Here is a 72,089-nt window from a genome sequence, read left to right as displayed (position 1 = left end):
CTGTCCCAATTTACACAGTTATCAAGATCCATAGTCTAGATTCAAATCCAAATATTCTGGCTCTAAATCCAATGATATCTTCACTCAAAGCACTCGTTGTTTCATCTAATCCGTATATAGGTGTTCTGGTTATATTTTATCAGAATACTAGTCTCTGTTTCTTTAAAAATTTTGAAATTAACTGCATAATTGCCTATGTTTTAACTTTTCCAAACTTGAGTATGTCTTATGATGATTTCCTAAAGACCATGACAATGAAAGACACATTTCTTCTTTGAGACTGAACATAGAAAAAACTAAGTTTAGATATTAATTTTTGGGAATCAGAAGAGAGAAATCTTCTCTCCTTTCTAGCACATGGAGATTGGTACAAATATTCCTTATTTATCTTCTATCACGACAGTTTAATTCTTCCCTCTATAACCCTGGTCAGTTGGGTTATTCATGCTGCTCTTTGTATTAGAAGCCACTTTGATTCACAGTCATGTCTCTACACTACAGCTGTTGTTAAAAAATATATGAATTAGCTGTGTAACTAAAAATACATTCCTTCTCTGACTGGTTAAATCTGTCGAGCTCCAGCTCTGTGAACAGCCTTGATCTAACTTTATCTTTTATTATTTATTAATATCTGTGTTCTGTGATCTCAAGTCACCCCCACTGCCCATGTGTCCATGCTATACAGCCGAGTTCTGGGCCAGAGCTGAACTCCCCAGGTAGTCTGTGGCCTGCCGGTAGCTTCAAAGTCTCTTGCCTCTCAGTGCAAAGGAGGAAAATCTATCACAGGCTACATTCTTTTTAGGTGAACAGGATATAAAAATCTTCCTGCCATTTGTCATTTCTAGCCTTCTCCGTGTTACACATTAAATAAATCTGTTTTAATGTCTCAAAGCTTGTGACCTCCTGTCATCTGTTGTAGAACGACATGGTTTGGGGGAAGTTTAGTTGGCCTTATGTCAGGAAGAGGTCATATTAATCTCAGTGGGGAATGTCACCAACCTGACCCCTTTTCAAAAGACTCAGAATTGATGATTGATTATACGTAGTAAATTGCTATACATTTATTATCTAAGGATATTTGTCATTAGGTCATAAAATCTTGACTTCTTCCTTTCAAATTATTTTACACTGGTATTTGAATTTGAATTTTGAATATAAGATTCTTGCTTTAAGTCTCTACATTTTAGGGTAAGGGAAATATAAGTAGGTTATAAGCATCTCATTTTTTTTTTAAGATTTATTTATTTATTTATTTGACAGAGAGAGAGAGAGCAAGAGAGGGAACACAAGCAGGGGCAGTGGGAGAGAGAGAAGCAGGCTCCCTGCTGAGCAGGAAGCTTGATGTGGGCTTGATCCCAGGACCCTGGGATCATGACCTGGGCTGAAGGCAGAGGCTTAATATACTGAGTCTCCCAGGCATCTCTAAGCATCTCATTTTAAATCATATGATGAAATGGCAAGATTTCTAATTTTCCTACATTATCATAGCAAAACACTATTATATTTTTATTACATAATGAGAAAAATTTAAGAATGTGTACAAAAGCCATCCTATATATTTTGCCAATCCAACATCAATTAAGTTTTTTTAAACTAAGAGCACTCACATTCCTCACATTAGGTTTGAGAACTACCACTTCTCCATTCTGGGTCTACGTGATTCAGTTCAGGTTGACTCTATCTCCTACTTCTAGAAGAGGAAAAGAATGTAGGTGTGGCCTATCTATACAGTGTACCTACCCCAGCCTCCATGACTAGCTCTGGGAAAGGCATTTGATCAAGGTAGGCCAATGTCATCCCAGAACTTCTAATGGAAATTTAAGTGAGGCTCACTTCCACTGAGGTTACTTAACAGGTAGAATGCAAAACTGGAGATGATGCTACACATTTTACCATCCCAAAGGGAGAGACAGCCTGATCCTGAGACAAATGAAGCAAAGCAAAACTGAGATTAAGAAATGGCAGCAATTGGGTGCGCCTGGGTGGCTCAGTGGGGTTAAGCCTCTGCCTTTGGCTCAGGTCATGGTCTCAGCGTCCTGGGATCGAGTCCTGCATCAGGCTCTCTGCTCAGCGGGGAGCCTGCTTCCTTCTCTCTCTGCCTGCCTTTCTGCCTACTTGTGATCTCTCTGTCAAATAAATGAATGAAATCTTAAAAAAAAAAAAAGAAAGAAAAGAAAAAGAAATGGCAGCAATTGTATCCCTTGATCTAGCCTTTCTAAAAGACTTGAACTTTTCAATTATATAAACCAATAAATCTCCCTCCTTTTCCCTATCCCTCTCCTCATCTCTTCCTGCCTCCCTTCTTTCCCCCACCTTAACTCAATTCCAATTGGGTCTCTGTCACATGCAATTGAAAAATCTCTCGACTAACTTAATACTTGAATAGAATTTTGACAGAATTAATCACTGTAGTAATTTAGCAACATTTTAAATAATCTTATGTTGATACATGATGGGAAAATATTTTTGAGAAGAAGTTAATAATAATGGTGAAAGCTTATTTGTGAAACAAAGCAAGCTTTCTTGATGTAACTGAGAATTTTAAGAATATACAAAGCAATAGGTTTTAAACTATAAAGGTTTTAATCAAATAAAATTTTTTTTTCATAGATGAACTGGAAGATAGGAATTAGTCACAAAATAGTTTCAGCATCTCACCCTTATCAAATCAGTTTGTGTTACAGATCCACACTGATTGAACTGTAGAAATTTCATAGACTTTAACATTCAGACACACAGATAGGTAAGTCTTGGGTGTGTGCTGCATGCCTAAGTTTATTCAGGACTATATCAACAATTCTACTGCAGTTTTTGTGGTATATATAATTTTTTTTGTAGCACTATTTCAAGGGCCATCGAATAATTTATCCTGATAATAGTTGTCATTTGTTGCATACTTTCTGTATGTCAGACACAATGCTTTACATACATCATCTCAATTTCTATGAAATAACCATTAAAAGTAGATATTATTATCCCACTTTTATAGATAAAGGAATTAACATCCCAAAGAGTCAGCCTCTTGACCAAAGACATATTGAAACAAAAGGCAGGTCTCTGAGGGATGTGCCCAAGTTTGAAATACATTTTATTTTATTTTATTTTATTTTATTTTATTTGACAGAGAGAAATCACAAGCACACTGAGAGGCAGGCAGAGAGAGAGAGAGAAGGAAGCAGGCTCCCTGCTGAGCAGAGAGCCCAATGCGGGACTCGATCCCAGGACCCTGAGATCATGACCTGAGCCGAAGGCAGCAACTTAACCCACTGAGCCACCCAGGCGCCCCTGAAATACATTTTAACTTCTACCTTCATGGGATCAGGAATGTTATAATTTTATTTTTGCTAAGCATTGTGAAGAATGTCTACCATATGATAGACAGTCTATGAGGCAAGAATGCAGAGTCAAACAAAGCAATATTTCCATGTTCAGGATATTCATAGTCAAGGAACTCTCTTTGAGAACAAAAACAAGAAGATAAGCTACTTGCTGTTGCAATGTATTTTACTGCAGGGCCCCACAATTCTTTACAGAATCTGAAAAATCCTAAAGCAGGATAAAATGAGCAGAATAAAGTATAGAGAAAAGGTGCTCTGACTTGTACCTGGTGCTCTAAGTGTAAGAACAAGATGCTACTACACATCTGTTAGAATAATGAAAATCCAAAACACTAACAACACTAAATGCTGGCAAAGATGTGGAGCAACAGGGACTCCCTTAAGTGTTAGTTGCAATGTGAAATGGCACAGCTACTTTGGAAGGCAATTTGATGGTTTCTTCTAAAACTAAACATATACTTTCCATACCACTCAGCAATCATATCCCCTGGTGTTTACTCTAAGGAATTGAATGTGTGTGTCTACCCAAAAATCTGCCTAGGAAAGTTTATAGCACCTCTATTCATAATAGCCAAAACTTAGAATTCAGCCAACTTAGTAGATGAGTGGATAAGTAAACTGTGGTATATCCGGATAATGGAGCATTATTCAGTATTAAAAAGAAATGAGCTATTAAGCCATGAAAAGACATGGAGAAAATGTCAATGTATATTAATAAGCAAAAGGAAGCAATCTGAAAAAAGAACATAGAGTATGATTCCAACTGCATGACATTCTGGACAAAACAAAACTATGCAGACAGTTGAAATATCCATGGTTGCCAAGGGTTAAGGGAGGAAGGGTTAAATACAGCAGAAAGAATATTTTTTGACAATGAAAGTGCTCTACACAATGCTATAATGGTGGATATATGCCATTATACATTTGTCAAAACTATCAAATAAAAAATGAATCTTTTTTTTAATTTTTTTTTAAAGATTTTATTTCTTTATTTGACAGACAGAGATCACAAGTAGGCAGAGAGGCAGGCAGAGAGAGGAGGAAGCAGGCTCCCCGCTGAGTAGAGAACCTGATGTGGGGCTCGATCCCAGGACCCTGGGATCATGACCTGAGCTGAAGGCAGAGGCTTTAACCCACTGAGCCACCCAGGTGCCCCTAAAAAATGAATCTTAATGTAAACTACAGACTTCAGGTGATACTAATGTGTGATGTGGTAATAATAATGTGTCAGCGTAGGTTCATCAACTGTAACAAATGTATCACTCTACTGGAGGAGGTTGATAATGGAAATGGGGGTGGCTGTGCACATGTCGGGGAAGGGAGTATATATAAAATCTCTGTACACAGCAGGGATGTCCATTCTCACCACTGTTGTTCAACATAGTACTGGAAGTCCCAGCCTCAGCAATAAGACAGCAAAAATGAACTAAAAGGGGGGCGCCTGGGTGGCTCAGTGGGTTAGGCCACTGCCTTCAGCTCAGGTCATGATCTCAGGGTCCTGGGATCGAGTCCCGCATCGGGCTCTCTGCTCAGGAGGGAGCCTGCTTCCTTCTCTCTCTCTCTCTCTCTGCCTGCCTCTCAGTGTACTTGTAGTTTCTCTCTGTCAAATAAATAAATAAAATCTTAAAAAAAAATTAACTAAAAGGTATCCAGATTAGCCCAGAAGAAGTCAAACTTTCACTCTCCATAGATGACATGATACTCTATGTAGAAAACCCAAAAGATTCCAGCAGAAAATTGCTAGAACTAATACAGGAATTCAGCAACATGGTTGGACACAAAACCAATGCAGAGAAGTCAGGTGAATTTCTATGCACTAGCAATGAGGAAGAAGAAAGAGAAATCAAACAATTGATCCCATTTACAACTGCACCAAAAGATACTTAGGAATAAACCTAACCAGAGAGGATAAATACTCTAAAGGATATATACTCTAAAACTATATCTAAAGGATATATACTTTAAAACTATAGAGCACTTGCCAAAAAAATTGAGGAAGACACAAAAATATGGAAAAACATTTCATGCTCGTGGATTCTAAGAACAAATATTATTCTATGTCTATGCTACACAAAGCAATCTATACATTCAATGTAATACCTATCAAAATACCATCAACATTTTTCACAGCACTGGAACAAATAATCCTAAAAAGTTTGATTGGAACCAGAATACCCAAAAGGGTCTTTGAACACCTAAAGGAAGGTTGGAAAGAAATTCAAAGCTGGAGGCATCACAATTCAAGACTTCAAGCTGTATCATAAATCTGTAATCATCAAGACAGTATGGTACTAACACAAAAACAGACATCTAGATCAATGGAACAGAATAGAGAACCCAGAAATGGACCCTCAATTCTATGGTCAACTAATCGACAAAGCAGGAAAGAATGTCCAATGGAAAAAAGACAGTCTTTTCAACAAATGGTGTTGGGAAAATTGGGCAGCCACATGTAGAAAAATGAAGCTAGGCCACTTATACCATACACAAAAATAAACTCAAGATGGATGACAGAGATACATGTGAGACAGGAATCCACTGAAATCCTAGAGGAGAAGACAAGAACCAATCTCTTTAACCTCAGGTACAGCAACTTCTTGCTAGACAGTTCTCAAAAGGCAAGAGAAACAAGAGCAAAAATGAACTATTGGGACTTCATCAAGATAAAAAGCTTTTTCACAGTAAAGCAAATAGTGAAGAAAACTAAAACGCAATCTACATAATGGGAGAAGATATTTGCAGATGTCTTATCAAATAAACGGTTAGTATCCAAGATCTATAAATAACTAATCAAACTCAACACTGAAATAACAAAAACAACAACAAAATTCCAGTCAAGAAATGGGCAGAAGACATGAGCAGACATTTCTCCAAAGAAGACATCCAAATAGCCAACAAACACATGAAAAAAATGCTCAACATCACTTGGCATCAGGGAAGTCCAAATCAAAGCCACAATGAGTTACCACCTAGTGCCCGTCAGAATGGCTAAAATTAATGGCTAGAATTAAAGGAAACAACAGATGTGCGGAAGATTCAGTGAAAGGGGAACCCTCTCATACTGTTGATGGGAATACAAACTGGTGCAGCAATTCTGGAGGACAGGATGGAGGTTCCTCAAAAAGACCCAGCAATTGCAGTACTGGGTATTTACCCAAAGGATTAAGAAAAATACAGATTCAAAGGGGTACAGTCATCCTTACATTTGTAGCAGCATTATTAACAATGCCAAACTGTGGAAAGAGCCCAAATGGTCATCCACTAATGAATGGATAAAGAGGATATGATATACAGATATAAACACAGATGCAGATACAAATACAGATATAGATAAGGGACTATTACTCAGCAATCAAAAAGAATAGAATCTTGCCATTCACAATGACATGGATGGAACTTATTTCGCTTAAGCGAAATAAGTCAATCAGAGAAAGACAAATACTATATGGTTTCACCCATATCTAGAATTTAAGAAACAAGTTGGATGAACATAGGGGAAAGGGAGGAAAAATAAAATAAGAGGAAAACAGAGAGGGAGGCAAAACACAAGAGGCTCTTAACTATATGGAACAAACTGAGGGAGGTTGGTTGAATGATGGGATAACTCCGTGATGTGCATTGAGAAGGGCACTTGAAGTAATGAGCACTGGGTGTTGTACACAACAGATGAATCACTGAATTCTACCTCTAATAATATAGTAAATATTAGGGGTGCCTGCATGACACAGTAGGGTAAGCCTCTCCTTATTACTTAATCACTACAATTATTTAGGAGTATGGAAAACAAATTAACAAATGCAATGATACTTATTTTATAGTTAAGGCCTAGCACTAACAAATAGGATTCTCTTTACAGATCAATTTTTCTATTGGTTTTATAATTTAAATTAGTGTTATATGGCTATTGCCAGATACAAACCCATTTATATAAAGCCAGTATAAAATAGTGGGCCCAGTATAAAATACTGAAGCCCAAATTCTTACAGAATATGAGGACTATATTTAGTTACATTCCTGGGATGCATTCCCATCAACAGTGTAAGAGGGTTCCCCTTTCTCCACAGTCTCTCCAACAGTTGTTGTTTCTTGCTTTGTCAATTTTGGCCATTCTAACTGGTATATGGTGATATCTCAATGTGCTTTTGATTTGAATTTCCCTGATGGCTAACGATGATGAACATTTTTTTCATATGTCTCTTAGTCATTCATATGACTTTGGAGAAGTGTCTATTCATGTCTTCTGCCCATTTTTTTTACTTGATTTATTTTATTGGTTTACTTTATTTGTTTTTTGGGTGCTGAATTTGAGAAGTTCTTGATAGGTCTTGGATACCAAACCTTTATCTGTAATGTCATTTGCAAATGTCTTCTCTCACTCTGTAGGTTGCCTCTTGGTTTTGTTGATTGTTTTCTTTACTGTGCAGAAGCTTTTTATCTTGATAAATCCCAAAAGTTCACTTTTGCTTTTGTTTCCTTTGCCTTTGGAGACAGACACATCCTGAAAGAAGTTGCTGGGGCTGATATGGAAGAGATTGCTGCCTATGTTCTCCTCTAGGATTTTGATGGATTCCTCTCTCACATTGAGGTCTTTCATCTACTTAGAGTTCTTGATAAGATTAAGAACTACCATTATATGAAAAGTTAAAAAGTGAACTGAGAAATTTTTCATCTGTATTATACCCTTTATTTTATTTTAAACCATTATCTACATCGTTGAAAATCAACATCGAGCATTTGGTGGCTTCCAATTTATTTAATAAATTTTAATGTATTCATATCCTTGGTAAGTGAAGATTTTATAAACACAATGTTAGTGATTTGAGTTGAGGGGGCACTGTTGAAGAATCTGGGGACTAAAATTCCACAAAACATACTCTGGAAGGAACACTATTGGCCTAAATTCTCTTTTATGCCAATCTAGTAATTTGGAGGAATTTATGCCTGAAGCATGAATGGAAAGAGGAAAGTATTTTTATCTCCATTGGGAAAGAGGACAGTAAGGAGGAGAAACTTGCTGTTCTAGTTTTCTCTTTTTCCTATAAAAAATTAAAAAGACAGAAAGCACATCTTTCCTCATGCAGATCCTTCAATTCACTTTTATTCATTTAGATAAATTACTATGAAGACAGTAATCACTAGGTTTGTGGATTTGTGGTCCTAAAGTTGCAATAAAGAGTATTAATATTCTCTGAGATGCTTTTTGTTTTCATCAAACAACAACCCAACACAATGAATAGTGATTCTCCTTTCAATTTTCTACATTAAAACTATCATCATCTCCCAATGAAGAAGCCATTCACACATTGCTTATATTGCACTAACGTAAGGGAAGCATATTTTGACTTTGTCTTTCATCAGTATTTACTTTAGCATTTCATCAATATTCATCTATCAGAAATATGCAAATATTCAAGAAATTAATGTCTAACATAGTCCTGTAATATGCCTCCTTTTAAAGAAATCTTAAGGTTGTCCCTATTAATATTTTAAAGCTCATGTCAAGATTTTATGATCCAGGAACTTCTGGAACTTATCTCCAATGTAAAAATTTCATCCTGGGCCTCCATGTGTGCTCATTATCTCAACATTATTACCTATTTCATTTTATGCATTTTTTTACAAAAGTTTTGGCTGCCTTAATAACTCGTGTAATATGTCTTATATAAACTAATGACTATGTTGAAAATGACAATATAAAAGTTAAATTCATGGAGTGCCTGGGTGGCTCAGTGGGTTAAATCCTCTGCCTTTAGCTCAGGCCATGATCCCAGGGTCCTGGGATCAAGCCCCGCATTGGGCTCTCTGCTCAGCAGGGAGCCTGCCTCCTCCTCTCTCTCTGCCTGTTCCCGCTTGTAGTCTCTGTCAAATAAATAAATAAAATCTTAAAAAAAAAAAAAAAGTTAAATTCACGGGGTGCCTGGGTGGCTCAGTGGGTTGAGCCTCTGCCTTGGGCTTGGATAATGATTGCAGGGTCCTGAGACTGAGCCCTGCATTGGGCTCTCTGCTCAGTGGGGAGCTTGCTTCCCCCCGCCCCCCGCTGCCTGCCTCTCTGCCTACTTGTGATCTCTGTCTGTCAAATAAATAAATAAATAATCTTAAAGATATATATAAGTTAAATTAATAAAGTGTCACTTTCAAATCATATTACAGTCCAGATTTACAATATATTCAAAACTTGATTCCATGGCAGTAAACAAAATTCTCATCACTGAAGTTACAGCCTAGGTAACTTCCTATAAAATCCTCAAGGAACATAGATACCCAATACTACTGCACTTGACCGGTCAAGAAAGTAAGCTTACTGATCACGAAATCTTTTATTCATTCATCTCTTTTCACTTACAGAGAAAATAAAACTTGTAGCAAAAATGACAGCCAAAGGAAGTTATTCAGTATGGCCCTTGCCTATAATCAATAGCTAGTTTTATTCTATCACGTCAGCTGTTAAAGTGGCATATACTTAGGTCACAACTAAAAGAATTGTTTGAAAATTAATACAGTAATGACCAAGGGAAGTTTTCCTTTTTTTTTTTTTTAAAGATTTTATTTATTTATTTGACAGACAGAGATCACAAGTAGGCAGAGAGAGAGGAGGAAGCAGGCTCCCCGAGAAGTGGAGAGCCCGATGCGGGGCTCAATCCCAGGACTCCGAGATCATGACCTGAGCTGAAGGCAGAGGCTTTAACCCACTGAGCCACCCAGGCGCCCCTAGGGAAGTTTTCTCATGAAAACAGAACCTTTTTGAAAGCCATGACTGTGCCATGTTTGCGTATACATTTTTGGCATCCATTTAATTACTCTAAAGTGTTATCAAATTTATTCCAGCAATCAAATAAATAGCAATGTTCCTGTCTATTCTGCAGCTATTAGAGGCATTCAGGACCATGGACAACAAACACTCCAGCCCTTTTCAATTATTACTTCATGAAGCTACTAACTCAGCTGTGAAAACGTAAGGCTTATCATCTCTTTTTGAACTCCATATTCATAACTTTAAAGACAGTACAGGGGCACCTGGGTGGCTCAGGCAGTTAAGCGTCTGCCTTCAGCTCAGCTCATGAGCTGGAGGGCTGGAATCCAGTCCTGAGTCAGGCTCTCTGCTCAGTAGGGAGCCTGCTTCTCCCTCCCTTCCTCACTTGTGATCTCTCTCTTGCTATCTATGGCTTTCTCAAATAAATAAATGAATGAAGGCAGTACATGTTTCCTGTTCAGAAAGTAATGGGTTCACTGCTTGTTTCATGGGAGTTGAGGAAAAAAACAATGCCACTGTTTGACAGACGTCCTCTTTCTCAGCAAATATTTAAGTTCCACAACTGCAAGGGCTGTATTTTGTTTGTTGCCGTGTCTTCATCTCTTAGCCAATAGGCTGGAAGATAATAGGTTATTGAATAAATGATTCATAGGGTGCCTCTCTGTAAAATTCTCATTATTAAGCACAACAACCAACACCAACAACAAACAAGTTGTTCAGGTTTGTTCAGAAGAAAACCAGTAATGTGTCTCTGAAAATTGATGAGACTTGTGGAGTCAGCTTCATTCAAATTAAAGTTCAACCAAGAGCTCATAAATTCTACATAACCAACTATCTATTGGGCTCTTAATTCATAAATTCTGTGAGCCCATGTTGTATAACTAAAATGCTTCTAAGAAGAACACCATTAAAAATACATATTCTCAAGGATTTATATCTATGGGGAGAGTAAAAACACATTATTCATGGTCTATGACAGTGTAAATATAAGAAGATAAGGAAGATGCATGGCAATGTATTATGCCATGAAATGTTTAAACCTCCATGTGGTGCAGGGATTGGGTGTGGCTTTATGTGCTGGCAAACATACACTGATGCCATTGGCATGCATCATTAGTGAATGGCTCCAAGTATAAAACTGGTATGGATGACTACAACAACTTCATGTGTTTGAGCCTAAAATAAAGGAAAAAAAAAATCCAGGGAATGTTGTCACTTGACCTATCTTTGAACCTCTAAGCTAGATGAGGAACATTACAAAGACGAGATAACTGGGACATAACTAGTCACCTTGCCCAAAGCTCAAAGTTACTATGGACTGCATTTTAGTCCTTTGCATACTAAAATGAAAAGATTATTATTATTCATATACACAGGCTCTATTAATATTTATGGCATTATTTAACTCTGATCTAGAGAATTTCAAAGTAGATTTAAGCAACCAAATACAGAATGGTTTTGCTTTTTCTGATATAGAACCTCTGTGATTTGGGGTGATGGGAAGATTGATAGTGTGCAGATGGTGGCTTCAAATGTCTCTATAAAATCTGATGAAATATGACGTTGGAAATGCTGAATGTAGCAATTCCAGAGGAACAGAATCACCATACTCCCTCCCTCCAAGGCACAAACACACACACCTCTCCTGCAGAATTTTGTTCCATTTTTCGAAGCATGTAAGGTATTCTTTACATAAAGTAAAAATATTGCCGACATGGAATAAACTGGTTTATAATTTGAAAAAATTGGCTGGTCATTTACTGACATAATGCCAAGCGACTGGTTTCATTGACTTTTCTCTCTTCACTGAACTATTTATGCAAACCCCCAAAAGTATCTGATAGATATCTTATTTATTTATTTATTTAAAGATTTTGTTTATTTATTTGACAGACATATCACAAGTAGGCAGAGAGACAGGCAGAGAGAGAGGGGGAAGCAGGCTCCCCGCTGAGCAGAGAGTCCGATGTGGGGCTCGATCCCAGGACCCTGGGACCATGACCTGAGCCGAAGGCAGAGGCTTTAACCCACTGAGCCACCCAGGTGCCCCTCTGATAGATATTTTTAAAAAGAGTTAAGTCCCAACCAATTGCCAGTGGGATCATGTGCAACATACTTAATTCTCCAAATAACCTACACTTCCTTAATGGACTTTCTTCAAACTCTGGTTCCAAGGAGACCTCTATGTAAAAGCACCGCAGGATCTAACTAGTTGATTCAAACTGCAGTGGCCGACTATTCCATCAGTAATCATCTCTACATTGCATGGATTTGGAACAAAATGAGCATTCGCTCATAGAAGGGGGAAAGCAATGAAGGCACCGCTTCCTTCTTTCACACAACAACGCCTTCACTGAGCAGTTAATAGAGCCAAGTCTTCATTTTCACACCATTACTGTGTATCTGTGAGGCAGCAAGATGACATCCAAGGAAGAATATTAAAAACTGACAGGAGAACTTAATGATTAATATGCTGGGCTTTGAAATCAAACAGAAAAATGTGGTTTTCCTCTGGATTCTTTCACTTTACCTCTGAGATCATTTAGGCTCCAGGCCTCTATTTCTGCATTTGTAAATTGAATGAGGAGAGTATCTAATTTCTAGGTTGTGAGTATTAAATGAGATATTATCTAGAAAATGTAATTTTACAGAGTGCATGGCAAAATGATTACTCATAAATCATAGCTATTAATCTTAGTAGGCTTAACTATGTCATTAACCAGTAATGTGATTTTGGGCCAGCTGATAACACTAACAGACGTATTAATGAACTCTTATTTGAGGCCAAAGTTTTTACTAAACATTTTATGTGGAATCCATTCATATGAAATTAAATTGGCAACATAAACACAATGTCTCTCTTTGTTGTTAAGATGGAGAAAATGAAGACTCAAAGAGGTTAACTGTGTGACCCGAGATGAGAAATCAGTCTTGACTGATGTCAGAAATTTGAATCCAGACTCTATGTTGGAGCCCATACATTTTCCGGATGCTCCCTACTTTTCAAAACGGAGAGATGAGAAGAGAACACAGAAGTGATGCCTACTTTTAGATAAAGAAGGAAGAGGGGAGACCTAACACTTCTCCAGTGTCTACTCTACATATGCTTAGCACTGCGCTCACTGTGTGACATGTACAGCCTATTTAATTCTCACTAAAATCCTCAAAAAGTCATTACACTTATTTTGAATAAGATAGTATTCACATCCACATGAAGTAAAAACATTGACAAGAAAATCAGTATCTGTTGAAAACCCTGTGGATTCACTCCCTCGTCCTCACCCCATCATCCCAATAATTAATATTCCGAATTCAATAATTAATATCTCCGTTTTTTATACTTTGACTCTATGTGTTAATCCCAGATGATATAAAGCAATGTTTATTTTTATTTCCATCTATGGCATTTGTCCTTCACGTTAGCCAGAAATTTTTTCATTCAAGTATATGCTATGATAGCCATCCACTTTGATATGTGTAGCTCTAATTTCTTCAATTTCACTATGGAATATTATGCAATTTTGACAAAATGCTGAAGTTGATTTAACCATTTTTCCCTGTTTTTTCCCCCACTATTACATGTTTCTGTATATAATATCTACATATTACACAATGCACATGTGTAAATGTAGAAGACTTTCTTTAGAACGCACACCTGGGAACTGAATTGTTATGTAAGCAACAAAGATTATCAACCATATTAGTTACTGCCAAATGTTTAATTTCTTCAACTTTACCAATTATGGTCAATTGTTCTCCACAGAATGTACAAGGGGTTCTCTTATTCTGCATATTCTTCAGCAATTGATATCATCAAATGTAGACATTTCGGCAAATCCGATGGATGCCCATTAAAATTAAATCGTGTTTAAATGCCATTTCACTTGTTACTAGTGAGATGGAGTACATTTTTTTCAAGTTTCTTTTGTAGCCAGATTTTTTCCTCTTCTACATTTCTGTTCTTATATCTGTCATACTTGTAATTAAGCTCTCACTTTTTTTGTATCATCATGTTGGCATTGTTTTTATTCTGGATGTTGATGTTTTATTAGTTACTTATATTATTAACATCTGTTCCCAGTCATGGGAATTTTTTTTTTTTGCTTTTTAAAATAAATTTTTAAAATAATATTCAAATTTATAAATATTTACTTTATGCTTTGTGCTTATTGTGTTTCTCTTTTAAAGTCATTTCCTGTCTACAGATCATAAAATTGTTTGCCTTTTTTCCCAAAAATATCAAAGTTTGACTGTCATACTTAGGTCTTCCAGTTCATATAAAATTCATTTATGGATATTTATATGGGTTAGGATTCCTAAATTACTTATTTTTACATGAGTTTTACATTTGACACCACCAGTTTACACACTGCTATCCTCAAAGCAAACAGATAAGGCAGATACTAATATAATTCCAAATTAATCAATTCAGAAATAAACTTAAAGATTTAGTAGCCTAACCAATATCCCACAGCTAATAAACGATGGGGCCAGGGTGTGAGCTCCTAGAGTCAGGTGCCTAGGCCCATTCCCAATGAAATAACATGTGTCTGGGCCAGGTTTCTCACAATAAGAGAAGCAGAGGGTGAATATGGACAGAAAAAAACATCAAAAAAAGGTCAATTCCATGATTCACAATAGAGCAGTAGGGCAATGCTTTCTAATATGGTACCTGAATTTTTGTCCTATATTTAGGCTAAGTATGTTGTGTTTGGTGAGATTAGAGGGTTAAAGGAGAAGAATTCAAATAATTAATTAAGTTGATCAAACAGTTAATTCATCTATTATCTACAAGAGAGTGGTTCATTAAATATGTCAATCAACTGATTCAATTAAAGACTAATTAATGATATAGGTCTTGATAATGCTGGACTGGATCAGGCTCATTGACTTGCAATTTAAGACATACCTTAAGGGATAAATACTACACAGTGTGTCAGATATAAAGAATAAAATGTACAGGGGGTGTTAGATCATAGTAGAGGGACATTAATGTGAGGTGAGTTATGGGGGTGGTGGAAGAAATTTTCAGAGAAGTCTTCCTAAAGCAGATGTCTTGTGAGTTATGATTAGATGGTGAAGACAAATTCATCAGGCAGGTGAGCTTCCAATTCCAGGGAGAGGAAATAGAAGCAGCAAAAACATACAGGTGATACTCAGCAGAAAGTATTCCTGAAAATCACCAGCACTTCTTGCTGCTGAATGGATAAATACAGGTAGGGTCCAAGGGAAGACCAGGGCGGTGAGCAAGGGCCAAACATAGGAGAATACTATATTTATCATGACAAGAAGATAGTATTTTATACCAGATACTGAGAAATATCACTGCACGATGTGAATAAGAGAGTGGTTTTTACTAGATAGGCAGCTGAGAAAGTGACTGGGGGCTATAGCCATAGGGTATGTGACACATGGCAAGGGTCTGACCCAAGGCAGGGATGCAAAAGTCATCACGATCACTGCCATCACTTAGGCTGGAGAGTTACCGGCTGCTAGAGTCTCTTTGTAGCCTCAATGTCATCATCTTTTGGAAATACTTATTTGCATATCTGTCTTTTCTCCAAAACAAGGTGCCCACAGGAGAGAAAAACATACGAACCAACTCAGCCTGGACCGAGTTTAAAACATCAAACTCACCTCTCCAACAACCTGCATTTATCCTACCTACCCAGGCAGCATAATCCGAAAACAAAAACAGAAACCTCCAAAAAGCCCAAGTGGGTAATTTGAGCAATCCAATGCAGTACCTATAAGCAGAGTGTAAGAAATCACAAATGATAGTACAGAATCAAGGTGTTGGCAAACTTGGGGACAATAAACACTTCCAGTCCTGAAGGAACAAGAGGGAGTAGAATGGAACCCAGACCAAAAACGAGAGTTGAGTGAAGTTGCGCCTCAGGAGTTGTTACTTTGGTCAAGAGATGAGCCAAGCTAGAGGGGCTCTGCAAGAAGGGAAGGAGGGGAAGAAGAACTTAGTTCATTCTTCTCTTTTCCACCAACACAAAGCCAAGGTGCACTGCTGTCAAACCCAACGGTAAGCCAGAATGCAAGGGAGCTTGTTAATGCCATCTCAACAGATCAGTCTCGGCCCCGAAGGCACCAGCAAGGGGGAACACGGGGAGTTTATCAGGAAGTTCTCAGAAGTATGCCTTCCAGAAAGTTAAAGCGTAAAAACTGTGCTTATGCAAACACAACTCACAACCATATCCTGTCCTCCGTTAGGTCAGATTCCACTCTCTGGGTGCCTGTGTGTACGGAAATTCTAGATCCAGCAGCCATTGGTAATCCCAAGATTCAACGTGTTTAGTCTATTTTTATCATATACTAACATACAAATGTATTTTGCCTTCTTCTAACTGCATTTTTTCTCTTTGCATTCTTTCCTCTTATTGCATTTGGTCTGCACAATTTAACTTCATAAGTATTTTTTCTTTATATTTTATAGATAAGGAAATTCTAAGAGAGAAGCTACTGAGGAGAGTTACCTGAAACCACAGAGAAGTAAGTGACGTTGGAACACACCCCAGTCCTCGGGCCAGGAACCTACCCGACATCTTCAGACGCCAAAGGCAAAATTGTGCTTCGAGTGAACAGTAACCGGCAAATCAGAACTGCTGCCTTAAAAGGGAGGGAAACTATTCTGGAGTCTGTATGTTTCCATTTAAGCCTAAATCCTAAGTAGACTGTAGGATACAGAGGTTCCACTCGAGGTGATACTGAAATCCACTGTGCAGCTACTTGTCAAAGTGGAAAGAATGTCTTTACTTCGAAGAACTGGCTGTTCTGGGAGAAGAATGATAAATAAAGATGAAAAGGTTGATACTAATTAAATTCTGAAAATTTGCTTTAACCTCAATAAATAAACAGCCATGTTTTTATCCTGATTTCTTATGAAAGGCTTGCCATCTAAATAAATAATAGATGTCTATGATGTAGCACTTTTAAGATTTCCTTCTCATGTTTGAAAGATTAGGGTCATCATAGAAATAAATATTACAAATAACTCCATGAAGAAAAAGATAAATATTAAGACTCCAAATTGAGGAAATTAAATGCAATAAGGGAAATAAAATACTCACATTCTCTTTTTTCCCTCAGATGAAGTAATTGAGTAATATGAAAATTGGAGCAGGATATAGTGTGCAATTAGGTAATAAGAGGAAAACAACTAATTCTTGGGTGGGGAAGTTTGGACAAATAGAATTAAGGCTTAAAGACAAAACAATTAGTTATAATTAATTATTTGCAGGTTAAAGTATTTTTCTTAATAATCTGCTTCCTATGGAAAATTAGCATAGTGCAATGATAAGGTATTTTTGCAACAATTCTACTAAGAAATAATTCAAAACTTAGAACCGGCAAGCGTAGTAACAAGTATGTCAAAGAGGAAAGGTTCGTGGAGGTTCCAGTACTGGCTTAAGGCAGAAATACCCATTTTGTATTTCTGTATTACTGGTAGCAGCTTCTGTTAGAGCAGGATAAACGCAGCCACAGAACGCTCATGATTCCCTTCACTGGTTAGGTATTTATTTTGGGGAAGATTTTGTTTTGTGTAACCCTTGTTTTCATTATCCTTTGTTAAACACAGCCACTAAATAAATTCTCCCTCTTTTTCCTGCTTGCTTAATCCCTGTGTTTCCACACAGATAAATCTCATATAATTAGCTTGAGCTTTGGAAAACAGTGTGTTGGCTGGGGCACGTGAAATGAAGTTTTATGCCATGCCAGAGGAAGTTACAACCTGTTGTGGGAATAGAAATGCTTTATTGGGAGTTCCTTGCCCATGGCTATACATGAAATGAAGAGAGAACAGAGGAAATTATTCAGCCTTGAAAATCTTTCTTCAGCCAAAAAAAAAAAAAAAAAAAAAAGTAAAATATTCTATTTTCATTCACCTTCTTTGATATCTTATACCTCAATTTATTATTTTGGCTATATGGTAATTATGCCAATAAAACTATCAGAGAAAGTTTTTTTTTTTTTAATTGAATAAAACATGCAATTCAACTATGTCTCTTCAAGGCTTAGCACCATGTCTGGCACTCAGGGATAACTGTTTTGAGAAAAATGGATGGTATTAGCTCTCCAAGAACAATACTTTCATTCTTACCTTCTGACCTCGTATTCCAATACTGGTTTATTTTTTTTCATCCTCATTAGACGAGTGGTTATCTGTATGGATGCATCAAAATATATCCTGAACAGAGTGATTTCTTGCTAACTTCATGGCTTTCACCTTAATCCAAACCACTGTGACTTCTCAGTAGGCCTGGAGTGTCTATCTCCTACCTGCTTCTCTGCTTCCAGGAGTGACCTCTTATACCCTGTTCCCCGCTAGAGAGGTATTTTTAAAGATTAAACCTGATACTTTCAGTTTTTGCCACAAATTTTTCATTGACTTTCTACTAAAGCTGAAATAAAATCTGCCCCCTTTTCCATGGACTACCAAGTCTTCAAGAATAGATCCTTATCTATTCCCCAGCTAGGTACTTTCCCAGGGAGAGCTTTTCTCCACTCCTATCAGCCTTATCTCTGCCCCATGGTATACTCATCATCTGCATTTTGCAGTTTTGTATTTGCTGAGACTTCGTCCTAAAAGTTCATTGTCCTGGAGCTCTGCTTCTACTTACTCCTCCCAGTCTCAACTCAAAGATTGCTTCTTCAGAGGAGACTCCCCTGCCCACCCTGTTGAAAGCAAATCGCTCTCCTCCCCAAGGCATGGCCCATACTTTATGAGGCATTGCTTCTTTTTATAAAATGTACTGCTATTTGAAATTAGGTTATGTATAAATATATTTTTAATTTGAATTCTATCTTTATCTTTTATAAAACGGTATACGGGGTATGGAGCTCTATCTACCCTGATATAAAGCAGATTTGACTTGAGTAATACTCTCTGTCCAGAGTTCAACAGTGTTTACATATGTAGACGCCTGGTAAGATTTTATGGGATTAATTAATCACTGCAGGGCAAACCCCCAAAGAGTAGGAAGAATCAAACCCACATACAGACAGAGTAGAAGATGAACTGGATGGAGTTCAAACTCTTGGATCCATCCTATGTGAGACTTTTTCTATTCTTCCCTTTTTCATCATTTGCACTTATAAACCAGTAAAAAATGAATCAAACAAAATAGGCAGGATGTTTTAGTCTTAGTTTAAATTGGACTCCTACCTCTGACAATCAAAGAGGAAAGCGCGACCTAATCTTTTATCCAAATGAACATTATACAGATGAACAAATTTACATTTGTTCCCTTTTACATGGGAAAGTTCTTTGAGGTCCTTACACATCTTGGGAAGTGACTAATAGATAATATTATTGCATGCAATTAAAAAAGGACTGAGCCAAAGCAGTAAAGAAATGTCCAGACGTGGTTTTTTTTCTGAGGGGTAAGACATGGAAGATTAGCTATGGTCTGTTCATGCAGGCCAATAACTACGGACTAATGCAGCTGATTATGCATCAGCTGGTTATTAAGATTGCCAGAAGAACATTTCCCAAAACAATTAGACTGAATGCATATTAACTTCAAGCGACCACACACGATCAGGGTCTTGGTGGCCTTTTCAAAACCAATATATTGGCTCTGCCATAAAAATACTTGATTTCTTGAATTAACAGTAATCTTTTTTGCCTAAATGGAATTACAGAAGGAAAGCAATATCTAAGTCATTTTAGATTAGTTTCTTTCACATTCTAGTGTAAAAAGAAAAAAGTCACAGCCCCTTATTCAAAACTTTCCTCCAAACACATTGACTGAGCTATTCCAAAATTAGCAAAGCTTGCTGAAATCTCAGAGCCTGTGACCCCTTGCTGACCTCACTATATGGAAAGGTCCTTCCCTACTTTTATCATGTATTTTTTCTGCTCCTCCCTCGGGTATTGGCTTAAATACCACCTCTTTTGCAACACCTTCCTTATTTATCCTTACTCCATCTTCCCATTACTGTCTGCTTGAGCTGTCTCGTTCTTCTCTTTGTAGAATTTGTCACAGTTGTTCATTATTCTATTTATTTGTCTGCAGACATGCCATGATATTTTAATTTCTACTAGAAGGAGCACAGACTGCTTCTGTTTTATTCATTCCTCTATGTCCGATACTTGTCTCATAAGAGGCACACCAGAAATACACGTTTAATGCATGGACGATCCTATCCCAGTCCAAATGGAAAACTGAGATCAGAAAAGGAGTCTGAAGACAGAAGAGAGGATGAGTCCCCTTAATAGGGTCCAATGCAAAAACTATGAAGGACTAGCCACCCAGTGGCACCAACACAAAGAGGAGCACTGGTAGATAAGGAACATTCAGGTCATGGAGCTCTATGTCCTCTTGCATGAGTCTCATCTGACTTGAGGACTACCCTATGCCACATGGCGTGGGGGTGAGGCAGCCCCAGTAACCTCTGCTCTGCTTCACTGCGGATAGCTAATAATGATAAGATCAAGATCGCACACTGTAAGTTCTTCTTCTAAGGCAGTAAATGAACTCTTCTACTCTCTGGTCCTGGCAAAGCTTGCTGTCCTTGAAAGAGCAGCTACCACTCATTGCCAGCTAACGGACCACTTAAGTCAGTGCCTTAACTCTGCAGCTCTCTCAATGTCAAGCTTGACCAATAAAATACGGTGGTTAAAAGTCGACCCTTGACCAGCCAGAAGGCCTCTGGAGTCCATCTTGACTGTGCCACCTAAGTTCTTACATAAGCCCCTCTATATTCCAGGTTTCACATCTGTAAAACGGGGGGGAAAGAATACTTCCTACCTTATAGGGTTGTTGAGAAGATTAAATGAGCAAACAAACACAAAGAATTTAGAGCTCTGCTTGGTTGACAGCAAAGGTTTTTCTCTTTATCTTAGCTCTCTCCCCGGCCGCTCGCATCCAGTCCCGCGGCCTCTCTCATCAGTGCCATCGTGATGATGCACACACTCTTCTCCTCAGCTCCAGATTTGTGTGCCCAGCTGCCAGGGCACCTGAGCGCGGTCTCAGACTTTGCACGGTCAAAACTGAGCTGATTATCCCCCCCACATACACACCCTTCTGCACTATGCTAGCCATCTTCACAGTCTTGTTCAACTCAAAAAAATGGCGATTTTGCCTTTTAAGTTGGGCAGGGCCAGAATGGGGCATTTGGCCTTGATTCATCTCTGTCTCATTTCCCACGTACATTCCATGGGCACCTTTATTGCTATAACTCTTGCACAAGCCTCCCTCAACTCTCCCTTGCATTGTGACTAAGAACCTTGTAACTGATCTCCTGTTTTTACCTTTGTCCTTTCCAGCTCATCTCCAAGAGGACAGCGTGTGATTTTTCTAGTATGTGTATTTTTCTAATACATGAGTTAAACTGCATACATTCTTTTCTTAAATCCACCCAGCAGCTTCTCAGATGACCTAAGAGTAAAACCCCAACTTGTCACCATGGCTTACAAAACTGCACATGGTGGGGTCCCTGTTACTTCTCTGTCCTACTGCAGTTCCCTCCGTTCCCATGCTAGAGTCACACCAGCCTCTCTGCTGTTCTGAAAACAAACCAAGCATGCTCCAGACTTAGGGCTCTGTATTTGCTGTTCCCTCTACAAGGAAAGCTTCAAACTCTGCTTCTCACATTCTCCTTTCATTTGGACTCTAAATGCCCCCTTATTGGAGAGATCTTCCTTAATCACTCTTTATAAGGTAGCCCCTGTCTCCACCTAATCCCAGTTTAGTTTTCTTCATAACCCTTATTGTCATCTGGTGGGTTTTATGCTTGGAGGATGTTCTAATTTTCCCCAGCTAAAGAACAAAGAAAAAAAAAAAACCATGAGAGTAAAGATTTACAGTTTTGTTCACTGTAATTTCCCTAAAATGTATAACAATCTAGCACATGGTAAAAACCTAACTAAATACTTGTTAAAGAGGCATCTGTAAAACCATTATTAAATTTTTATTGTAACAAGCTTTATCCATTAACTAAAAGCGTATCCAGCATCAGAACGCAATATGAGGAAGTTATTTAGGAAATGTAGGGGTCTTCTGGGACGCCTGGGGGGCTCAGTGGGTTGAGCCTCTGCCTTCAGCTCAGGTCACGATCTCAGGGTCCTGGGAGCAAGCCCTATATAGGGCTTTCAGCTCAGCAGGGAGCCTGCTTCCCTCTCTCTCTCGCTCTGTGTGAAATAAACCATATATATATATATATATATATACATACATATATATATAAACCATATATATATATAAACCATATATAAATAAACCAATATATATACACATATATATGTGTATATATATATATAAATGTATATATATATATATATATACATTTCCTTTAAAAAATATATATGTATATATTTTTAAAGGAAATGTAGGGGTCTTCTAAGCACTTCTGAAATAACAATGAACAAACAACTACAGACAAAAAAACAAACAAACAAACCTGTCCTGCAGTTTGTCCACACATTTGTCCCAGTACTATCTTATCAGAGCTTCCTAAATTCTCATTCTTAAAGCATGCAAGGCAAGAGAACTAGACATACAGATACACACACACACACACACACACACACCCCTGGTAAAATCTGAGTAAAATGTGTGGATGTTGGTACAAATGTTAATTTTCTAGTTTGGTATTATAGTAGTCATGAAGTATGTTACCACTTGGGAAAACTGAGTGCAAGTCATACAAGATCTCCTTCAACATTTTTTTCCAATTTCTTATGATTCTACAATTATTTCAAAACAGATTTTTAAAGGGGCAAGTCTTCTTGGCTCACTACCAATTAGCAGTCTTAGCGAATAGGGATCTAAAGACACCCTCAAGATATTATGGATAAGAAAAGCTCCCCTTCAACCTCAAATGTCACCTCCATTGGGAAGCGATCGAACAATATTGCCATCTGAAATTACAACCAATTAAAATCAAGGTGAAGAAAATAAGCCCAGTGAACCACAGAAGCAGAATTCTCAGAAATGGTGTTAATTAACGTGAGGAATCTAGGGTTAAATTTATTTATCTTTATTCTGAAGAAGAATATCCATTCCATAAGAATCTGAGGAGGAAGTAAACAAAGCTAAGAACCACAATGGAGAAAGGCTTAAGTTCTAAAATAAATAGAAGAATTTGTAGGTTTTAAACTCCATCTTATAGATGCACAAAGCACCATCATCACAAAGACTCTGAAAAGTTGTTAGGTTAAACTGTTTATCACAATGCTTGCCAAACTTACTTGGCTACTGGAGATGAGGATACCTTTTAGTACAAAGGAGGTGATAAAATCAACTGTGACATATTAAGACTATGTTACCATGGGGCGTCTGAGTGGCTCAGTGGGTTAAGCCTCTGCCTTTGGCTCAGGTCATGGTCTCAGGGTCCTGGGATTGAGCTCCGCAATAGGCTCTCTGCTCAGCGGGGAGCCTGCTTCTCCCTCTCTCTCTCTGCCTGCCTCTCTGCCTACTTGTGATTTCTCTCCCTCTGTCAAATAAATAAATAAAATCTTAAAAAAAAAAAAAAGACTATGTTACCATAAGAGATCTGGAAAAATAACAAACCAGGAGTCTTCTTCATTCTCTTTTGAAAAATCTCTCTCTAGATCGATAAACCATTGGCGACACTAATTCAAAAGAAAAGAGATAAAGCTCAAATACATAAAATTATGAATGAAAAGGGAGAGATCACAACGAACACCAAGGAAGTAGAAGCAATCATCAGAAGTTATTATCAACAGTTATATGCCAATAAGCTAAGCAACCTAGATGAAATGGATGCATTCCTAGAAAACTATAAACTCCCAAAATTGAACCAGGAAGAAATTGACAACCTGAATAAACCAATATCTAGTAACGAGATTGAAGCGGGGATCAAAAACCTCCCAAGAAACAAGAGCCTAGGACCTGATGGATTCCCTGGGGAATTCTAAAAAACTTTCAAAGATGAAATAACACCTATTCTCCTGAAGCTGTTTCAAAAAATTGAAGCAGAAGGAAAACTTCCAAACTCTTTCTATGAAGCTAGCATTACCCTGATCCCCAAACCAGGCAAAGACCCGACCAAAAAGGAGAATTTCAGACCAATATCACTGATATATATGGATGCTCAGATTCTCAACAAGATTCTAGCAAACAGGATCCAACAGCACATTAAAAAGATTATCCACCATGACCAGGTGGGATTCATCCCTGGGCTACAAGGATGGTTCAACATTCACAAATCAATCAATGTGATAGAACAAATTAATATGAGAAGAGAGAAGAACTACATGGTCTTCTCAATTGATGCAGAAAAAGCATTTGACAAAATCCAGCATCCGTTCCTGATTAAAACGCTTCAAAGTATAGGGATAGAGGGAACATTCCTGGACTTCATAAAATCTATCTATGAAAGACACACAGCAAATATCATCCTCAATGGCAAAAAGCTTGCATCCTTCCCATTGAGATCAGGAACACGACAAGGATGCCCACTCTTACCACTCTTGTTCAACATAGTATTAGAAGTCCTAGCAACAGCAATCAGACAACAAAGAGAAATAAAAGGTATCCAAATTGATAATGAAGAAGTCAAACTCTCTCTCTTTGCAGATGACATGATTCTTTATATGGAAAACCCAAAAGACTCCACCCCCAAACTACTAGAACTCATACAACAATTCAGCAACGTGGCAGGATACAAAGTCAATGTACAGAAATCAGTGGCTTTCTTATACACTAATAATGAAAATACAGAAAGGGAAATTAGAGAATTGATTCCATTTACTATAGCACTAAGAACCATAAGATACCTGGGAATAAACCTAACCAAAAAGGTAAAGGATCTGTACTCAAGGAACTACAGAACACTCATGAAAGAAATTGCAGAAGACACAAAAAGATGGAAGACCATTCCATGTTCTTGGATCGGAAGAATAAACATTGTTAAAATGTCTATACTGCGTAGAGCAATCTATACTTTTAATGCCATTCCGATCAAAATTCCACTAGTATTCTTCAAAGAGCTGGAGCAACTAATCCTAAAATTTGTATGGAATCAGAGGAATTGCTAAGGAAATGTTGAAAAACAAAAATAAAACTGGGGGCATCACGTTACCTGATTTCAAGCTTTACTACAAAGCTGTGATCACCAAGACAGCAGGGTATTAAAAAACAACAACAACAACGAAATAAAAACCAGACAGCATGGTACTGGCATAAAATCAGACACATAGACCAGTGGAACAGAGTAGAGAGCCCAGATACGGACCCTCAACTCTATGGTCAAATAATCTTCAACAAAACAGGAAAAAATATACAGTGGAAAAAAGACAGTCTCTTCAATAAATGGTGCTGGGAAAACCAGGCAGCTATATGTAGGAGAATGAAACTCAACCGTTCTCTTACACCATACACAAAGATAAACTCAAAATGGATAAAAGACCTCAGTGTGAGACAGGAATCCATCAGAATTCTAGAGGAGAATATAAGCAGTAATCTCTTCGATATCAGCCACAGCAACTTCTTTCAAGATATGTCTCAAAAGGCAAAGGAAACAAAAGTGAAGATGAACTTTTGGGACTTCATCAAAATCAAAAGCTTCTGCACAGCAAAGGAAACAGTCAAGAAAACAAAGAGGCAACCCATGGAATCGGAGAAGATATTTGCAAACTACAGTACAGACAAAAGGTTGATATCCAGGATCTATAATGAACTCCTCAAACTCAACACACACAAAACAGACAATCATATCAAAAAATGGGCAGAAGATATGGATAGACACTTCTCCAATGAAGACATACAAATGGCTATCAGACACATGAAAAAATGTGCATCATCACTAGCCATCAGGGAGATTCAAATTAAAACTACATTGAGATATCACCTTACACCAGTTAGAATGGCCAAGGGAGATTCAAATTAAAACTACATTGAGATATCACCTTACACCAGTTAGAATGGCCAAAATTAGCAATATAGGAAACAACATGTGTTGGAGGGGATGTGGAGAAAGGGGAACTCTCTTCCACTGTTTGTGGGAATGCAAGTTGGTGCAGCCTCTTTGGAGAACAGTGTGGAGATTCCTCAAGAAATTAAAAATAGAACTTCCCTATGACCCTGCCATTGCACTGCTGGGTATTTACCCCAAAGATACAGATGTCATGAAAAGAAGGGCCATCTGTACCCCAATGTTTATAGCAGCAGCCATGGCCACAGTTGCCAAACTGTGGAAAGAACCAGGATGCCCTTCAACAGACGAATGGATAAGGAAGATGTGGTCCATATACACTATGGAGTATTATGCCTCCATCAGAAAGGACGAATACCCAACTTTTGTAGCAACATGGATGGGGCTGGAAGAGATTATGCTGAGTGAAATAAGTCAAGCACATAGAGTCAATTATCATATGGTTTCACTTATTTGTAGGGCATAACAAATAGCATGGAGGACATGGGGAGATAGAGAGGAGAAGGGAGTTGGGGGAAATTGGAAGAGGAGGTGAATCATGAGAGACTATGGACTCTGAAAACCAATCTGAGGGTTTTGAAGGGGCGGGGGGTGGGAGGTTGGGGTGCCAGGTGGTGGGTATTATATAGAGCACAGATTGCATGGAGCACTGGGTGTGGTGCAAAAATAATGAATACTGTTATGCTGAAAATTAAAAATAAATTTAAAAAATCTCCCTCTATATATATACACATATACATTTAAGGTAACTATAAACTGTGTTAAGCTTTAGAAGTACCTTGTCACTGGGATTGCGATTGTGATTACTTTGAACCTGTCAATCCTGTTGGGAAGAACTGAGACCTTGAAAATATTAATTGTTCCTATCCATGAATGTGGATGCTCTTTCCATTTAATTAGTTTTTCTTTCATTTCATTTCTTCTAGTTTCATAGTTCCCCTCATATTGGTGTTACAGATATTTTGTTAGATTTATATCAAAGAATTTCATTTTCTAATGTAAATTGTATAATGTTTTTAATTTCAAGGTTTTTTTTATTATCAGTATACAGAGAAGTAACTGATCCATATATTAAAATCATATCTTGTATGTAGCTATACTCACTCACTAGCTCCAGGAGCTTTTTGTGGTTATTACTATTGATTCTTTCAGATTTTCTATATAGACAATCATGTCATCCTGCAACAAAAATGGTTTGGGTCTTCTTTCCCAATCTGTAGACATTCTATTCCCTTTTTGTGCTTACTACTAGGAGCTTACAATACGATGGTGATAAAGAGTGGTGAGAAAGGGCATTCTTGCCTTGGACTTCATCTTAGTGGGAACATTTTTATTTTTTCATCATTAAATATGATGTCAGGTGTAGATGTTTTATAGATAATTGTTATGAAGTTGAGAAAATTCTCTATTCCTAATTTGCTAAGATATTTTGTTATGAATGAACATTGGATTTTGTCAAATCCTTTTTCTGCACCTATTTATAAGATGTGATTTTTTTTTCTTTTTAGTCTGTGGCTATGATTACATTAATTCATTTTCAAATGTTGAATCAGCCTTTCATTTTTTTTCTTAGTGTATATATAATGTGGAGCTTGGGTTGCCAATATTTTGTTGAGAAATCTTTCATCTACGTTCATGAGAGATGTTGGTCTCTAGTTTTCTTGTAATATCTCTGTCTGGTTTTAGTATTAGGATAATGCTTGTGTCATAAAAAGAGGTAGTGTTTTCTCTGCTTCTATACACTGAAAGAAATTGTACATGATTGGTATCATTTCTTCCTTTAATGTTTGAGAGAATTCACCAGGGAACCCATGTGGCCCTGGTGCTTTCTGTTTTGGAAGGTTTTTAATTATTTAATTTTTTAAGAGGCATAAGCCCATCCATATTATCTGTATTTTCTTGTATGAGTTTTGGCACATTGTGCTTTCAAGGAATTGGTCCATTTAATCTAGGTATTAAATTCATGGGCATAGAGTTGGTCACAGTTTTCTTTTATTATTCTTGTTGTGTTCCTGGGATCGCTAAGATGTCCCTTCCTTTTTGGTGTTAGTAATTTTGTCCTCTCTCTTTTTAGTTTCACTAAAGCTTTATTGGCTTTATTACTCTTTTCAAATAATGAGTTTTTTAGTTGATTTTTTCCTATTGATTTCCTATTCTTAGTTTAATTGATTTGTGCTCTTATTATTTCTCTTTTTTTCTGCTTTCTTAGGTTAATTTGCTTTTCTTTTTTTACTGTCCTAATGGAAATTTAGATTACTGATTTTGTCATCCTTCTTTTCTAATAAATGCATTTGATGCTATAAATTTCTAACTACTGCTTTCACAGACTTCCACAAATTTTGATGAATTGTGTTTTTATTTTCATTTTGTTCAAAACATTTTAAAATTTCTCTTGAGATTTCTTCTCTGACCTGTGTATTATTTAGAAATGTGTTGTTTAATCTCCACCTATTTTGTGATTTTCCAGTTATATTCCTGTTATTTGTGTCTAATTTCATTACAATATGAGAACAGACATTTTCTGGTTTCTATTTTTTTTTTTTTGTATTTGTTAAGGTTTGTTTTATAGCTCACACTGTGGTCTATTACAGGGAATGCTCTGTACATTGTGTTGCTGCTGGATAAAGTAGTCTACACATATTCATTTTATCAGATGATTGATGAAAGCCTGAACAATATAGTCACTCTGCTGTTGCTGGATGAAGTAGTTCCTGTCATGGTTTCGGCTCTTGAGTTTCCACTCTAAGCCATGACTTCAATATTCACCTGTCTGTCTCTTCAATCTTGGGGCAACAGTTTTCCTTGCATGCTCCCATTCTTATGGATCCAACAGTTACAGACTTCAGCTTATCCAAAAATAGTATGAGGATACTGCAACTTAATTTTTTAAATTTATTTTATTTATTATGTTATGTTAGTCACCATGCAGTACTTCATTAGTTTTAGATGTAGTGTTCCATGATTCATTGTTTGTGTATAACACCCATTGCTCCATGCAATACGTGCCCTCCTTAATACCCATCATCAGGCTCACCCATCTCCCCCTCCTCTAAAACCCTCAGTTTGTTTCTTGGAGTCCATAATCTCTCATGGTTTATTCTCCCCTTTCGATCCCCCCCCTTCATTTTTCTTTTCCTTCTCCTAATTTCCTCCTTGTTATTCCTTATGTTCCATAATAAGCGAAACATATGATAATTGACTTTCTCTGCTTGACTATTTCAGTCAGCATAATCTCCTCCAGTTCCATCCATGTTGATGCAAAAGCTGGGTATTCATTCTTTATGATGGCTGATTAATATTCCATTGCATATATGGACCAGTCTTTTTTATCCGTTCATCTGGTGAAGGGCATTTCAGCTCTTCCCACAATTTGGCTATTGTGGACATTGTTGCTATGAACACTGGGGTGCATATGGCCCTTCTTTTCACTACATCTGTATCTTTGTGGTAAATACCCAGTAGTGCAATTGCTGGGTCATAGGGAGGCCCTATTTTTAATTATTTGAGGACCCTCCATACTGTTTTCCAAAGTGGCTGCACCAACTTGCATTCCCGCTGACAGTGCAAGAGGGTTCCCCTTTCTCCACAGCCTCTCCAACATTTGTTGTTTCTTGCCTTGTCAATTTTAGCCATTCTATCTGGTGTAAGGTGGTATCTCAATGAGGTTTTGATTTTAATTTCCCTGATGCCTAACAATGATGAACATTTTTTCATGTGGCTGTTAGCCATTTGTATGTCTTCTTTGGAGATGTGTCTGTTCATCTGAAATAAAGGTTTTTGGCTTTTAATTTTTAAAATGAGTTTTCATTTTCTTTTTTTCTTTGAATTTTATGAATATCAAGTTACCTCCTGATCTTGATGTGTTCTTCAGAGTATACAGAAGAAAATCTCCCACTCCAATGAATAATAATAATAACTTTGGTAGATAAACAACTCCTGGTGTTATTTTTTATTTAATAAATCATTATCCTGTGAGTTTAGTGTATTTCCCCAGAAACTGGTTACTTTTTGATGACTTTGTAAAGTCTAATTTCTGAATGTGTGAATGTTGACTCGGAGATAATATAACTCTGCCTTCCCTCAGCCTGACCACCACTACCAACACTTTCATTAAGTTCTCCAGTATCAAGTGGCTGTGCTTTTGACAGTTAGCCTCAGTTTTTAATAAATAATGCCCAAGTGAATATGACATGTATTTCTTCAGTGATTATCTACATTTAAGTATTTTAAATTGCATCTGTCTTAATCAGAGTCTACCATTTGCCCAGGGCAACTATCCTAAGAAGTGACTTATTTAAATTCACCTCTACATTTTTGATACATCTCACAAATAAAAATGTCATGCCCAGAGATTAAAAAAATAACATGTTAATGACTTCCTATGTATATTGGGTAGGGTGACCAAATCTGCCTCATATTTTGGCTTTGGGGATTAATTTTTTTCATAAAGCAAGTGCTGAAATATATTTATGATATACTGATAGCTTCCATTCCCAAGTTTCTCAATAGCTTATTCTGTGAGCTGGAAAATTTATTTCATTTCTTATTGTGGCATAGCCTGATGTCTGTGGCAAAAGTTGGACAATGATCCCAAGGCTTGACTACTTTGATTGGTTCTGACAGCTGTGTTTATTTGATTTGTTGTGATTGCATTTGTCCTGGTGTTCCACCATTTACACACTAAAACAGACAATGGTAAGCTAACAAAGCATTAGTATAACATCATTTGATCCATTTTAGAGGCACAACCATCAATGGAATATTCTACATTTGAAGTGGCTTTAAAGACCCATAAATTAGTAATATCACAAAAGAACATTATACTTAATAAAATAAAGTGATCAGTTTGGATAAAGTATTTTGAAGTGAATGAGATGTTGAGTCCATGATGGAAAATAAGCCATTTTAAATCAGGACAGTGTAGACAACCCGAACATTTGTCAGTGCCCCAATACCATTGTGTGAATCAGCAAGTATTTTTTTTTTTTTTAATGTTCTGGTGTTTCTTTTAATAATATAAAACTCTGTTCGTTCCTCTCACATGGGTAAATTTAACAAAAAAATTTGGCCTTTTGAGCAGCTCAGAGAATTTGCTCTATTGTCTGAAGGCCTTGGCCCTGACCTTAACAGTTTCACTTCCATATATATGTTTAGATAATGCAATGCATTCATGAAGTAATATTACAAAATGAAACTCAAAAATCCTAAGTGGAGAGGTCTGTGTGAAAATCTATAGGCAATTAATCCTACCACACGTCATGTCTGTCAGCCCCTGGCCACTTCAAAATTATAAGCCCTGTCAGCCATCTTTGCGCCTGATATTCTCATGTGTATACCTGGCTGTGCTTTCTTTCTCCTGACACAATCTCCCACAGTTCTGTTCTATGCAGCCTTTTATTTTTGACTCTGAAATCCTAGGTATGTGGTAAAAATAAAAACTCTCCTTCATTCATATCTGTTCAGAGAACTTTCCTTCTACCTCCTACCATAATGAAGCCTTGGCTTTCTGCTGAGGATGCAGCATATATGTTGTTTCCTAAGAACTTCTCAGCAGGAAGGGCCCATGCCTTCACAGATTTCATACCTGGAGGCCAGAGAGTGGAGTCTGCCTCTCCACTGACCTTTAACTCTTGAGTAAATGCCCCAGATCTTTAGAGACTGGTGTCTGGTCAGCCCACAAACATCCTCTGAAACTGATATCCCAGGTAAGGACTGGCTGGTCAGGTGAAGGAAGGATGTGGACAATAACCTTGTTGGCACTTTGGCTCCATTTGTCTCTAAGTCTTGGTTCTATGGTTCCTGATAGCAGATGCTTTGTTGGATTTATCCTTATTTCCCTAGACCAGCAGAGAGTAAGACACTTAGAAAGTATTTGATGAAGCGTGTTGAAAGGATTAATGAATGGCAGAATAACATCACTTCTAACCTATGTTACAAATCTAACTTTTTGGAAGTTCATACTACAAGGCAGGAAGCACCTTAAGAGATTTGCATGCATTGGCTCCCTTCAATTTCACAACAAAATTAAATTTCCTACCACAGGTTAGGAAATTTAGAGAGTTTAAGGATCTTAATTCACTCAGGTAACATAGTTCATCCATAGTAGAACTGGAACTTGAACCAAGGCAATTTTCCTCCAAAAGCCATTATCTTAAACACTGCCCTAAAATGCTTGCTTTGGCCAGCATGATAAAAGAAGAATTGATCTGTATCTAAGAGAGTCCCACCTCTTCTTTGGTGTCAAGGATGTCCTTATGGTGACTGAAGGAGGTATCCCTCAATAACATCAATAGCCTCCTGACAGTGTCAGCCTCATAAAATGGAAGCTGACATGGTGGCGGCCAGATAGCATGGACCCATGGAAAAAAGCCAGTGCCTCTAGGATCAGAGTACCTACATTAGTGTATTTTCGACTTTTGCTACCCATCACATCCCAGAATAGAAGGAGGAAGAATGAGAAAGAAATGAGAACTAAGGCTGAAAAGCGCAAAATAACAAAACCTCAAAAGCAAGTAATACAAGTTATGTGTCTATGTGGGAGAATAAGCCGAGGACAAAGTAATAACTCAAGTTGTCAATGATCACAGACAAAGACTGCAAAAGCAGGAACCCAAGCAAGAGGGAGAGAGAAGAGGCCAGGAAAATATAAGCAGAGGGAAAGCAGGGTGAATGAAAATTATTTAAGGGCAAATGTTTGTAGTGACAGGGGAGAATTCAAACTCAGTGCACAGGCAAGTAGCACTTGGGGTCAACTTTATCTTTGAAAATGCCTAAAAGTTCCCCCATAAATACACAAAGAGGTTTGACTACATTCGACATGTGTATAGAATCAATGTTATAGAATATATAGAGTAATATACAAAATATAATAAAGCATCCCTGTGAAAGTATCACTTTATAATATTTTTATACCGTGTGACAGAGGCCTAAGTGCATGTGGTTTAATATATGTTCAATGTTGATATGAGGAGGCTATACTATACTTACAGCATGTCCTTTGAAAACTCAAAATACTGCCATGAGAAAATACTGGTGTCCCCTGAACCATAGCCCTTGTGAGGCCATACAGCCTCCACAATATTTGCTTAACACGTGTTTCATTCTTTTTTTTTTTTTTTTAAACATGTGCTTCATTCTTGACTCACTGAGTAGTAGGAGTTTTGCCACCTGTTGTGTAATTAATGTGGTGTTTGGGCTTCCAATTTGGGGAAGGTAGGACATGAATGCAAAGGAAAGCTAATGTCTGTAGTGAGCCCTGGTTGCCATAGACTATACCAGAACTTAAATTTTGAGATTTGTAAGCTTTGACAATGGTATTGCTCAGCACTCTGAGTGTATACTCAATTTCAAAAAATATATTCTACTTAAGTATTCTTGCTTTCCTTTTTCTCTTTTCTCTCTTTTTTTTCTTTTTTCTTTTCTTTTCTTTTTTTTTTTTTTTTGCAAACCTCTTCCAATATCTGCTTGTTTATTGAAAATTCCTGGAAGCTATGAAGTACCATCTGTTTCCTTATCAAATTTCGCCCCCATAATCACAGGCAAATATCGTTGCCTTTTTTATTCATGAGGTTGCTTAGAAACAATGTGGTTCTATTCACAGGTTGGTTGTGATTGAGTCTCTGATGATGGGCCTGGTGCAAGTAAAATTTAAAAAAAATAAAATACTTCACAGCACTCACCAAAGCACATACCCTCCCCAATGTTCATAATCCCACCCCCTTCTCCCAAACCCCCTCCCCCCAGCAACCCTGCTGTGAAGTATGTAAACCTGGTGATTCACACACCTGTACCCCTGGGGATAAAAATATATGTCTATAAAAAATAAAAAATTAATTAAAAAAATAATAAAATAAAATAAAATAAAACCCTCCAAAACCAAAGAACTGCCCAAATTCTGAAAAAAAACTTGAAAATAACTTCTAATTCAAAAACACATACATGAACAAACTCCCCAAGCCAGCATCTCGCACACAGACACACAGTAGAATGATGCCTTCTTTGTAAACTGTCTTCCACAGCATGTGAATGGATGGGACATTTTTGTAACTGATGGAAAACTTAGCAGTAGGCTCTGACTTTCAGAAAGTGCTAGCAGAGTACCAGTATGCTTTTTCAGCCTCAGAAGATTGAGTGGACTATGACGAGTCCCCTCCAACAATAGCAACAAAGAAAGGAATTTTTTTTCTTTTTAATGTTCAGGTAGCCCCTGTATAAGTACTTAATTAGTTTTTGATGTAATGTTCAATGATTCATTAGTTAAGCATAATACCCAGTGCTCATCACAGCACATGCCCTCCTCAATACCCATCATCCTGTTACCCCCTCCCTCCCTCTCTTCTGAACCCCTAGATTATTCCTCAGGGTCCACAGTCTCTCATGGTTCATCTTCCTCTCTGATTTCTCCCTCTTTGGATTTCCCTCCCTTCCCTTATGGTCCACCATGCTATTGTATATGTTCCACATATGTTCCACCATATGATAATTGTCTTCCTCTGCTTGACTTCACTTAACATAATCCCCTCCAGTCCCATCCATGTCAATACAAATGGTGGGTATTCATCCTTTCTGATGGCTGAGTAATATTCCATTGTGTATATGGACCACATCTTCTTTACCCATTCATCTGTTGAAGAGTATCTAGGCTCCTTTCACAGTTTGACTATTATGGACATTGTGGCTATGAAATACAAATCAGAACCACAATGAGATAGATACCTTACACCAGTCAGAATGGTAAAAATTAACAGATCAGGAAACAACAAATGTTGGCAAGGATGTGGAGAAAAGGGAAACCCTCTCACACTGTTGGTGGGAATGCAAGCTAGTGAAACCACTCTGGAAAACAGTGTGGAGCTTCCTCAGGATGCTAAGAATAGAGCTACCCTATGACCCAGAAATTGTACTACTGGGTATTAACCCCAAAGATAACAGACGTAGTGAAAAGAAGAGGCATGTGCACCCTAATATTCATAGCAGCAAAAAAAAGGATTTCTTAAGCTGAAAATGGTCAAAGCATTCCTCTGCCAACCACCAGGGGAGTGTCAGTATGCCAGTTCTACTAGCTTCAATGAAAATGATGAGACGTGTGAATAAAAAGTACAGAGAATGGCAGGACATATCCCAGGAGAAAGGTGGCTTCTCGGGTGGGAAGAAAAAGCAGAAAAGAAACAATAACAAGGTAAAAGTGTGACTGCTGTGACTTGGTTTATTCAGAGAAAAGTATCAGTTAGAAAAGAATCTGACCCAGCGTTTTTTTTGTTTGTTTTTGTTTTTGTTTTCTGTAGCATCATTTTACTCAACTGTTGGTCAGACCAACGCATTCCTTTTCAAATGGCCAAGAAAAATCTCTTGCAGGTCTCAAAATAGAAAATCATTTCATGCATAATTTTACAAGTGTTATGGTGAACCTATGTTGACATAAACTCTGTTCCAAATATCTAGCACAGAAGTGAAGTACCAGCAATCAGCATGATAGTTCATCTGTTCTCAACAACTGACTACATTAGGCTGCGTGCTAACATTCTGATTCATGTTCAAACGTCCTGCTAACCAATTATGTCCTCTAAAATATCAATTCCATAGGTTCAGTCATGCTTCCTCCATACCCTATGGCCTTAGAATATCTGGTTTTCTATTTTAATTTATTTACAGTTCAAAGCCACTTTGTGTACCTACTGCATGCTAGGCATTGTTCACATAAGCTCAGTCTTCCTAATGGCTCCATGGTATAGTTCTTATTACCTTTTCCATTTGTAAATGAGGAAACTGACAATCCAGAGCTCAATCATTTTCTCCATTATTTGTTGTATTACAAAATACATGGTCTTTTCATCCCACTGCGGAGCATCCACTCATCAGGATCCCTGGTAGCAAACAAAATAGGCTCCCTTGTCCTCTGCCTTCTAGGGTGTGAAGCTCAAGCTTGTAAAAATAACTTGGAGAATTGTCGAGTCACTATGTCGTTCACCTGAGACTAAAGTACTATTCTGTGTCAACTATACTTTAACAAAACAAACAAGCAAACAAGTGTAAAGCTCAGGAATTTCCAGTTGACATATAAGCAGAATGAGTCCATCAAAGTGGAATACGACTCTAGGTAAAAATACACACAGAGCTACTATACCCTGGGAATATTCTGAACATTGGGCAGGTTGCCAAGTGGGGGTGAAACCACATCAGAGACTGCCAGAAAATGAGAGTCCAGGGCAACTATCAGAGAGGAACAGGCAAAGGGACCTTTGATATCAGCCCAATCCTAACTGAATGGCTCTATGTGATGTCATTCCCCACTATACTTCTACCCATACCTTCTGCAGGCTATCCAATGGGAGGAAGTAGAGGCATGAAACTTAGTCTTCACATACCATAAAACTGAATATACTCAGGTTTGTATTTACACCTGGCATTGTTTGACGTTCATCTCAAAGCACCTCTAAGAACAGGGTAATCAGCATATGTTCTTAAGAATTCAAGAAAAAAATATGACTTAAATACTATAATACTTTTTAAAATGTACCACTGAAAAAGTAGCTGATCTCATTTCTGATATTTTTAAAATCTGTTTCTGAGGTACGTAAGTGGTAGGGAACAACATAGTTCTTCAGTTATAGGCATTATAATTTGAATGACAGTATTTGAGGGGTGATTTTTTAATATTTTAACTGTCCTGTTTGGCCAAGAAATAAAAACATGTTTTGCTCTCCCAAAAGGATTTCAAGCAAGAGGCATGGTCAAAAGTATCTTGTACATTTCCTAACACCTACCAATGCCCATGGGTTGTTAACAATGGAGCAGCAGGCCACTTCTCAAGGCATCTCAACAGCCAGACATCCCCCAAATATATGGATGCCTGACCCTTTGTAACCGCCATATTAAAGCCAAAAATGTCTGAAAATACCTAAAAAGAGAGTCTCTTATTAGAGACCCCAATTTCTCCCATATTTACTAAATACATACACTTTGTCTTTTGAATGATACCAAAAGGTGATTCTTCCCACCGCATCATATGTTAAGGTAAGTGAAGTTCAAATTACCTCATATATGAAGGGGTGCCTGCACTGGGTCTTTCCTTCAACCTCATTTTTTATTCCTCTACCATTTCCCCTGGAATCTTATTTTAATCTCCCTATTGGTCTTTGTGTCTGAGGCTTCAAAATTCCACTAACATTGAGAATCCCATTCTTCAGAGTGGGATATCTATAAGACACACAAATTCCTCCCTTGCTGGAATTAATCACTCCTCATTCTTTTATGAAAAATGAAACACTCCCTAAAAGGCATCCAAATTGGTAAGAACGAAGTAGAATTCTGACTATTTGCAGATGACATGATACTATTAATAGAAAACTCTGAAGACTCCACACACATACACACACAAAAAAACCTGTGCTCTGGAAACTGTAAGATGATGATGAAAGAAATGGAAAGACATCCCACCCTCATGAGTTAGAATAATAAACATTTTTTAAAATGTCTATACTACCCATAGTAATCTACAGATTTAATGCAATCCCTATCAAAATAGCAACAGCATTTTTCACAAAACTAAAAACAAACAGATCTTTCACCAATTTGGTTAAATTTATTCCTAGATACTTTACTGGTTTTGGTGCAGTTGTAAATGAGATTTTTTCTTGATTTTACTTTCTGTAGCTTCATTATTAGTGTATAGGAATACAACAGATTTTGTACACTGATTTTGTATTCTGTTACTTAATTGAATTGAACAGACATTTCTCTAAAGAAGACATCCAGATGGCCAAAAGACACATGGAAAGATGCTCAACAACAATTATCATCAGGGAAATGCAAATCAGAACCATAATGAGGTATCACTCCACACATGTCAGAATGGCTAAAATAAAAAACACAACAAATAAAAAGTGTTGGCAAGGATGCTGAGAAAAAGGAACCCTCATTGCTGGTGAGAATGCAAATGGGTACAGCCATTGTGGAAAACAGTATGGAAGTTCCTGAAATAAATTAAAAATAAAACTACCCTACAATTCAGCAATCGTACTACTGAGTATTTACCCAAAGAATACAAAACAATCAAAGGGATTTGGATCAAATCATAGGGATACATGGATCCCTATGTTTATTGAACCATTATTTAACCATAGCCAAAACATGGAAGCAGCCCAAGTATTCATCAACAGACAAATGGATAAAGAAGATGTGGTGTGTGTTTGTGTGTGCACGCAAATACACATGTAGGAATATTATTCAACCATAAAAAGGAATGGAATCCTACCATTTCCAATGACATGGATAAAGCTAGAGAGTATAATGCTAAATGAAGTCAGTCAGTCAGAGAAAGGCAAATGTATGATCTCACTCATGTGGAATTTAAGAAACAAAACAAATGAGCAAGGAGGAAAAAAAAGAGAAACAAATCAAGAAACAGGCTCTTAGCTACGGAGAACAGAGTGCTAGTTACCAGAGAAGTGGATGGAAGGATGGGAGAAATAAGGGATAAGGACTAAAGAGTACATGATGAAAAAAAATAAAATAAAGTGAAGTAATTAAAAAAAATCAGGGGCACCTGGGTGACTCAATGGGTTAAGCATCTGCCTTCAGCTCAGGTCATGATCTCAGAGTCCTAGGACTGAGCCCAGTGTCAGCTTCCCACTCAGTGAGGAGTCTGCTTCTCTGTCTGTCCCTCCCCTCTGCTCCTCTCTCTCTCCCTCCCTCTCTATCTCTCTCTCAAAAAAATTAATAAATGAAACAAGATGGGATTGGGAGGGAGACAAACCATAAGTGACTCTTAATCTCACAAAACAAACTGAGGGTTGCTGGGGGGAGGGGGGTTGGGAGAAGGGGGTGGGATTATGGACATTGGGGAGGGTATGTGCTTTGGTGAGTGCTGTGAAGTGTGTAAACCTGGTGATTCACAGACCTGTACCCCTGGGGATAAAAATATATGTTTATAAAAATAAAAAAAAATAAATCTGGTGGAAAAAACAAAAAACTAACTAACTAAATAAATAAATAAATAAATAAAATAAAAATACTGAAATCATATAATAACAATGGAAGAACAGTCAACAGATCATTTGATAAAAACTCTCAAAGTAAGTTAGAAGGACGCCTGGGTGGCTCAGTCATTAAGCATCTGCCTTCACCTCAGGTCCTGATCCCAGGGCCCTAGAATCCAGCCCTGCATCGGGCTCCCTGCTCAGTGGGAAGCCTTCTTCTCCCTCTCCCACTCTCCCTGCTTGTGTTCCCTCTCTTGCTGTCTCTCTCTCCATCAAGTAAATAAATAAAATCTTTAAAAAAAAAAAAGAAAGTTTTGATAAATGATTATTCGACCCACTCTTAAGACTCAATAGTAAGAAAAATGAACAAATGATTTAAAAAAAAAATAGGCAAAAGACCAGAGAAGACAACTTAACAAAAAAGATATACAGATGGCAAGTAAGCATATCAAAAAATACTCCTTTTACATAATATGTCAATAGCAAATTGCAAATTAAAACAATCTCATTAGCCTGTCTACACCTGTCTTAACTGCAAATAAACAAAACAAATGACCAGCAAGAAACACAGAATAAAAGAAAGGATCAGGGGACGCCTGGGTGGCTCAATTGGTTAAGCGGCTGCCTTCGGCTCAGGTCATGATCTCAGGGTCCTGGGATCAAGTCCTGCATCGGGCTCCTTGCTCCGCAGGGAACCTACTTCTCCCTCTACCTCTACCTGCTACTCTGCCCGCCTGTACTCTCTCTCTCTGGCAAATAAATAAATAAAATCTTTAAAAAAAAGAAAAAGGATCAGGGGTGGTTAAAATTCACGAAAATGAATGAGACATGTTTAAAAAAGAAATGACCTTAAAACAACGAGGTATCACTACACACTTATTATAATGGTCAAAATGCAATGCTGGACAATGGGGACGAATAGTAACTCTCACTCCCTGCTGGTGGCAATGCAAAATGGTACAGCCAGTCTGGAAGAGAGTTTGACAGCTTTGTATAAAACTCAACACCATGTGATCCAGGAATCACATTTCTTGGTATTTGGCCAAATAAACTGAAAACTTGTGTGGACACAACAACAACCTGCATACAAATGTTTACAGCATTGGCTTTATTGGTAATTGTCAAAACTTGGAAGCAACCAAGCTGTCCTTTAGTAGCTGGATGGATAAAACAGCATGGCACATCCAGACAATGGGATATTGATTCAGTGCTAAAAATAAAAGAGCTAACAAACCTTAGAACAATATACAGGAACGTTCAATTCATATTGTTAAGTGAAAAGAGCTCATCTGAAAAGGTACATACTGTATGATTTCAACTATATGATAGTCAGGAAAACTATGGAGACAGTAAAAAGATCAGTGGCTGGCAGCTTTTAGGAGACAGGAAAGGATGAAAGGTCCAGCACAAAGGATTTTCAGAGCAGTGAAAATATTCTGTATGATACTACAGTGGTAAAAGTATGCCATTATATATTTGTCAAAACCTATGAAATATACAACATCAAGAGTAAACCCTAAGGTAAACTATGGATTTGAGGTTATATTAATGTGTCAGTGTAGGTTCATCAATCATCACAAAGCCAAGATACTGGGATGCAAGATACTGTAGTTCTGTATGTATGAGAACAGGGATATGTGGCAACTCTCTGAACTTCCTGTTCAATTTTACTGTGAACCTAAAACTGCTCTCAAACAATAGAGTTCATTAATTGAAGAAACCCAACAGTTTACAAAAAATCAAACATTCCAGTTAGAAAGTGGGAAAAAGACTTGAAGAGACATTAAAATGGACAGGATAAAGATGACATATGAACACATGAAAAGACATTCAGCATCATTAGCTATTAGCAAACTTGCCAATTAAAACTGTGATGAGTTATCACTATATCTCTATCATAATGGCTAACACACAAGAAAAGAAGCCAGAGTTACTCAGGATGCTGAGATACTGTTTCAAATCAGACACTGCTGGCAGGAATGTAAAATAGTATGCCATTGGTGAATAACATTTATGATATTCTTATAAAATGAAGTATGCACTTGCCATATGACCCAGCAATTGCACTCTCGAGCATTTATTCCATTATAATGCCTACATATGTCATATAAAAGCCTGTACACTGATGTTCTCAGTAGCTTTATTTATAACAGTTTAAAAAAAAAACACCTGGAAACAATTTAGATATCTTTCAATGGGTAAACTGTTTAATCCAACTATGGCACATCTTTACCACAGAATACTAATCAGCAATACAAAGGAAAGATCTATTGATTCATAGCATGACCTGGATAAGTTCCCACTGAGTTGTGTTCTGTCTTTAAAAAAAAAAATTCCAAAAGGATGTATCATATATATACACATGCATATACGTATATATATATATATATATGCATGTGTATATATATGATATATATGTGTATATATATGATATATATATACGTATATATATATGCATGTGTATATATATATGATATATATACAAATATATCTTTTATATATCCTAAATATATATATTTACATATATATATAAATATCCTAAATATATATATATGATATATATATAATGAAGGTACAGGATCTAACCATTGCAAAGTAAGCATGACGATGCTTGATCAAGAAGACTGGAGATAAAATTAGAGAGGGATTTAGAACACTTGGAGATGATGTATAAGCTCACTACTAGAATGCTCCCAGAGGCATGGAAAAAGTGATGTCCTGTGCTGAGTGAAGTTGAACAGCCAGAATCACTGTGTAGTGGATGGTGGAGAACTGGATTAGGAAGGTTAGTGAAGAGGGCATGCTGAAATAGAAATGCTTTGCATTATCAGAGGACCCAACAAACGATTGTATTTCACAGGGAGACCCCGAAGACTTAACAGTCATCAAAGCCATAAGGAATGTGCTGGAGAGAAGAGAATAAGCATCACTAAAAAATTTTAGGCATAGCTCATCTCTGGAGGATAGGACTGTAGAAGTTATTACCGAATTTAAATCATTCATAGCAATAGAGAAGAAATTGTTGAGGTCAAGTGATGGGAGATAAAAAACTGAAATTCAGGGCCAGAATTATTATCCTGAGCAGCAAGGTCAGAGTGGCAGCTAAGTGCAACTGAGCCAGAGTTTTGAAGGTGGTTAATAGAATACAACATTCCAAGGGGCAAAGTAACACCAAGAAAAAAATTATAATCTATTACCAGTGTCCACATGGGAGCTGATTTTTAAACCTTGGTTGTATTGGATGAGCAGGTGGCTAGGTCTTTAAAGGGACTTTGCAACACCAAGTGTATACAGTCATCATCTCTCTGATCTTTATTTGAAGGGTCTTAAGTCCACTTATTTTGAAAGCTATGCATTTGAGGGTATGAGCTGACAGTGAGACCCAAGGACCTGAAGTGGGTTGGGTATACAAGGATCAGATAATAAATGGGAGTCCTGGCCAAGGTGTGGTTACAGTGGATCTATTGACCTGCAGATGTAGCTGATAAAGCTGGTACAAACTCTACTTTGGGTTCTTGGTTTGAGGGAGAGGCCACATAGAAACTTTGAAACAACCACTTAGAGCCAAGATAATAAATACAAAACTGTATCACATCACAGTAGAGCATGGGAAGGCAAGGATTAGTGCCAGCCTCAAGAATCTTGTAAGGCACAGGGGTAGAGATTTCCCTAATATCACCATGTATTCACCAGTATGGCCCTGGCAAACAGTTGATAATCCTGGAAGGATTGTGGTATGCTACTATAAATGCTACAGGTTGAAGCATGTTCCCCCCAAACGATATGCTGAAGTCTTAATTTCCAATACCTCAGGATATGACCTTATCTGGAAATAGGCTCCCTGGAGGTAAAACTGATTGGTTAAGATCAGATGACTGGTATAGAGTAGGCCCTCAATCCAAATATGACTGGTGTCCTTATGAGAAGAGAAGAGACAAACACAGAGGAAAATTGGACATGTGAAGAGAGACAGACAGGTGAGGAGGGAACTCCCCATGATGACACAAAGATGGAACTGCTGTTTTCAAGTTTTTCAAGGACTGAGAGCCAACTGCCAGAAGTTAGCAAGAATCAAGGAAGGATCCTCCTTTACAGGTTACAGAGGAAGCAAGCCCCTGCCAGCACCTGGATATCTGACTTCTGGTATTAAGAACTAGGAAAGAATTAATTTCTGTTGTTTCAAGCTACCAAGTTTGTGGTACTTTGCTACAGTAGCCTAAGGAAACTAATCCAGTGTCCTATCAGGTAGCAGTCCAGATCTTAACTGTGGTGCCCAATATTGTTCCTTTGCTAGAGAAAATTTGATATTGCCTCAGGCTGAAAGGATATAGCTACTAATGTGGTAAATGAATTCTTTTCTGCCTCAATAAAAAAACAGAATCAGAAATTGTTTATAACAGGCAACAATATACAATAATAAAGCTCAGCCAATTCTCCTGCTGACATAATATGGTACAAAGAAATTTGGAGAGTATGGGCACCAGAGTATATCATGTGGGTCTGTTACCTCAATAAGATTAAGCTGATAGGGCTAGAAGAGCAAGAAGTGGACAGCATGCTGAAGGCTTTCATAAAACATGTTCTGTCCAGAGAACGAAAGGCCAACCACATGTATAATATTTAGGGTTCGAGTGGTCCTGGTGGGGGGCATTGTCTCCTAAGTAAAAGATAGACCATTGCATCTTTTATCTCTCCCCATGAAGAGGAAACCACATTGCCTGGTTGGCCTCTTCAGCCTCTGTGGGTAGCATATCCCATCCACACCTGAGTACACTTCCTTGGTTCATACACCACACAACGTGAATGGTTCTCAATGAGCAATGGTACCCAAAGCAGGGAAGACCTGCACACCAGTCCAGGCTGGGACCAAACAGCCTTGATACTTGAACTGTGATATCCAGAAGACTCTATGATGTTGGAAACATCAGAGGTAGAAAATACATGTATAAATTTTGTGGTAAGACCCAGCAAGAAAATGATAACTCGGGCCAAAGGACAATAGACCATCCTTAGCTTCCAAAATCATGTGAGATTAGTTGGGCATAGACTACTTTGGGATCCAGTAATCCCTTCTCTGGGTATTTATCCAAAGAAAATGAAATCGGAATTGTAAGCAGGTAACTTCACATCATGTTTTCAGTGTTACTCACAGAAGTTGAGGCATGGGAACAACTTAAATGTACCTTCAGTAATGAATAGATGAAGAAAATTACACACAGACACACAGACACACCACAAATACTATTCAGCCAAAAGGAAAAAGGAAATCCTGTCATTTTCAAGAACATGGAAAAACCTTGATGGTGTTATATTAAATAAAATAAGTTAAACAAAGAAAGACAAATATTGCACAACCTCACTTATATGTGATATTCAGAATAATCAAATTCATGAAAGAGAACGAATGGTAGACACCAGGGACTGTAGGAAGGAGGTAAATAGGGAAATGCTGGTTAAGGTAACAAATGGTTCAAGTAAATAACTTGTAAAGATCTAGTCTACAACCATGTAACTATAATTCCCAATATTGTGTTGTATGATTAAAGCTTTCTGAGAGGCAGATCCTAATTGTTCTCAGCACACATGAGAGAAAGAAGGGAGGAAGGGAGAGAGAGAGGGAAGGAGGGAGAAAGGTGGGGGGAGGAGAGGGGAGGGAGGGAAGGAGGAAAGAAAGAGAAAAAAGAGGACTATAGATGATGAATATTTAATTATCTCAATTGTGATATTTCACAATGTGTGTGTATATTAAGTCATCAAGTTGTATATCTTAATATAAACAGTTTTAAAGTATTAACTATATCTCCATAAAGGTATAGTTAATTAGAGCTCCATCAAGGAAAAATGCAATGAGGTTATTATTTTGCACTCATCTAAATCTCTCTAAACTGCCCAGCTAGCCTACTCCACCAAAAATAAAAAAACAAAAACAAAAAACCCCAAAAAACTCAGAATCAAACCAAACATTTGGTGTGGGTCAGGCTGAAGAAATTAAGAGTCTTATATCATGCAAGTGGGGAAAGTCATCTGCTACAACCACTTTGGCAAAAGTTTTGGAATGAAGCAGTAAGACTGACTCAGGAGCTCCATTAAATATAGCTTAAGACAACTCCTGCCCATAGACATGTGCACGAATATTCAAAGACTTGTTTATAATTCCTTTTAATAGCCAAATCTAGAAAAATGCAATGCCTATCAATAGTACAATAGATAAAATATATATAAAATATATATTATATATTATTATAATATAAAAATATTACAAAACAGTGAAAATGAATGCAGTATAGCTTCATTCACAGATCTGCAAGAAAGACACTAAAAACCAAGAAGCAAGGCCAAGTTTTAGTAAACTACACATACTACTACTTCATATAAATTTCAAAAATTGAAAAGACAAATAATATAGTGATTGGATGTACTTACTTACTATCAGTAGATGCCATCAGAGGGAAAACTATAAAGGAAACCAAAGAACTTAACAAAATACAGAATGTGCATTACCTCTGAGTGAAAGGGAGTGTCCTATGACACAGGAAGAGATTATATACAGGTATGCTCTCATTCTGAAAACGTGGATGGATCACAAAGGCTCATCTTATTAATATTCTCTCATATATATATATATATATATACACATAGATATTTGATGCATTCTGTACTTTTTTGTAGGTAGTGATACACTTTATAATAAAGAATCCAGTGGAAGAATTGAGATTCAAATCTGGGGGATTTATTCTAGAGTCCATGGTCTTAATAAATATATACTAAATTAGCAAGTAGATGGAATTGCTATCATATTCACTTTCTTTTAATAGTTGTCTTTTGACTTTCTTTATAACTTTTTATAACAGCTTTATTGAAGTTTAGCTGATAAAAAAGAACCACACATTTATTTAATGTATTTATATCATGTATACAATTTAACTATATTTATTTAATGTACACAATGTGATAAGTTTGGGAATTTAGTTAACACAATGTGTTAAGTTTGGGAATATGCAAACACTGTGGTAATATCACCACAGTCAAGGTGATAAACATATCCATCACAGCGTGTCCTTGAGTCCCTCGCTTTTTGTTCGTGTTTCGTGGTAAGAATTATTTTGAACCCACTGCTTTATATTCACCAGGACTTGCTTTCACTTCTGAGTTCAGTGTTTGACACAAACACTTTGAATAAATTGTCTCTTTTAATCCTTGCTACAAACCTGTGTGGGAAATACCATTTTTATTTCCAATTTACAGATGGCAAAGCTTGGAGAAGTCACACAGATGAGAAATACACGAGTCAGGATTCAAGCCCTGCTTCATTGGTTTCCAAAATTGGTGTTTTTAAGCACTGCTAGGTATTGCCTTTCAAAAAACAAAGATTAGTTTTATTTGTGTTGCTGCTTCTCCGTGGATAAAACTACTGATCCACATATATAATTTAGCACAGGGACAATTTGAGTACCCACATTTTCAGATGTGCCCCATTTTGTACAGCTGGCTGGTGTACAAAATGTACAAATAATGAATTCTATCAACCACTGCCTTTATTTTTTGACCAGCTTTCTTTTTGTCATTTAAACCAAAAAAAAAAAAAAAGGTACAATTGAGATTGTATATTTAATGAATTAAATCAATATATACAACTTCTTATTCTCGGGCAGAGGAAGCCAAAATGATTGCCAAGTCCTGAGTGAACACAAGCTAAGACAGCCAACTTTCTTGTATCTCATTCATACTTTCCTTTCCTAGACCCTTTCAGTCCGTTTTAAATTGGATTCATCTGTATATTTGTGCATACACTTTGATTTTAACCTTTGTATCTTGCTCAAGATGTCACCGAAGAAAGAGAATAGGACAATTAAAAGCTTCATTTTTATGTCTTTACCAGATGGAAAATTTGAGGATAATTTAATACAGCTGACTCTTCAAACACTCTGAAGTTCTATTTCTGAGAAACTAATGAACATTAATAAGGCTTCAGAAGATTTGTTGAAGAAACTGGGGTGGGGGAGGAGCACTGCAACATAGTAAAGATAGAGTTCAATCTAAAGAAATAGTTACTCCAGTTTCATGCTGAAGGATAAGCTGGACCACAGCTTTATTTCCTAGGTTGACTTTTTTTCCTAATGTACAACACAAGAGCTTAAAAGAAAACTCATATACTTGCTTTAAGTAGGGTTTTGCTTTGAAGTTTCCTGACTAGACACAAAGTACACACACACATATACACACACACACACACACACCCATGCAACTAGCACAAATTGCTAATGGTTTTAGGCATTAAAACTGTTTTTGATGAGGTTAATCAAGTACCCGAATGATGTGTTACAGACTCCTTTTCTTACTTAAATCCCCTTTTCTTAGTAAGACTTCTACTTTCTCAGGTTACAATCTCAGTCAGTCAATCAATCCATCAATCTGCCACCCACCCATCCCCACTTCCCACGCTTCCCACCAACCACCACCAGCATTTCTCAGGAACATATTCTCAGAATTGCTTCTTACTCATAAGGCTCTTTCTACATGATCTCAAGCTGGCCATCAGCATATTAGCATTATCACACTTACTTGTCCATGTTCACTTGGGGGAAAAAACAATCTGCTTTCCTATAGCTTAATTAAACACCTTTAATTGAGTCCCATTGACTCTTATTGACCTATTTTGGTTCTCGTGCCCATGTGTCCATCTACCGCTGTGGCCAGGAAGCTAACATATGTTGAATGACTTAGGAAAATTGAGACTCTATCATGGAAACTGGGAGTGGGATCAATTCTATTCATCTATGGAACTAGGAAATTTAGAGTACTGTTAAGAAGAGGGTAGGAGGAAATTAGTATTAGAGAAGCAAACATCAAATTCCTGTTGCCAAATGTGAGGAAATAAAAACTGTCTTGGGTTAATCCAGGATCTTGTCTCTGAAGATAGCACAAAGGAAGAATCAGGACAAGTAGCTACTAATCACAAGGCCAACCTCACACATCAGGGGTAGTCCCCTACCTTCACTTTAAACAACTTTTCAACTTTCTTTGATTTTTAAATTTGAGATTGTGTTCAACAAAAAGAACTAATTTCTCACTTTGGAGACCATTTGAAATAAAATATAATTTCCTTGTTCTTAGAATCTTTGCTATACTCTCTGGTCAGAAGCCTTAGTTATCAGATAAAAATGCACTCATTTTAGATCACGTTCAATTGCCTACATCATGCGACCTTGTGAAAAGAAAAGAAAAAAATCCCTGTTATTTAACACTGACATTGATTCTGGATGTGTGCCTCAGTGTTAAGTGAAGAGAAAATCAGATATCTGGTATTTGTACATGAAGACACCTGTTTTATGAAACTCTGTCTGCCCTTAACTAGCCCTTTTATAATCTGATGGAGGAGGTAGATGTCCTAATGTGCAGAATTTCAAGCTAAATGCAGGCATGTTTAGACAGTGGTTTTGAAACTAATCAAGCCAAATATATTTACCTCTTATAACAAAATCTTTTGGAACTTGGGCAGATATGATACATAACTGATTTGCAGCAACTGAAAAACAAGCAAACAAACATGACTATCTGGACAACTTTAACTTCTTCACTCAATTAATGTCAGTACTATTTTGGGGTGCTTCTTCATGCTAGATATTGGCAATATAGAGATGAAACAGAAAAGATATCCATTCTCCAGTGTAGCTTGATGATAGTATTTTATGACAATTCTAATTTATTAGGCAACTAATATTTCTCAAGACAGTGATAACTGTACATTCAGTTCCATTTTTTTGCTTATTTATGGTCAAATTGCTCATGTTAAGATTAGGGCCTCTGGACTGAAATTGTTTGATGTTGCAATTCTTTTCATTCCACTAAATACATGAGACTCAATGTAAATTCCTTAATTTCTCAGTCATCCATTTTCTCTTTTGGGGAAAAAAAAACACGTTGTGGAGATTTTTTTTTTTTTTTTTGGTAAAAATTAAATAAGGTATAATGTAGGTAAAGAGTCAAGTAGAGAGGAGGAGTCAAGATGGCGGAGAAGTAGCAAGCTGAGACTGCTTCAGCTAGCCGGAGATCAGCTAGATAGCTTATCTAAAGATTGCAAACACCTGAAAATCCAGGGGCAGATCGAAGAGAAGAAGAACAGCAATTCTGGAAACAGAAAATCAACCACTTTCTGAAAGGTAGGACCGGCGGAGAAGTGAATCCAAAGAGACGGGAAGATAGACCCCGGGGGGAGGGGCCGGCTCCCGGCAAGCGGCGGAGCAACCGCGCACAAAATCAGGACTTTTAAAAGTCTGTTCCGCTGAGGGACATCGCTCCAGAGGCTAAACCGGGGCGAAGCCCACGCGGGGTCAGCGTGGCCTCAGGTCCCGCAGGGTCACAGAAGGATCGGGGGTGTCTGAGTGTCGCAGAGCTTGCGGGTATTGGAACGGGAAAGCCGGCTACAGAGACAGAACCGACAGTAAGCTCGCAGCTCGGTGTTACCTTGAACCGGTCACAGGCTCGGTAAGCTCAGAGCGCGGCCGGAGGTCAGGCAGACGGGAGTAACTGGGCGCTGTTCTCTGAGGGCGCACTGAGGAGTGGGGCCCTGGGCTCTCGGCTCCTCCGGCCCGAGACCAGGAGGCCGCCATTTGTATTCCCGTCCTCCGGAACTCTACGGAAAGCGCTCAGGGAACGAAAGCTCCTGAAAGCAAACCCGAGCGGATTACTCACCACGGCCCCGGGTAAGGGCGGTGTAATTCCGCCTGGGCAAAGACATTTGAGAATCACTACAACAGGCCCCTCCCCCAGAAGATCAACAAGAAATCCAGCCAAGACCAAGTTCACCTACCAAGGAGTGCGGTTTCAAACAATACCAAGGAGAGCAGCAGAATTCCAGAGGAGGAAAAAGCCAAGCACGGAACTCATGGCTTTTTTCCTGTGATTTTTTTTAGTCTTGCAGTTAATTTAATTTTTTCTTTTTCATTTTTTTTTTTTTTTCTTCTCGCCTTTGGGTAAAAATTTTTTTTTTAACTGTTACCTTTTTCTTTTTTAACGATTTTTTACTAGTTTATCTAATATATATATTTTTTCTTTTTTACATTTTTCTTAGGTGTTTTCTTTTTTAAAAAATTCTTTTCTTTTCTTTTCTTTTTTTCTTTTTCTTTTTTCTTTTTTTTTTTCTTTCTTCCTTTTTGAACCTCTTTTTATCCCCTTTCTCCCCACTCACGATTTTGGATCTCTTCTAATTTGGTTAAAGCATATTTTCCTGGGGTTGTTGCCACCCTTTTAGTATTTTACTTGCCCCTTCATTTACTCTTATCTGGACAAAATGACAAGACGTAAAAATTCAACACAAAAAAAAAAAGAACAAGAGGCAGTACCGAAGGCTAGGGACCTAATCAATACAGACATCGGTAATATGTCAGATCTAGAGTTCAGAATGACAATTCTTAAGGTTCTAGCCGGGCTCGAAAAAGGCATGGAAGATATTAGAGAAACCCTCTCGAGAGATATAAAAGCCCTTTCTGGAGAAATAAAAGAACTAAAATCTAACCAAGTTGAAATCAAAAAAGCTATTAATGAGGTGCAATCAAAAATGGAGGCTCTCACTGCTAGGATAAATGAGGCAGAAGAAAGAATTAGTGATATAGAAGACCAAATGACAGAGAATAAAGAAGCTGAGCAAAAGAGAGACAAACAGCTACTGGACCAGGAGGGGAGAATTCGAGAGATAAGTGACACCATAAGACGAAACAACATTAGAATAATTGGGATTCCAGAAGAAGAAGAAAGAGAGAGGGGAGCAGAAGGTATACTGGAGAGAATTATTGGGGAGAATTTCCCCAATATGGCAAAGGGAATGAGCATCAAAATTCAGGAGGTTCAGAGAACGCCCCTCAAAATCAATAAGAATAGGCCCACACCCCATCACCTAAAAGTAAAATTTACAAGTCTCAGTGACAAAGAGAAAATCCTGAAAGCAGCCCGGGAAAAGAGGACTGTAACATACAATGGTAAAAATATTAGATTGGCAGCTAACTTATCCACAGAGACCTGGCAGGCCAGAAAGAGCTGGCATGATATTTTCAGAGCACTAAACGAGAAAAACATGCAGCCAAGAATACTATATCCAGCTAGGCTATCATTGAAAATAGAAGGAGAGATTAAAAGCTTCCAGGACAAACAAAAACTGAAAGAATTTGCAAATACCAAACCAGCTCTACAGGAAATATTGAAAGGGGTCCTCTAAGCAAAGAGAGAGCCTACAAGTGGTAGATCAGAAAGGAACAGAGACCATATACAGTAACAGTCACCTTACAGGCAATACAATGGCACTAAATTCATATCTCTCAATAGTTACCCTGAGTGTGAATGGGCTAAATGCCCATGTCAAAAGACGCAGGGTATCAGAATGGATAAAAAAACAAAACCCATCTATATGTTGCCTCCAAGAAACTCATTTTAAGCCCGAAGACACCTCCAGATTTAAAGTGAGGGGATGGAAAAGAATTTACCATGCTAATGGATATCAGAAGAAAGCAGGAGTGGCAATCCTTATATCAGATCAATTAGATTTTAAGCCAAAGACTATAATAAGAGATGAGGAAGGACACTATATCATACTCAAAGGGTCTGTTCAACAAGAAGATTTAACAATTTTAAATATCTATGCCCCCAACGTGGGAGCAGCCAACTATATAAACCAATTAATAACAAAATCAAAGAAACACATCAACAATAATACAATAATAGTAGGGGACTTTAACACTCCCCTCACTGAAATGGACAGATCATCCAAGCAAAAGATCAGCAAGGAAATAAAGGCCTTAAACGACACACTGGACCAGATGGACATCACGGATATATTCAGAATATTTCATCCCAAAGCAACAGAATACACATTCTTCTCTAGTGCACATGGAACATTCTCCAGAATAGATCACATCCTCGGTCCTAAATCAGGACTCAACCGGTATCAAAAGATTGGGATCATTCCCTGCATATTTTCAGATCACAATGCTCTAAAGCTAGAACTCAACCACAAAAGGAAGTTTGGAAAGAACCCAAATACATGGAGACTAAATAGTATCCTTCTAAAGAATGAATGGGTCAACCGGGAAATTAAAGAAGAATTGAAAAAAATCATGGAAACAAAGATAATGAAAATACAACAGTTCAAAATCTGTGGGATACAACAAAGGCAGTCCTAAGAGGAAAATATATAGCGGTACAAGCCTTTCTCAAGAAACAAGAAAGGTCTCAGGTACACAACCTAACCCTACACCTAAAGGAGCTGGAGAAAGAACAAGAAAGAAACCCTAAGCCCAGCAGGAGAAGAGAAATCATAAAGATCAGAGCAGAAATCAATGAAATAGAAACCAAAAAAACAATAGAACAAATCAACGAAACTAGGAGCTGGTTCTTTGAAAGAATTAATAAAATTGATAAACCCCTGGCCCGACTTATCAAAAAGAAAAGAGAAAGGACCCAAATAAATAAAATCATGAATGAAAGAGGAGAGATCACAACTAACACCAAAGAAATACAAACTATTATAAGTACATACTATGAGCAACTCTACGGCAATAAATTTGACAATCTGGAAGAAATGGATGCATTCCTAGAAACATATAAACTACCACAACTGAACCAGGAAGAAATAGAAAGCCTCAACAGACCCATAACCAGTAAGGAGATTGAAACAGTCATTAAAAATCTCCAAACAAACAAAAGCCCAGGGCCAGACGGCTTCCCGGGGGAATTCTACCAAACATTTAAAGAAGAACTAATTCCTATTCTCCTGAAACTGTTCCAAAAAATAGAAATGGAAGGAAAACTTCCAAACTCATTTTATGAGGCCAGCATCACCTTGATCCCAAAACCAGACAAGGATCCCATCCAAAAAGAGAGCTATAGACCGATATCCTTGATGAACACAGATGCGAAAATACTCAACAAAATACTAGCCAATAGGATTCAACAGTACATTAAAAAGATCATTCACCACGACCAAGTGGGATTTATTCCAGGGCTGCAAGGTTGGTTCAACATCCGCAAATCAGTCAATGTGATACACACATCAATAAAAGAAAGAACAAGAACCATATGATACTCTCAATAGATGCTGAAAAAGCATTTGACAAAGTACAGCATCCCTTCCTGATCAAAACTCTTCAAAGTGAAGGGATAGAGGGCACATACCTCAATATCATCAAAGCCATCTATGAAAAACCCACCGCAAATATCATTTTCAATGGAGAAAAACTGAAAGCTTTTCCGCTAAGGTCAGGAACACGGCAAGGATGTCCATTATCACCACTGCTATTCAACATTGTACTAGAGGTCCTAGCCTCAGCAATCAGACAACAAAAGGAAATTAAAGGCATCCAAATCGGCAAAGAAGAAGTCAAATTATCACTCTTCGCAGATGATATGATACTATATGTGGAAAACCCAAAAGACTCCACTCCAAAACTGCTAGAACTTATACAGGAATTCAGTAAAGTGTCAGGATATAAAATCAATGCACAGAAATCAGTTGCATTTCTCTACACCAACAGCAAGACAGAAGAAAGAGATATTAAGGAGTCAATCCCATTTACAATTGCATCCAAAACCATTAGATACCTAGGAATAAACCTAACCAAAGAGACACAGAATCTATACTCAGAACACTATAAAGTACTCATGAAAGAAATTGAGGAAGACACAAAGAAATGGAAAAATGTTCCATGCTCCTGGATTGGAAGAATAAATATTGTGAAAATGTCTATGCTACCTAAAGCAATCTACACATTTAATGCAATTCCTATCAAAGTACCATCCATCTTTTTCAAAGAAATGGAACAAATAATGCTAAAATTTATATGGAACCAGAAAAGACCTCGAATAGCCAAAGGGATATTGAAAAAGAAAGCCAACATTGGTGGCATCACAATCCCGGACTTCAAGCTCTATTACAAAGCTGTCATCATCAAGACAGCATGGTACTGGCACAAAAACAGACACATAGATCAATGGAACAGAATAGAGAGCCCAGAAATAGACCCTCAAATCTATGGTCAACTAATCTTCGACAAAGCAGGAAAGAATGTCCAATGGAAAAAAGACAGCCTCTTCAATAAATGGTGCTGGGAAAATTGGACAGCCACATGCAGAAAAATGAAATTGGACCATTTCCTTACACCACACACAAAAATAGACTCAAAATGGATGAAGGACCTCAATGTGCGAAAGGAATCCATCAAAATCCTTGAGGAGAACACGGGCAGCAACCTCTTCGACCTCTGCCGCAGCAACATCTTCCTAGGAACAACGCAAAAGGCAAGGGAAGCAAAGGAAAAAATGAACTATTGGGATTTCATCAAGATCAAAAGCTTTTGCACAGCAAAGGAAACAGTTAACAAAATCAAAAGACAACTGACAGAATGGGAGAAGATATTTGCAAACGACATATCAGATAAAGGACTAGTGTCCAGAATCTATAAAGAACTTAGCAAACTCAACACCCAAAGAACAAATAATCCAATCAAGAAATGGGCAGAGGACATGAACAGACATTTCTGCAAAGAAGACATCCAGATGGCCAACAGACACATGAAAAAGTGCTCCATATCACTCGGCATCAGGGAAATACAAATCAAAACCACAATGAGATATCACCTCACGCCAGTCAGAATGGCTAAAATCAACAAGTCAGGAAATGACAGATGCTGGCGAGGATGCGGAGAAAGGGGAACCCTCCTACACTGTTGGTGGGAATGCAAGCTGGTGCAGCCACTCTGGAAAACAGCATGGAGTTTCCTCAAAATGTTGAAAATAGAACTGCCCTATGACCCAGCAATTGCACTATTGGGTATTTACCCTAAAGATACAAATGTAGTGATCCAAAGGGGCACATGCACCCGAATGTTTATAGCAGCAATGTCTACAATAGCCAAACTATGGAAAGAACCTAGATGTCCATCAACAGATGAATGGATCAAGAAGATGTGGTATATATACACAATGGAATACTATGCAGCCATCAAAAGAAATGAAATCTTGCCATTTGCGACAACATGGATGGAACTAGAGCGTATCATGCTTAGTGAAATAAGTCAAGCAGAGAAAGACAACTATCATATGATCTCCCTGATATGAGGAAGTGGTGATGCAACATGGAGGCTTAAGTGGGTAGGAGAAGAATCAATGAAACAAGATGGGATTGGTAGGGAGACAAACCATAAGTGACTCTTAATCTCACAAAACAAACTGAGGGTTGCTGGGGGGAGGGGGTTAGGGAGAAGGGGGTGGGATTATGGACATTGGGGAGGGTATGTGCTTTGGTGAGTGCTGTGAATTGTGTAAACCTGGTGATTCACAGACCTGTACTCCTGGGGATAAAAATATATGTTTATAAAAAATAAAAAATTTAAAAAAAAAATTAAAAAAAAAAAAGAGTCAAGTAGAGTATATAGTGTAGCCTAAGTGCTCAATAAATGTTAGGTATTATTATCATTTTATTATATAGATACCATTTTCCAAAATTACTTGGCCACATAGAATGTCTAAATGTTAGACATTTATCCTCTTATAACTAAATATAAGATTAAGCTTAGAGTATCAAAAAATTAAGCTTATCCATCAGATTATCTGGAAGGTAGAATTTTTATAGAAGGCTACTTTAAATACATTCAGTTTTTCAATTCCTCCTTACATTTTTTTGATGCTATCTAGATGGCTAGAGAATAACATACCCTGGCTGCATCATCACACTTGTCATATCCAATTATTTTTGGTAACTGTACTATATGTAATTCCTCTTACCTTTATTTAGGGTCAGCATAAGAAAAAAACAGTAATATAAGAAATAAAAATTGTCACTGTATTCCCTTTTGGAATGCTATCAGATATCATGTTCATTATACCTAAGTGTCCACTTTAGAGTGATTGTCAGGAAAGTTTTTGTCTCATTCACTACCAAGGAAAATTGTGCTTTCCCCTAAACAACATGTGTATTTTTATACTGTGTGCCCTGCAATTTGTATGACTGATGGTTTTCCCCTCTTTTGTGAGAAGTTAAGATCCAAATATTTCATTCACCTTTAAGCAAATATACAGACCATGGACAGCAAATTATGGCTAATGAGGTGTAATGAATTTCCTGTTCTGCGCCCAGTGCAGACAGCACTCATCAAATAACAGCACTACTGCCCATGGAATGTGGACTCAGAATCCTTCCCAACACAGCTCTCCAGGCAACTGCTTCTCATCAGTAAGGCTTGGAACAAGAAATGAAATTCATTCTGCCATTCTTAGAACAAAGCTATGGTTTGCATTTTAAACCTCATTTATGGTAATATTTTATATTTAATGGTTTCTTCCCCCTTCCATATATTATCATCACTTTGGACTTTTCTATTATCCTTCATATATTCACATGTACTTTAAATTCCATCTAGTGCAAATCAATCAAAACACACACACTCTATTCCTTTAAGAAGCTCCCAGTATTTTGGGGAGTAATATATATAAATAGGCCAATTACTCAGAGTATGAATATTACTCTGAAAAAAGAAAGCATTGGGTAATTATATGGGTTTTAGGAGAGGCTTAAAACCCATTTTTAATGGGTGTGGAGTTAGGAGAAAATGCTTAGTAAAGGAGTAATGTGGGGAAATGCAAAAGATGGTTTTCTGCTCAGGTCTAATTCCTGACTTGCTTGCTCCTTACTCCCTCCAAAATTTACAATCCTGAATTCTGTGAAGAAAGCAAGAAAGCAAGCAAGAAAGAAGAAATTTAAAAAGAGAGAAAGAAAGAGGAAGGAAGAAAGGAAGGAAAGAAGGAAGGAAGAGTTTTAGATGGCCGCTATAGTTATAAGACATAATTCAGAATGGATTAAAGATACCCTAGATTGAGCTTCTAATATGACATGAGCCCCAACTAAAACTGCTGCTTCTCTGTGACATTCAAAAAAGAATTTCATGAGATAGCCAGATCCCCAATGTCCAATTGACAATCATGTCTAATTCCAAAGCCAAGAAATAAAAGGCAGGCATCTGCCTTTCTATGCAATTTCTGCACTGAAATTTACTAAGTTCTCCTCTGCTTAATTCTAGGGATTTTGCATATGATTAAAAGGAAAAATATTCTAATGAAGCATAAGTGAACGGTACACTACATGCACGAAGAACTTAGAATGCATTCACTACTCACTACCCAGCGTCTCCAACGTAAATCTCATTGGAACATAAGATCCCCGGGGAGGACTTAGCATGAGTCATATACTGCTGTATCTCCTTTCTTTAGAGTGGGGACTGGCAGATGATGTTGACTCAAAAAGCATTTGATAGTAAATATGTACCATTAGGTAATTTTGGCTGCAAGTTACAGGAAACTCAATAGACAACTAGCATAAAACTTCTGTAAACTGATCAAATGGCTAGAAGCACAGAGGTAGGAGGAACTGTAAGACTGCCTTAACCTGTGGTCTCTAGATCGATTTTTCTTGGTCTTGGCAAAGCCCTCTTCCGTGTGACCCTGTCTTACTCTGTCCAGTAGCAGGGCAAGTATGATGCCAGAGGGAAAACATGGTATTCATTAGTATTGGCCAATAAATATTTCTGTTTCTTTCCTGGAACATGTAGATTTGCACAACACTCCTCCCTTGAAATTAGATGTACTCCCGTGACTCACTTTTGATAGTGAAATACGATTAGAAATAATGTAAGTCACTCCTGGGTGTAGACTCTAAGGCCATTTGCTACTGCTACAGTGGTGAGTATTGTTCTAGATCATGACTGATTTGCCAGCCCATGTGCTATAGAGAGGACAGTGCTGAGGAATATCCCAATGCCAGATGTGATGGAAATTAATGTGATCAGTGTATAGACTTTTGTTATTTTAACCTACCAGTACCCTCCCTAACCTGTCCAGACCAATATAAGAGAAACCCATTCCGAACTGGTATCCCAGAAAACCAAGAGAGACCTTACTATGAGTTCCCCCAAATCCTCTGCTTATAACTGGCGTGTATTCCCATTACTGAGTCAATCACTGCCAAGGCAGTTCGCTGCTTTAATGCCAAACAAGCCAACCTCTAGATCTTGGATCCTTAATTCAAATTCCCTTAGATCTCACCCTTAGGGATGTATAGGGCCATATACAATCCTGAATAAAACAGGATTTTGTTAAGTTAGGTTTGGGAAATTTCTACCTGAAAGTCAATGTGATCTTTTTGCCCTTCACTGGGTTTAAGAGGATGGTTAGGAGTATGCCTTCCTAAGTAGATTTGGTAGCAACCTCTTACTGCACATTTCCCATAATCTCAGCTGGACCATTCACAATAGAAAATCATCACTAACCATGTGTTTCTTCTTTACTGGGTGGCAGGGGGAGTTTCTATCTCCCTCTTTTGGAACAACAGGGTAGAGAGGATAGAGGACTAACTGTAATTTCATTTATTTTTTATCTATATGCTCCTACCCACTCACATTGTTATGTATATGAGGCATAGGTAAGAAATAACTACATAATTAATCCCTAGATTCTGAGGAAGTCTAATTGTTTTTACTGAATACACCAGGAGGATCCTTAATGCAGAACACTGGCAAATGATGACAGCGGTCTCTGCAATAATGATTTGTAATTTTTAAATTGTAATTTGTCTCATATGGACATCCTCCCAGCATTTTCCAACAACCAAAACAACATGTTCCCTACACGCGAAAGTATTATTTGGTCCTCTGAGCATCGTAGGTGAGTTAATTTACCCCAAGTTTCAACATTAGATTGAATTACATGGGGGCGCAAGCAACTATGTACTTTATTCTAAATGTTAGGTCCTAAAACCTTTATCAGGTTGGTTAATAATTCCTGTGTTTATTGTTCTCAAAAACAAAGGAAAGTACATCCTATCAAGCTATGGCAAACACATCGGGGGGATCCAAAGACCTTTTTAAGTAAAATCATGTTGCATGATATAGTTAGAAACAAAGTTACTGGGCACCTGAGTTGTTCAGTGGGTTAAGCCACTGCCTTCAGCTCAGGTCATGATCTCAGCTCAGCAGGGAGCCTGCTTCCCTCTCTCTCGCTCTGCCTACTTGTGATCTCTCTCTGTCAAATAAACAAATAAAATCTTAAAAAAAAAAAAAAGAAACAAAGTTACCCTGATACAGTTTACCTGGAGTCTGATTTATGGTAAGTACCACCTCTACTCTGCAAGGTGAATTTGATACTACTGCAAAAAGGCATGGAACTAAAACAAGATTGAAGTCCTCCATATCACTGACAATTCAGAGACTGCTGTGCTCTGGTTCCCTTTATCTTCCTTTAAAGCTCATGGAAAATCTTCTTAATATTGCCTGTTATACCACCCATGCATCTCCAGGACATTTGTTCATTTATTCATACGTGAATGCATTTCAGAGAGTGAGAGAAAAGAAGGAGAGGGAGTGTTTTGGTTGTAAATGTAGTTAACTGGGTAAGTAGTACTGTACCCAAATGTGTATGTTAAGGTCTTTAGAAGTGTTATGTCTTAGATTATGTCTTTGAGTAATATCGCTCATTTTATTTCTCCAAGATGTATTCAAAACAGAGCAACAATTTCAAAAGACACAAATACTTACAGCTAAGAAAATAATTCTTGTGCCAGGCATCACAGTCTATAAAAATTCAGGGCATCATACAAACGATTCATTTCCTAATTCATTCCGTTGTATGTTCCATAATAAGGAATATAGAGAGTCTTAATATCGGGGGAGGGGGGCGGGGGACAACAACAACCAAGAAACTTACCCTCTATGCTTAGAAACAAAGAATAGGAATGATTCAACAACTAAAAACACTGCAGCAATCATAATTGTATTAGAACCCTGGTGAACTGTAATTCAAGCAAAGAGAATCTTAAACTAAGCTAAGAACCAGAAGAAACTCTTGGAGCCATTAGTCAGTCCAATCTTCTGACAACACAGAAATCTCTTCTTCAACATCCATTTATCCGCCGTCTTATTACCTCAGCATATATATTTTCAGGAATGGGCACTTCTCAAGACTGTTCCATTTTCAAAGTTACAATCATTAGACCATTATTGATCAAGATTGAGGTGAAATCTTTCTTCCTCTAACTTGGCTACAGTTTTCATTCAAAAATGACAAAAGGATAAGTCTTCTCTTTCGTAAATTAATATGGCATTCTAGTTTTAGATTAAAAAGAAAGGAGGAAGAAGTCATTAAAAAAGTAGATAATTTTTTACATTCAGTGATCAATATCCTTGAGTATCCTCTGTGATATGTCCAAATTTCATCCAGATCCTCAGCCTCATATACTCACAGCAGGAATAACAAACAAAAACTTATCATGTCACTTTTCCATTTAAAATCTTTCTAAAGGCTTTTATCTCATCTTATGATAATGTCTGAACTTCTTTCCATGACTTCTAAGGCTCTGCAAGCTCTGGTTTAAGAACCTCCTCTAGCCTTCTCAATTCTCATGCCCACCTGGAAATCAACAATGTATCCACACTAAATGAATTCCAAGACTTGGAAACCACAATGCTCACTCTTTCTCTCCCTCTCTTGCTTTCACCTCTTGAGATTCTCATTGTTATCTCTGTCTACAACATTCTTTTATGCCTCTTGTTCTGCATCACTAATTCTGGTTTCATGTGAAATATCTCTCAGAAAACCCTCCCTGACAATCCAAATTTGGATTTGATTCCTCTCCCACAAGCTCTCACAGCAGTCAATAATCTCGTGACTATAGCCTGGTTACTATGCTGTATTTTAAGTAACTCTCTAGAACTGGAAAATATATGAAAGCAATAACTTTAAAAGGGCCACACAAAACTAAATATCATTCTGACACTAGAAGAATATAATGACCATAAATCGATGTTCTTCTCCCTTAAGGCAAGAGTGAATTGGGTTGATAACAAAGAAAAGTTGTTTTCAACTCCCATACCTAGGGTGGTCTATTAAGTCGCTCATGTTCTGTCTTATAGGATAACATCACAAGAAAGGAATTGACAAGAAAGTAAATGAATGACCAAGAAATAGATGATTTATCTTTCAAATCTTAAGGATATATCCAACTTTCCTTATCACCTACCCAGTGTGGACGTACTAAACAGTGAACCAAGAAGGAAGCCTGGAGTTGCATTTTATGTAATCAGTGCCGTAAGTTATTGCCTGGCCCCATTGCACAAGGGCTGTTTCAACCTTGAGCGTGGCCTTTTGTTTGAATGTATCACCATATGTTCCCAAATTGCTGTGCAAAGACTGATTGTTCCACAGTCTCCTATTAATATTTTGCCTGGGCATAAGGTTTGCTTTTATTTATCTAAAATGTTCCAAATTGCCAAGTAATTTTTAAAGTAATTGTTAAATTTTGCAAGTAGAACGAGCTATTCTGTGACTCATTTGCAGAGTCGAAATACATGAAAAGATCATGGTCTGAGTTACAATGGCATAGTAAGATATAGATGACAATTGTCACTTTTCTGCTAAAGGAGTTGAGGCTGAAACCCAGGAAGAAGATGTGAAATATACTTTTTTTCCTTCTTTCCATTGCCTTACTGTTCATACTGAGCTCATTAGTCTTGAAATAACACAGTAGAATGATCTTTTAGGGAATTTAAATCACTTAAACAATACTCATTCTGGAGTTTCTGGAAAGGGTAGCATATGCCCCTAGTAAAACCTTTAATATTAATGGCTTCAACTCATGCTTTGTTTTCTTCAAGGACAAAAGCCAGTGTGACTCCAGAACTCAACAGGTAAGGAGGGACTGAACTGGAGAGGAAGACTTCTTTCCCCTTCCCTGCATACCAGCCAACCTGTCACACTTCATGCTACTCTTCCCCAAAAAGTAGCACCCAACTGCCTATGATAGGCGTGACCTAGGAAAATCATGCAACAGCCTACTAAGAGAAGCAACAACAGAGAAAAGAGAGCACAAGCATGCTTTCTTGCACTCTCACTCTCTCACACACAACGCAATTTCACAACATCCTTTTGGCAAAATATGAGATCAGGACACAAGTTCTACATCATATTGTCACCACCTTTGATCCTGTATCATTCTCTCATAGTGCAGAAAATACTGTTCCCTTACTGGTCTCTCTCTTTCTAGACTGTCCTCAGGGAATAGAAACTTGGTCTGGTTATTATGTTTCCAGTGCCTTCTGGTGACAGAATGGCAGTGATTAAAAATACAAACTTGGGAATCAGATACACTTGGATATGAACCCTGGTTATATTGCTTAATAGTCATGTGATTGCAATTTTCCACTTTTGCAAGAGGGAAAAATAATAGTGCCTCACTCTTAGGGGTGCTTATGATGATCAAATGACATTTTACATATAAAATGTGTAGCTCCGCACCTGACTCCTAGCTATTGCTCAATTAGAGATTAGCCATGATGATGATGAGAATGAGGATAATGATGATGAGCTACTGTGGCACATAAACAGTTTGGTGAATGCTACAGGATATTTTTATATTTCTCTATCCTTGAGAAGATGTGGACTCAGCCTATGTCTACACTGAGACTTTGAGAGTTTTCCTCTATTACTCAAGATCAGACCTAGCAAGTATTAGAGCTTAAACTTAAACCAAGATCTGACTTTGCAGCCTGTGCTCCTCAATGATCTGCCATATTGACACCATGGCTCTGTGGACGCTAGAAAAATGAGTGAATCTCTTATAAGGAAAAGCCCTCACTCTAGATCATTGTCTCACATCCCGGCACCTTTGCTTGGGGCAAGCCTATTTTACTGCCCAGTGCTAACCATGTGACCTCGAGCATAGTTAACCTCTGTTTCCCCAGCTATAAAATGGGCATCATGATAAAATAATGGTTATATAAGGTTAAGAGGATTAAATTAGTAAATAAGCCTCAAATACCTAGAGCCTTGCCTGTCACAGAGTGAGCAGGCACAACATGCACTAATGTATTTTTGTTCATGTTATATTACTCTTATTGTTACTTAAAGCACATGAGGAGTAATAGAAATCAACTTTCAGGTAACTTAGGTAAAGAGTGATACAGTTTTTCCTCAGTAACAGACCTGGCTATAGGCAGCTCTTGGCCTTGGTTCTGTGGTCCAACGATACCCACAAAGACCAAAGTTCTTTCTTTTCACCCACTATGCTTAGCATGCTGCTTTTTCCTTCTCTCAGTCTCAGAATAACTGTTATATCTAACAGCAATTCACACTTAAATTAAATCCAGGAAGAAAGGAGAGGAAGGAACCAGAGAGTTCATACAAGCTATGAGTGTCCCTTTCATCAGAAAAGCAATTTTTTTTTTAAGCCCATTCTTTCACTTCCACAAGACAATTAACTTATGTTTCTTTGACCAAGCTGTAACACATAGTCTCCAAGGTAGGGTGGAAGGGTTTTTAGTTTTTGAGGCTCCAAACTGGAGGTGGCCAAGAGAAATAGTCTTGGGAAGAGATGGACTGAGCAACCAAACCCGCATGCCATTATCACACAGAGAAATTCACAACTCCAGAAATATGAAGTCTGTTGGTGAAAGTGCTGATGGTGAAAGTGCCATCAATATTCATTTGACTTCCAAGTTTTTATCTCAAAACCTCTGACTGAAATTCATGGCAATTCTATAAAAATGAAATAAAGAGTGTTCCGATTTGTAGCAAAATGTTCAAGGCAACAGTGAATATTTCAGTGCTGCTCTGTCTTGGGGACTTATATATACAGACAAGCTCTAAACTCAGTTTTGGAAGACATCAACACCATGTGAAGTCCTGTGAATTGCTTCTCCTTGACACATGGACCCTGCCTGTGGGAAACTGATCATGAAAGTTTCCCTCAAAGTTTATAGAGACTGAAGGCATTCCAGGAAGAATATCACCTGACTTGTTTACAAAGTCATGTAAATTGCTATAGCTACAATAACTTAATAAAAGCATACATTAAATTGGTTTGGGTTGATAATTTAGATTTAAATTTAATGTTTGTATGATTAGTTACACTTGAAGTACTCTAATTTGTGGATTTAAGAGTTCTATTGTTTTTGTTAAGGGAAACCCTCTTACACTATTGGTGGCAAAGCAAACTGGTACAGGCACTTTGGAAACCAGTGTGGAGGTTCCTCAAAAAGTTAAAAATAGAGCTACCCTACAACCCAGCAATTGCACTACTAGATATTTATCCAAAAGATACAAACATGATTCAAAGGAGCACATGGACTCCAATGTTTATAGCAGCAATGTCCACAATTGCCAAAATATGGAAAGAGCCCAGATGTCCAATGACAGATGAATGGATAAAGAAGGTGTGGTATATACTAAATACCATCACTATATATGTATACACACACACACACACATTCTATTATAAATATTTGGAATTATATGTGTGTGTGTATATATATATATATATACATATATATATATATATTTATATATTTATATATATATTCCATTATATGTATAATGGAATATTACTGCATATATAAAATCCAATATTATGACATTAGAACATGGAATATTACTCAGCCATCAAAAATGAAATCTTGCAATTTGCAATGACATAGATGGAACTAGAGTATTATGTTAAGTGAAATAAGTCCATCAGAAAAAGAGAAGGACCATATAACCTCACTCATATGAGAAATTTAAGAAACAAAACAGAGACATAGGGGAAGGGATTGAAAAATAAAATAAGACAAAATCAGAGAGGGGGACAAACCATAAGGAAACAAAGTGAGGGTTGCTGGAGGGGAGGTGGGTAGGAGGATGGGTAACTGGGTGATGGGTATAAAGGAAGGCACATGATGCAATGAGCCCTGGGTGTTACATGCAAGTGATGAATCACTAAACTCTACTTCTGAAACTAATAATATATTACATGTCAATTGATTTTAAAATTTTTAAAAATCTTCTAATTTAAAATAACATACAGGGATGCCTGAATGGCTCAGAGGGTTAAGCCACTGCCTTCAGCTCAGGTCATGATCCTAGGGTTGTGGGACCGAGTCCCGCATCGGGCTCTTTGCTCAGCAGGGAGCCTACTTCTCTCTCTGCCTCTGCCTGGCACTCTGCCTGCTTATGCACACTCTCTTTCTCTGACAAATAAATAAATAAAATCTTAAATAAAATAAAATAAAATAAAATAAAATAACATACATAATAGTGTCCTAGGCAAACAGGTACTGAGGAAGACCTAAGTCTAACACCTAGCCACTCTCAAGACAGTTACCTGGTAAATATATATTTGACACCAAATTTTAACAACAATAGCTAATCACAATATTTATAAATAGACATCTCTTGAATGGCCACAATTATAGAGTTGATAGAAAATATTTTGGATTAATATGCATGAGAAAAATTAACAACAAAAAGATGGATGAGAAAAATTAACTACACCATAATTTAATATATTTATCTGCACTGTGCTTATTTACTGACAGATTATGGTCTTTAATCTGTTAGAATATGTGTAAATGAACTGTTGATCAAGGAAATGCCACAAATGCCTCTCGGTCCTTGGGGACAGGCCAATCTGGCTCTGAACTGTGGCTTGGCCACTTGCCAACTGTATCACTTTTCACAAATCACTTTTCAGCTTTTTTTCCTCACAAGTATATTAAGAATAATAATTGCTCTCCCATTAGGTGTTCAAGAGGATTAAAAGATGGATAAACACATATGTAGATAAGAAGCCTTCACAATGCTTGGCATGGAGAAGATACTTAACACATCTCAGTGCCCTTCACATTTCCTCAGAAAACTCAGCAGAAATTTGGGTCACAAGTCTATATTTCACTATTATTCTAAATTTCTCTGTTGTGTCTAGGACAATTTTTCACTCTTTCTTTGTTACTGCCTGAGGGTATATCCTTTTCAAAAAAGCAGGAAGGGTCGCCCCAGGTGGGTGTTATATTCCCAACAAAAAGGGTAGTAGGTAACACAGACTCTTAAAGCCATAATACCCGGATTCAATCCCCGGTACTATTTCATACTCACAGGGTGACCTTGGTCAAACTATCTGTACCTGAGTTCCTCATTTGTTAGGAAGGATGGAAGGAAGGAAGGAAGGAAGGATGGATGGATGGATTTATGGATGGATGCATGTATGTATGTATTTATTTACAGAGAAAGAGAGAGAGAGAGAGAGCAAGCATAAGAAGGGGGAGTGGCAGGCAGAGGGAAGGGAGAAGCAGGCTCTCTGCCAAGCAGAAAAGCCTAATATGGGACTCAATCCCTGGACCCTGGGATCATAACCTGAGCTGAAGGCAGATGCTTAACTGACTGAGTCACCCAGGTGCCCTGTTAAGACGGCTTTAAAAAGTACTTTCTTCTTAGAGTTTTCAGAGTGGTAGACACATCTGCAATGATTAACTTTAGGTGTCAACGTGGAGTATGACATCAACCTCTAAAATAGTCAACTCTGGGTAAAGCAGATGGCCCTCCATAATATAGGTGGGCCTTATCCAATCAGTTGAAGGTCTGAATAAAACAAGGAGACCAGTCTCTCCAAGCAAGAGAAATTCTCCAGCAGACCACTTTCAAACTTCACCTGCACCAACAGCTCTCCTGGCTCTCCAGCATGCTAACCCCCAATAATGCAGATTTTGACTTGTTAATCTCCACAATCTTGAAAGAGCCACTTTGAACAAACCAACCCATCAATGTTATTGGTTCTGTTTTTCTGAATAACCCTGACTAATGTAACACCATAGAGGCATTCCCATGACCTCTGCCTCCTATCTTTCTGTAATCCACTCTGTTTAAGTGTGAGCAGAGTGTAAGCTTCTAATCTATGTAATTTGGCACAATAATGGGATATCACCCTCCTGACTGTATTATGCTATAAGTCAAAGGTGAGATTTTTCAAATATGATTCAAGTCCCTAATTAGTCAAGTTTAAGTTATGGAAAGAGAGATGACCTGAGTTTGGCCTAATATAATAACGTGAGTCCTTAAAAAAATGACCTAGGCCTTTTCCAAAGTGAAGCTAGAAGCAGCAACCTCTTTCTATCTCATGTGTTGTTAGCTTTGAAGAGACAAGCTACTATTCATCCTATGGCCTAAAGGGAATATAATCTACCAAAAACCTGAGGGAACTTAGAAAAAGATCTCTTTCTTTTTTTGAGTCTTCAAATGAGAATGATGTCCTACCAGCACCTGAACCTCGGCCTTTTAAGACCCTGCAGGGGATCCTGCTAATCTGTGCATGGCCTGCTGATCCCTGCCAAGTGTGAAAGGATAAAAGTATGCTCTAAGCTTGCTGTAATTTTTTAAGCAGCAATAGAAAATTAATAAACTTGTCATTACTAAGGAGAATAAACTGCTAGCAATTTTTAAATATCCCTGCAACTTTAATCTCTACTGGTTTAGTGGCTTTAATTCTGAAACATTCAGGTCAACACGACATACTGAGGTCCTAAGTGAAGGCAAAGGAAACAAAGAATGGAAAATGGAAAAAAGAAGTTAAAAAATACAACCCAGGAAACCAATTCAGGAATAAGGAAGAACTCTGATGGTTTCACATATTATTGTTTTTGCTTTGATATTAACATATTTGCATCTGTCTTTTGTTGTTATAACCAAATACCACAGACCAGATAGTTTATAAACAACATAAATTTACTTCTCAGGGTTCTGGAGGCTAGGAAGTCGAGCATCATGGTTCCAGCGGATTCTCTATGGGGGCTGGTAAAATCTGGCTTTCTTTCCACAGTGGCATCTTTTTGCTGTGTTCTCACACGGGAGAAGGAACAAGGGATTTATCTGGAGCCTCTCTTATAAAAGCACTAATCCCACTCATGATGACATCTTCAAGTCCTAATCACTTTCCAAAGTCTTCACTTCCTAATACCATCACAATGGGTATTTGGATTTCAACATGTGAATTTGGGGAGTAGAACACAAATTTTCAAACCACAGTAGCATACCGTTATCAATTATTTTTCTCTTTTCCCTCTAAACCCCTTACTACCTGATATAAGAATATCAATATTGCTTCACTGCACATCTCAGTGTGTAAGTAAGAGAGTATCAGAGCAGGCCTTCAGCTCCACAGGGGAAGAAATCGGTACTATGAGAGATGGACCGAGTCCATAAAGTCTATGTCTCCCCCATTAGGGAGACATTTGTTTGTCTTCAGTTTTATATAAAATACATACAGTTGTATTCGGGGATAATGTGAACATATTAGGCAGAAGCAGGATGGTATTTTTATCTGGCTCCTAAATATGGGCAGAGGGGGAGGATATAACTGCTGACCTGACAAAGGGCACCGAGCCAGAATGTATGCTATCAACATGTCTCCACCACCAGCAGCCCCTTATAAAAATAGAAAATGATTTCAGAGAATCCCCTTTGCCATGCAATCCCAATTTAGAATTTTTCAGTTAAAGCTCATGTGTTCCTTGGGATGCAAAGTGAAACAGGAGCTGGCCTCCTTTGGCTCCCCTTCACAGTCATGGTGCAATGCAGATTTCTTCATGGCTGGTGACTTTGTTCCCCAAATTCAGCACTTCAGGCTGTGTACTGAATTTTTTCTCTGGTCCTTCGGATGTAGTCTTCCCTGTCTTCACTTCCCCAGACTGGTCCATACTTTTAGGAGTCTTAGTTCACTTATTAACCCCCTTAGTCCATAAACTTGTAGTGTCTTTTTGTTGTTGTTGATCAGGTCCAGAGTGATACCATTTGTCAAGCATATTAGATGCTGTAGCAGCGTTACCTTAATATTTTTAAGCCTCATATAATGGGTAAGTGCAACTTGCATTAAATTTGTTCCTAAGAACTTCGTTACTTTATTCAAGAAGATACTAAGCCACATACTAATAAGGGGCTTTCTTTTCTATTAGAGGCCGAATAATTAAATAAAGTCATGATTCACTATAGCTCCTGACAATATTATTTTTGTACAGGACTATAATGGAATGTCATCTACAAAGAAAGCAGACACTTTGAGTGATGGCTAAAGATTTGTCAAGTGGAAGTTTTTGTTCTGTGATAAATCACTTTGGAACATGAGAAAAGTTTGGACTCATTTATTTTATTCAAGACAAGTTGACTCAATAAGAAGAGAGCTCAAGGCCAGAAAGCATATCTTCAATTGGTCAAATATAACAGGGGCCCTTAGAAAATTCTTCCTCAGCAGGTAAGGCCCTCAATATTTGTCACAGACCAGTGCTTCCTCCACTTATCTCCAGGCAGTCTTGATGCACTGCCTGTTGTTATTTGGAGGGCAGAATATTGCACAGTTCCATTTGCTATACAATAACTTAAATAAGCTACACTAAGGGTATGGGGAGAAAAATATGAGGTATCTTTCGACCTTGCTTTGGGATGGATTTACTTATTTATTTATTTGGTGATATTACTATTGTAATGTTAACAATATTAATATTGTTAATATTGCTATTAGAAAATGAAGGTATTCTGTTTCTGAGGACCCCAAACCAGAAAAGGAAATCTAAATCTGAATGCCATTACTGAATTACTGCAGATTTTAAAAAATGAAAAAGCACTCTACACCTTAAGAAAAAACTTAGTAAGCAGATCATTCTCACTGAGCTTAGCAGTAAATAATATTACTTTTGTGCATGCCTCACAAGGTATTAGAATTCCAATGCTTACACTTTTGAAACAACGTAATGAAAGAAACCTCACCACTGAAGAAAACAACAAGCTGAACATAATAAATAAACACAACATAATTTCTTTTTTTTAATTTTTTATTTTTTATAAACATATTTTTATCCCCAGGGGTACAGGTCTGTGAATCATCAGGTTTACACACTTCACAGCACTCACCAAAGCACATACCCTCCCCAATGTCCATAATCCCACCCCCTTCTCCAAACCCCCTCCCCCCAGCAACCCTCAGTTTGTTTTGTGAGATTAAGAGTCACTTATGGTTTGTCTCCCTCCCAATCCCATCTTGTTTCATTGATTCTTCTCCTACCCACTTAAGCCCCATGTTGCATCACCACTTCCTCATATCAGGGAGATCATATGATAGTTGTCTTTCTCTGCTTGACTTATTTCGCTAAGCATGATACACTCTAGTTCCATCCATGTTGTCGCAAATGGCAAGATTTCATTTCTTTTGATGGCTGCATAGTATTCCATTGTGTATATATACCACGTCTTCTTGATCCATTCATCTGTTGATGGACATCTAGGTTCTTTCCATAGTTTGGCTATTGTGGACATTGCTGCTATAAACATTCGGGTGCACATGCCCCTTTGGATCACAGCAAAGGAAACAGTTAACAAAATCAAAAGACAACTGACAGAATGGGAGAAGATATTTGCAAACGACATATCAGATAAAGGACTAGTGTCCAGAATCTATAAAGAACTTAGCAAACTCAGCACCCAAAGAACAAATAATCCAATCAAGAAATGGGCAGAGGACATGAACAGACATTTCTGCAAAGAAGACATCCAGATGGCCAACAGACACATGAAAAATTGCTCCATATCACTCGGCATCAGGGAAATACAAATCAAAACCACAATGAGATATCACCTCACGCCAGTCAGAATGGCTAAAATCAACAAGTCAGGAAATGACAGATGCTGGTGAGGATGCGGAGAAAGGGGAACCCTCCTACACCGTTGGTGGGAATGCAAGCTGGTGCAGCCACTCTGGAAAACAGCATGGAGGTTCCTCAAAATGTTGAGAATAGAGCTACCCTACGACCCAGCAATTGCACTATTGGGTATTTACCCTAATGATACAAACACAACATAATTTCTGAACACTATTTAGTATCAACCCAAACTTGGCCGTAACAGTATTATACATGTAACAGTGCAACAGATGTAAGTTCACAGACCATCGAGTTAACACGAGTTAACACAGTCCATTCAACCACCACCCAAATCAAAACAAAATGTCAGAAGGATCCAAAACCTTCCCTCACCTTCCTTCCCACCAACTCTAATACCCATGAACTCCCTTAAAAGTAACTATTATCTTGACTTCTAATACTATAGATTGACCACACATGGAACAATAGACTATGTGATCTTCCGTGTGACTCCTTTGTCAGTATTATATAAATAGATTTGTCCATTTTTTTTTGTTTAGTTCATTTGTAAACTGCTGTAAGTATCCCATTGTATAAACGTATTACATGTTATTTGTATATTTTAATGCTTATGGGGAATGGGTTGTTTCTAATATAGAGCTATTATAAATAATGTCCCTGTCCTAAACCATTTTAACATATAGTACCAGAATGTTGAGCACACCTGAATATATTACAAGTCATGTGAATTTTTGTTTTGAGGGCTCAATTCTTACAAGAGGAAGAATTTCTCAGTGTCCCTTGAAAGGCCGTATGTCCCTCAGAAACTCCACAAAGGAGTTACAATTTTCCAGTTATTGCCTTCATTTTCTGGTTTGTTAGCAAAAACAAGAACAATCCCAATGGTCCGGTTGGTAAGTAATTTTAAAAATATGGCCTCAGAAGGAGAAAACTGGACAAATTATATTGCTTTGTGCATGATACAATCTCATCACTGAACACTAGTCAACACAAGGCCCTTTTTTATTTATTCATTTATTTATCTGTCTGTTTCAACAATGTGCTAGGCACCTGTGAAACTACCATCTAACATAAAAGTTAGAATATTGGCAATAACTTACATCTACCTGTAGGTCCTACCCAAGACAACTGAAACCCTACCTGTACTAACTACTCTCTGAAATCCTATGTGCATCACCCTGATGACTTTTTCATGAAATTTCAACTACACAGGGCTCCAAAATAATGTTTTTAATGTATTATAACAAAGTACAGGATGCACTTGTATTTCAGAACTTACATTTTCATTAAATATGATTTTCATGGACTTCTACTTCTGGCCATTATGTAATAACTGGTACTGGACCAGTTCTTTTGCTAGGTATATCTAAAACTGATCAAAATATTTGAGGTAACTATTTTCGGACATTGGACAACAGCCATACATGACAGTAATCTATGAGAGAAGATAAATTCTTAAGGTAAACTCCTCTTATATTCCAGTTTTCTGACCAGGGACAACTTCCTGAATATTGCAGAGGGAGGCTGAGAACAAATAGAATACAGTGTTTGCACTGAGTCGACAGGGAGAATAGAGAGCAGGGTTCCAGGCTGTCAACATGTCTGAAAACTGTGGGACAGGGCATTT

Source organism: Mustela lutreola, chromosome 5, assembly GCF_030435805.1.
Source record: "Mustela lutreola isolate mMusLut2 chromosome 5, mMusLut2.pri, whole genome shotgun sequence".
Lineage (NCBI taxonomy): Eukaryota > Metazoa > Chordata > Mammalia > Carnivora > Mustelidae > Mustela > Mustela lutreola.
Note: the sequence above shows the minus strand (reverse complement) of the source record.